Source organism: Arachis ipaensis, chromosome B4 (genome assembly GCF_059453495.1).
Source record: "Arachis ipaensis isolate K30076 ecotype BB chromosome B4, ASM5945349v1, whole genome shotgun sequence".
Taxonomy (NCBI): domain Eukaryota; kingdom Viridiplantae; phylum Streptophyta; class Magnoliopsida; order Fabales; family Fabaceae; genus Arachis; species Arachis ipaensis.
This window is the reverse complement of record NC_142439.1, coordinates 36,164,733-36,236,821: the sequence shown is the minus strand read 5'-3', so window position 1 is coordinate 36,236,821 and position 72,089 is coordinate 36,164,733. Positions and strand designations below refer to the sequence as shown.

Here is a 72,089-nt window from a genome sequence, read left to right as displayed (position 1 = left end):
AATAATACAATATATGAATAATAATTACTAACTAAAACATACAAACAAGTAAATATAATACCAAACATATATATTTATTTATTTTTTAGTTATTATAGTGCGGATCTGCGGATCGGATACGCGGATGTAGAGCAGATATCCGCGATCCGATCCGCAAAGGGTGCGGATCGAATCGTAACAACCTTTATTCACAACCATCCACCACGCCCATTATTTCTTACACCAAAACACCTCCATGCTCCTAATAAAAAACGTTGGGGCAAATTCAAATTCATTCACACTCCTATACTATTGTACCAATCACAATTTTAGCTTATTTATCTACATTTTATTGCTATGGGATCCATTCTAAGATTTAAAGCTGACAAATATGTAAAGACACAAAAACATTAGGGTTTTTTTTCTTTGGGGGCTAGCCTGAAATCTTAATAATAAAATGAATTATTAAGATTGAAAGGGTGTGCAACTTTTGGGGAGCAAACAGGGATGGCCCCCAAAACCCCACCCACGTAAAAAAAAGTAATTAATTTATAAAATAAAAAATAAAAAAGATATATCATATGAATCCAAGAAAATTATAAAATATTTTTAGTATTGCCCAGGTGCCCATATCTCCTCCATTCCCAATTTCCCCACTCATAATTGTGAGTTGTGACATCAGATATAATAAAAAAAGGTAATTTAAAAAAATTAAAGCAGAAAAAAGGGCTAAAAAGAATTAATATAAATACATAGTTATTTTTGTATTGTTATGTTAGCATAACATAGAGTATATAGTAGTAGCTTACTAGATATATACACATATATTAATGCTTCAAATTCCACAATTGTAGTTTATTATTCTTTCAATTTCATCATCATCATCATCACTATTCTCTCTCTCTCTCTCTCTCTCTCTCGATTCACTTCACAAAACCAAGCCAAAGAGGAACCAAAAGCTTATTAGCAACCATAGATAATAAACCTCTCATGCACTTCGCTATTGAACTTGTTCTGATTAATTAATTTATTTAATTAATTAATTAAGAGATTTTTATTAATCTTGTAATTAGTGTTGTTATTATTGTTATTCTGGAACCTTAATCTGAGAGATGATTGGCAATAGAATCTACTTACATGGTTACTATTAGGGCATGAAAACCATCAATCTTCTTTGTTCTGAGCCCATTTTCCGCATCTCCAACAACATTGCTGATCGGTGAGTTTTCTGATGACCCACCTTTCAAAATTTCATCTTTTCAGCTACCCTTCTTCCAAATTTGGTTGTGTTTTTGTTTCTTCGATGATTGTGCCTAAGCTAAGAAACTGTGTGTGTGTCAGTGTGTGTGTTTTTTGGGTGCCATTGTTTCATTATTGGTACCTATTGTTGATATGATTCTCTGGGTTTTGCTTGGTTCTCTCTCTCTCTCTCTCTCTCTCTCTCTCTCTCTCTCTCTCTCTCTCCTTTGATATGATTCAGATTTTTAAAGTGTTAATGAAAATGAAGATTATTGATTTGCCTGTGTACACTACATGATGATTTGTAAATATCTTACTATTTTATTTCTTACGGGGTTCACTTTGTATATGATAGGAAAATTTGATATAGTTGTCCAAATTTCTCAATTTGGTGCTTCAAGTGATGTTGATATTCTGCGTATACAAGGCTGAAATACAACTGTTGTATGTGATAGGTTATATTTTATGCCCCTATGTAAATAATTTTGTGGAGTTAGGATTGAATAACTTGCTAAATGATCTCAATATATTGAACAGATACTATTTTTCTTTATCTTTTTCTTTTCCCCTTGGTTGATTTTGTTAAATGATGTCCTTTGAGTTGTGCTGTTTAGTTTATGAAGATAAATTTGTCTTTGAGCAGTCCTTTTCTATAAAAAATTTGTGTTATGGATACTTTGCAAGGAACTTTCTCTACCTATGTTGAAGCATTTTGTTGTCTGAAAAGTCTTGGAAATTTGGTCATAACAGGAATGCTTTTCTTGATTTGGATCGTCAATTATTTATGTTGTTAAGCAGTGTTGAGTGTTATGTAGGAGAGCTGACAGATGAGTCGGCCTCGCTTGGAGTTAAGAATTCATCACTCCGGATCAACACAATCGGAGGAGTCAGCCTTGGACCTGGAAAGGAACTACTATGGTCATCCTAATCCTTCTTCCAGTCCCTCGCCCATGCAACCTTTTGCTGCCGGTGCTCAGCATTCAGAGAGCACTGCCGCATATTTTTCTTGGCCTACGTTGACTCGCTGGAACGATGCAGCAGAAGACAGGGCCAACTATTTTGGAAATCTTCAAAAGGGAGTGCTACCTGAAACTTTGGGGCGATTGCCAACAGGACAACAGGCTACTACCTTGCTTGAGCTGATGACTATTAGGGCATTTCATAGCAAGATATTACGGCGGTTTAGTCTTGGCACTGCCATTGGATTTCGGATTAGAGGAGGTGTTTTGACTAAATACTCCAGCTATTCTTGTCTTCGTTGCCCGTAAAGTTCACAGTCAATGGCTCAACCCTGTTCAGTGCCTACCTGCTGCCCTTGAGGTGGGGAATTTTGGTTCTTCTGGATATGTTGCAGGTTTCGACATGGCTTTAGTAGATCTCCTTACTCTTCTCTATTGAATTATTGGTTATGTTCTTTTTGTGGTTTCCGTTCGTTCCAGTTGTTAGTTAGTATGTTTACAAAGAGGGAATAGACTGCCACTTGATTTGGATTTAGACAACAATAGACAACAACAAAGCCTTATCCACTAGGTGGGACTTGATTTGGATTTATAAATTGGAAAAATAGAAAGCCTTTAGCAATTAGCATAATAGACAATGGAAATCTTAAGAATACTGAGTTGCTAAACATTTTCTTTGTTCTTCTTTAATTGCAACAAAAAAAAAAAAGAAGAAGAAATAAAGACATAGAAACATTTGGGGACATCCGAACATGTTCCGATGAAGCTAATTGTCTAATAGCAAGATGGTTCTCCACATACTAATAAGGCAGTGAACGAACTCATCTTTGTTCTACAATAGTCTGTATGATAAAACGATTAAAGTATTCCAGCACTAACAAGTAAGCTTCTCTATGTTTCCACTTACCTTTTGGTTGTGCAATTTCCTCTCCAACTTAAACTAATCTATGCTAGTGTAAACTTAGTTGCATTAACATCAAACAGTTATGGATATTTTGATTAGGCAAGTGTTATAAATTGGTGAAAAACTAACTAGTGCTTTGTAGTGATAAGGTCATGAATCATCAAAGCTCTGTTCCCTTTTTATTTTTCTTTCTCTTGTTTGGTTTTTGAAAAAATACCATCTCAGGTGAAACAATAACTATTACAATATTCTTTAGAACTAGGGTTGTTACATCCCCCCCCCCCCCCTTTTTTTTTAATTTGAAAATTTGACATTTCTGTTTAATGAAGTTGAAATCATTTCTTACTTTTCCAAACAGGGGCCAGGTGGTGTTTGGTGTGATGTGGATGTTGTGGAGTTTTCCTATTATGGAGTACCTGCACCAACTCCTAAAGAGCAATTATATACAGAGCTCGCTGATGGCTTAAGGGGAAGCGATTCCTGTATTGGCTCTGGTTCTCAGGTGCTTTTGCCTTGAAGAATCGATTTCTTTTGTGTACTAAATGAAATTCAAACGAAAACAATGATTCTTTTGTCATCTTGCCATAATCATTTTTTTTACTTTCATTATGCAGTAACTTCTTCTTTTTATATTTAGAATTATTCACTGTTTCATTTAGTCCTATTAAAATCTTATGGGTCTATTGTGGAAGATATGAAGCAAGTGCTGTTGATGGATGATAAAAGATATTTAATAATTGTTCTTTGTGATGAAAGATAGAGCTTGTAGTATGGCAAGTGGAAGAGTTTGGTACACTGTAAATTCGGCTTTTAAGTAAAGGGATTACCAAACTAGCAATTTTAAGTTGGATTAAAAGAGTAATTTGCCTTCTTTTTCTTTATTTTTTTCTGAGCTTACCAATTCAGGTTAAGTGTTGTCTTACTTCATGACACTGTGATTTGGATGATCAGATGCTTCTTTCTTTTACTAGTTAAAGGAGTTGATAGTATATAAACCCAGTTGTATTGTTGTTTTACATTAAGAATTCTTACATACTGGTTTTACTCTTCCATATATTGATTTGATCCTTTTTATCTTGAACCTTGGTCCAATGCTGGCATCTATCTGAAGTTTTGGTACGTTTTCCCCTTTTCTGGTTTTCAATTTTTTAATTATTGTACTCAAGGTTGCAAGCCAAGAGACCTATGGAACCTTGGGGGCTATTGTAAAAAGTCGAACTGGAAATCAAGAAGTTGGTTTTCTTACGAATCGACATGTCGCTGTTGATTTGGACTATCCAAACCAAAAAATGTTTCATCCGTTACCGCCAAGCCTTGGACCTGGTGTATATCTTGGTGCTGTTGAGAGAGCAACATCATTTATTACTGATGATCTTTGGTATGGCATTTTTGCAGGAACAAACCCAGGTAATGAAATTTTAAATTGCTGATTATTCTGAATTTATTACTTACAGTGCGGTCAAGAAGCAAAAGTTCTCAATTAAGTGCTACTTGTTGATCTTAATATTTGGTATCTAATTTCATGGCCTTAATGTCAGGATAATACGTGTGATGTTGTTGCCTAGAAGTTCTTACAATAAGATAGTAGAAAAACAGATTTGATCATCAAACTCATAGTAATCTAATGTCTTATCTGCTTGTCATGATTCTGCATTGGGATTTTGCATTTGTTCTAGATCCATCCTGGCCACACATGCATGTAACAATTTTGCTATCCTACAGAAACTTTTGTGCGAGCCGACGGGGCCTTTATACCGTTTGCTGAAGATTTCAATATGAACAATGTAACTACATCCGTAAAAGGTGTGGGAGAGATTGGCGATGTGAATGTGATAGACTTGCAATCGCCAATAAACAGTCTCATAGGGAGGCAAGTGATTAAAGTTGGAAGAAGTTCTGGTTTGACTACAGGGACTATTATGGCCTACGCTCTAGAGTACAATGATGAGAAAGGGATTTGTTTTCTCACAGATTTTCTAGTTGTTGGTGAGAACCAACAGACATTTGATCTCGAAGGTGATAGTGGAAGCCTCATTCTCTTGACCGGTCAGAATGGAGAGAAGCCACGGCCTGTTGGCATTATCTGGGGCGGGACAGCTAATCGAGGTCGTTTGAAACTAAAAGTTGGTGAACCCCCAGAAAATTGGACAAGTGGAGTTGACCTTGGCCGACTTCTTGATCTACTCGAACTTGACCTCATAACAACAAATGAGGCACTTCAAGGTTTGTTTCTGAAACATTCTATTATAATTCAATCCTCCTTATTAATATGATAGGAGTCAGATGGCTATGTTGATAATTAGATGCCAAGATGGAGGAATTTCAGTTTTCACACCCATGCCGAATGTGCAAATCTCTGACCATAAGTTTGTCTGGATTGGTTAAAGTCTCATGTTTTAAGTAGGGGTGGCAACTTTAGCGTCATCATAAAGATGCCAATAACGTATAATAGTGATCTCAAATTTGATTATTCATGATTTACCTAATGATCAAGGAGGCTTAGGCGCTTAAAATTATCTCTTTAACTGTATACCCATTAAACGTGATTTCAATTTTATTTATTTATGTATTTATTTATTTATTGCAATACTATCTCTTTAGTCAAATACATATCTGATTAACTTTAGATCAGTGAAATCTCTTCAGCAGTTGATGAATATAGTTAACTTATTTTTAACCCAATGGAAGAAATTGCATATTGCAACCTATTCAAAAATACATTAAAGCAAAATAATCCTTATTATGCTATATATGTCTCTTAGGCTTTCTGGATATTCAGATATTTAAAACGTTATTTTATTTGCATAAACAGGAATGTACATGTCTGTAATATGCCAGTTTGCTACTAAACCATTTAGAAGTTTTAAAGCAGGGAGCTGACAATATTTTTCCCCTTTCTTTGGCCGTTTCGTAGCTGTGTTGCATGAGCGAAGGAATGATTCCAATGCTGGAATTGGTTCTACGGTAGGCGAATCCTCTCCCACCATACCAACGAAAGAAAAGCCTGAAGAGAGCGTTGAGCCATTTTGCTTGAACAAAGTTCCTGTTGAAGATGAACCCTCCGAAAGAGTCAAGCCATCTTTAAAGATTTGTGAATTTGATAACATGGATGAGGTTGAAACGGCTCCAAACGTAGAACACCAGTTCATTCCAAGTTTTGCAGGTAAGTCCCCAGAGCACTCAAGCTACCAAAAAGGAGCCTTTGAATTTAAGTCTCTTTCCGAACTTAGGAATGGCCCCGACGAGGATAGTTTTGTTTCCTTGCATTTAGGAGAGCCTGAAACAAAGAGAAGAAAGCATTCAAATTCTTCTCTTTGCATTGATGAATTAAAGTAACTGTTAGAATTGAAACCGAAAATATGAACTCGACGAAGCAATGGTCTCATGGCATAGCTGTTCTCTTCAAAATCAAAAGGACTAAACACAGTTCACTTCTGCATAAAATTCATATTTTTTTTTTCTTTTTGTTTTCACTTGTTTTACTTGTTTCGGTAAAGTGAGAATATTAGTCACTTGTGAGCTATATAATATTTTATAGAGGACATTAAGGGCATGATTGGTTTGTTAAACCAAACATGGCCTTAGATTGCACTGTGTTAAAATGAATATTTGATTTTATACCACTTTGTAGACTTTGTAAACATAAGTACTCCTGAAGGAGGACAGCTACTGTAAGTAAAAAGGAATGTAAAATATATACTTGTCAAGAAGCTTCAGTCTCTAATCACTATCTGTGTGTTTCCTTCACTTCCTTAGCACTTAGCACAACTTTGTTGAGTGTTATTCATGGCAAATGTTAATTAGTGCTCTTAAATGGTGTAAAGAAAGTTGATTTGATTCCTTGTGTTGGGATTTTGAATTTGAGCTTCATAGAAATCAATTTAAGCTCAATTAGTGAAATTTTTAGATGCTATAAGAGGAAATCAAGTTTCCAAAAATAAGGTTAAATTACTTGGCTAATTTTTATACTTTTACCAAATTTGTGATTAAATTTTTATAGTTTAAAAGCTTTGAATTGGGTCTTTACACCATTTGAATTTTGTAATTAGTTCTTTTTTGTGTCAAAAATGTTCGAGTTAATAGAATATTCCAAAAAATGAGAAGATGTCGAGATTTAGAGATTTAGCTCTTAAGTGTAGGTATCTTCAATTTAAGAAAGAATATTTCATTAATTCTAATATTTTTGAGGCAGTAAAAACTTAATTACAAAGTTTTAATTACAAAGTTTAAAATAACGTAGAGATCTAATTAAAAGTTTTTAAACTACAGGTACTTAAACTATAGAGATTGATAAAATAATTTAACTTCAAAATAAATCTAATCATGGTTAAATCTAAACCCAGCTTGTAGATGTAATGGTCTCACTTTCTCAACAAGTTCTTGTCCTTTTATTTTCAAATAAAAATAAATTACGGTCCAAGAATATTGGGTTGGAAGTATTGAATTTGAACCAATGGTTGTTGAAGATTCTAGAAAAACAAAATTTTCTCTAACTAATTGCTGAATTCTCATATTTTGTAGTAAACTCTTGAAGGTTGTAGAATTTTCTTTTCAAATGAATGAATGTAAACTCTTGAAGGTTGTAAACAAAATTTTCTCTAACTAATTGCTGAATTCTCATAATTTTCTTTGATTTTCTTGAAGGTTGTAAGAATTTTCTTTTCAAATTAAAGTAGGCCATTAAATTTTCTTTAGCAATATTTTAGTTTTTATGTTCAAAGAAATATAATTAAATGGCCTACTTTGTTGATATGGAACAAAAAGAGGGATGCATATGTTTTCTCTCTGTTTGGAAACTCCTCGAGTAAAATTCTCTATAGAATGGGAATTCTATTTCATGTTTTGATATTAAAAAATTGCATAAATTTTAATTTTAATGAGAATTTATTTTTTATATTAAAACTATATAAATTAGATTAAAATAGGTCTAATTTCTAATTTTGTTCTCATAACTTAGATATATAAAAATTGATATACTAAAAAATCTAAAATACCAAAAGGTAATTACAGCCCTAACATTATCAAATTCTTCTTTCATCTCCACTCAACAAGAAGAAGCTAGCAAATCACCGCTACCGCACCATCATCGTTACGAGCAAAAACCCTTTTTCAAATTCTCATTCTTGATCACCACTAACTACTCACGCTTCAACAAAGAATAAGAAAAGTAATAAAGAGGAAAAAAAAAAAAAAACTAAACCACAAAGTTGACAGCGTATTATTTATTAGTAAAAAATTTCAACAAATTAAACTAGGGGCAGTCACCAAAATAATTGGGGGACAAAGAGCTTGTTAAAAAGGGGAGGGTTTTTAGCTTTTGGATTTTGCATATTTTTTCTGTTAGAAACAAAAGAGTAATCTGAAGAAAGTGTTTTGTGTATTATTTAGTGTAAAAATAAAAGGTATAATATACAAAAGTATATATAAGTGCTAGAAGAATCAAAGTAATAAAAGCATAAAATTCTTAGAATAAATACACAGATATGTTATACAAATATAAATGATACTAATTGATCTTAATTAATCCTAATTATACTCTAACATCCCCCACAAACTCAAGTGAGAGCTAAAGATACCATCTTGAGTTTGGATACTAGAGCTCGAAAACGAGTAGAATGATGAGCCTTCGTGAAAGTATCTGCAGTCTGATCTAGAGTTTCAACCGCTATGAGATGAACAGCATCAATAAGGAGACGTTGCCGAACAAAGTGACAATCAATCTCAATGTGTTTGGTGCATTCATGAAAAATATCATTGTGATCAATCTGAATAGCACTGCGGTTGTCACAAAAAACATCAGTCGGGGAAGACTGAGGAGCACCCAAGTCTTTGAGAAGCCAACGAATTGAGACAACCTCTGCAGTGGTGTCAGCGAGAGTATCGTATTCAGCTTTTGTGCTTGAGCGAGCAGTGAACGTTTACTTCTTGGCTCGCTAGGAAATGAAAGAGTCACCAAGAAATAAACAATAACCAGTAGTAAAACGACGATCAGTGGGATCACCAGCCCAATTAGCGTCTGAGTATGCCTGAAGGGATAAAGATGAATGGGTAGAAAAATGAAGTCCATGAAACAGAGTGTAATTGATGTAGCGAAGAATGCGAAGAACGGCCGCATAGTGAGTAGCACGAGGAGCTGACAAGAACTGGATAGGCGATGTCTGGGCGTGTGACAGTCAAGTAGACGAGACCTTCAACTAACCATTGATAAAGAGTAGGATTATCCAAAATAGTGTCATTCATAGGGTAAATCAAACATTAGGCTAAAGGGGAGTAGACTCAGTTCGACTATCTGTAATCCCGGTGCGAGCAAGAAGATCTGAAGCATACTTAGCTTGAGAGAAATAGATACCATCATCTGTGAATACGACATCTAGACCAAGAAAGTAACTGAGAGAACCAAGATCTTTCATCTCAAAAGTATGGTGAAGGGAGGCTTTGAGATCAGAGATACCATCAACATCAACGCCAATAATGATCATGTCATCAACATACAAAAGTAAAAGAACAACTCCATGTTCACTTTTACAAATAAAGAGAGCATTCTCATGAGGACTGCAAGTGAAACCAAGATTGCATATAGTGGTGCTGAACTTGTCAAACCATTCATGAGGAGCTTGCTTAAGACTAAAAAGTGCCTTGCGAAGGAGACATACTTTACTAGAAGGACAAGGATAACCCAGAGGTGGTTTCAAATAGACCTTCTTTTTTAAATCCCCATTAAGAAAAGCATTCTTCACGTTTATCTGACTGAGAGACCATTTTTTGACCGCAGCAATGGCAAGGAGAGGTCGAACAGATGTGATACGAGCAACCGGAGCAAAAGTCTCTTCATAATCAATACCATACTCTTGTATACAACCTTGAGCAACCAATTGTGCCTAATAACGGTCAATAGAACCATCAGAACTAGTCTTTATCTTGTATACCCATTTACTACCTACAACTTTCTTATCAGAAGGAGGATCAACGAAGTCCCAAGTATGTGTTTTTTCAAGTGTCTGGATTTTTTCCTGCATTGCTTGTTGCCAACTTGGATTTTTAGAGGCTTCTTTGAACGACTTAGGTTCATATTAATGAAGAATAGTAGAAAAATAATGATAATCAAGAAGATGAGGAGGTGAATTTCTTACCCTAGAAGAACGAGTGGAAGGAGGAGGCACGACAGCAGGAGCAGGATCATTGTCCTATCTGAAATCATCAGGAGATGGAGAAGGCGGAAGAGTAGTAGGCTGTAGAGATTGACTCAAGATAGAACCTGTAGAATTATCACTAGGAAAAAGATCAACATTGGAGTTAGTGAAAAATGGTGATTGAGTAGGAGGAATAGACTCAAATGAGGAGAACCTAGAAAACATGTGATGCTCCCAGAATACAACATAACGAGATATACGAATACGTTTATAGAGATCCCAACAATGATAACCCTTGTGTTTAGTGTCATAACCAAGGAAACAACACATGCGAGCCCGATGTTCAAGTTTACTATGTTTATGAGTCTGAAGAAGAACCAAACAGATACAACCAAAAACTCGAAGAGAACTGTAATTTGGAGAGGTATGATAAAGACGCTCAAAGGGAGTAATGTTACCAAGGACAGAAGAAGGAAGTTTATTGATAACATAAATAGCAGTAAGAACAGCTTCACCCCAAGTACGCTCAAGACACGAAGAAGAAATAAGCATTGCACAAATAGAGTAAAAAACGTGACGGTGTTTGCGTTTAGCTCACCCATTTTTGTTAAGACGTACCAGGACAAGAAAACTCAGACAAAGTACCCTGTTCTGCAAGAAAGGTTAAAAGCTTGGAGTCACGGTATTCCATAGCATTATCGCGTTGAAAAACTTTAATGACCTTGGAAAATTAAGTTTTAATCATAGTGGAAAAGTTAATATAAATCTGAGGTAGCTCATGGTGATTAGTCATCAGATAAACCCAAATAAAACATGAATAATTATCAATGAAAACGACAAAGTATCGAGCCCTTCTCATAGAAGCGGTGGGAGTGTGGCCCTAAACATTAGAGTGGATAAAATCAAAAGGAGAGCAAGCAAGGGATGAATTATTGTGAAAAGATAAAGCAGGTTGTTTGGTAATTTGACAAAAAATGTAATCAAAAGACTCATTATTAACCTGACTCAAAACACCCTGAGACACAAGAGGACGCAATTTTTATACGGAGTTTTGGACAAGACGGTGATGCCACAATTGAAGGGTAGATGGAGAAGAAGCAGCACAGAGATTTGACACAGGAGGAATATGAAGATTCTCGAGTTCAAATAACCTTCCGACCTTATGGCCAGTCCCAAAGATTTGTCCCGTCCGACGATCCTGTACATGAGAAATAGAAAAATTGACATCAAAATCGAGATCAACAAGTAGACTAATAGAAATAAGATTAAATTCCAATTTTGGAATATATTAAGTATCAGAAATATTAAGAGTTGACTGTGAAATAGAACCCTTGTGTGTCGTGTGCAAGAGAGAACCATCAGCAGTATTGACAGAAGGTGCATTTTTAGTGGTAGACAAAAACGAGAAAAGATGACGCAAAGGAGACATGTGATGAAAGCAACCTGAATCAAACTACCATTTAGAATTACCTGGAGGAGTAAAAAAATTAGCAGGAGTATTACCAGAAAGGAAAAGAACATGTTTAAGAAGAGACGCAATATCAGACAAAGAGACAGGAGATGGACTGAGAGGAGCAAAGTTGGTAGATTCAGTAGTAGCAGCAACAACAGAAGCAGACACATTATTGGAGAGGTTGGGACGAGAATGATACTTGAGTTGATCAAGACGTGGTGGGCGAGTTGTAACACCCTCACTATCAGAATGTCATGCTTCCAGCTGTGCCACTCTGATAGCAAGAAGTATTACGACGACTTCATATACTTAATAATAAAATAGGGGCCTTTGACCCGAAACGTATCGCTGTTTTCTTTGAAAAACTGGAAAAATACTTTATCTTGAAAACAAACAAGCATATTCATATATACAAAACTTATTACGTAAGTAGCTTATAAATATAATATACATATAAAACATACAACTCCTATCCCTCTTACAATATTATAATAATAAAGGTGAGGGAAGAATAATTATTTAACTAAAACAACAACATCGTATAAGCAAAACGCAATAAAACTCTTCGTAAGCTTCTTCATCCGATTCCTGAAAAGGTAAAGCTATAGGGGGTGAGAACCTAACCACATGGTCTCACGGCGCATTTTTAGAATTGCCATAAGGAGATATTTAATAAGAAAACTATTTTCAAGCACACTGATCATCGTTTGTCTTATGAATCTTTTGAAAACCAACGATTTATTATTCAAAAATCCAAAACCTTTTTAAAAGAAATCAGTTAATTATCCAAAATCCAAAACCTTTCTTTTCTTATAAGAAAATCTTGAAAGTTTCCTAGACTGTATGAATGACTAACCTGTTCCAAACATAGGTTCATTAAGTCTATGCTGAACCAGCTTGATTTTTCATACTTAACTAATCCTCAATTAGAAACCAAACACGGCCTTCAGCCCATCACATAATCAATCAACACCATCATCAACTCATCACCAATCACACTAGAAACAACCCTTAGCGCCTCTTCCACCCACCAGAGGGATCTCTCGAAAACAAACACAGGCAAAACGGACAAGGAAAGCACAGATATAAATAACAGTTACAGTAAGTAGCTCATATAGCAGTTAATCACAGTTAAGAAATTAGGCACACCAAAAGAAATTCAAACTCAAACAAAATATACAAATGCATATGATGCATGACTGCCCTATGGCCGATGAGTCTTATCTGTCGGTTATATAGCCAAACCCGACATGTCCGGTAGCGAACCTTGGACAGAACACCAAACACGGAGCAAGTGGGACCAAAGCGTAACCCTTGCATCTTACCCGTGTACCCGGAACAAAGGGCAACCTCACCCTTGCCTCATACCCAGGTGGTGTTACAATTCTCGACTCGGAGCAAGTGGCGACAGAACTCAACCATTGCCTCTTACCCGGAGTCTTGAACTTTTATTCGGAGCAAGTAGACAAAGTCACTACCTCTTACCCAGTCACATACATCTCAATCAAATTCAAATTTTATTTCAAATCCATTCTCAATATCATTCTATTCATTCAAAAACCATAGTTTAAAATGAATCTTCATCATCCTTCATTCAAATTCAATCATCATCATTCCTCCTATTCCGTTTATCAATAATTCATACACAAAACATAATCCTTTTATTAATAATGGAGACCCTTGGGATAATAAAATATATCCCTATGTTCATGGTGGGGCATCTGCCTTTTACTTTATTTTTAAAGCAAGAACATACTTTTCCAAGCTCATGAAGAAAAAACTTCAAAGAGTCCTGGACATATCAGAAGTGAGAATGCTGACATGAGTAACAAGAAAACCAATAAAATCAACGAGTTCTCGTCCCATACTCAAGTCTGAATTCGATCATCGTCTCCCGTCTGTCCAAATTCAGCTTTACCGCCTATTAAGAGAATAGGTCCCGTTCAGCCCGCCTTTATTACGGAAATTTCACTAGTTAAGTACGGTAAGATCCGGGAATTCCACTATGGAAGTTATCCGTCTTAGGCCTCAAGCAAGCTATCAGCTAACGTGTGAAACACTTTGCCTGGGGAGTACGGTCGCAAGACCAAAACTCAAAGAAATTGACGGGGGCCTGCACAAGTGATGGAGCATGTGGTTTAATTCGATACAACACGCAAAACCTTTCCAGCCCTTGACATACGAACAACAAAACCAAATCAAATCATAAAATCTTTATATTCCAAATATTTCTTAATAACCACTTCAATGAAACCTCCAATTTTTATAAAAATTTCAGCAGCATCTCCTCTAAAATTTGGACTATGCTACCCTTCAAGGATCCCAACCAAACCATTTCTCAAACTCCTTTCAAATCATTTTCAAATCAGACGAATTTTAATATTTTAAACCATTTTCAATTCTCAAAAATCATTTCTGATAAATCAAAATCATTTTCAATATCAAAATATTTTCAAATCTCAAGAAAACTAATTCGACAACCACCAATTTAACAAAATCAATCAATAACCCAAAATATTTAATCTTCTCAAATAATCAATAATTCAACCAAACAAACAATTACAATCATCTAGAGCAACTCAATCCAATCCATATGACTAAAAAAAATTATAAAAAATATATTTTTTACATCAATATCTATTTATAACAATTCTGCGATATAAAATAAGTTTTAAGAAAACCCCCTACCTCGAATAGTCAAAATCCACTAAACCAACGCGTCAAGAAAACATTTTCTCCTAGTCCCGCAATCAACGGCATCAAATTCAACTATTTCCCGCAGCAACAACAACCACAAAAGCACCATCCGATAACAGTAACTCAACCCTGAGATATTATCGTCGCGAGAACCTTAGTAATATATAACAGAATAGCAACTACAGAGGTTCAGAACAAGGACCAACTTACTGTACTTATGAATAAGCAAGAGAACAAAGCAGTGGCAACTCCGGTGATGATGCAGCAGCTTGATGTCGCATGCTCAGCCATAGAACTCAAAATGCAAGACCCGGAACTCAAACAAAGAAGACAGGAGCTCCAGCGGTGGGTTTCCGGTGACCAAAACGGCAGCGACGGCAGCGGACAGTTCGACGGCGGCAAGGAGGCACGACGACAGCACACGGTGGTACAACTTAACGCAGCGGCTCGCTCTCTTCCACGCGTCACTGGCTCACGTCCTCCTCCCTCAACGTCACGCGATCTCTCTCTCCTCTGGGCTCCCTCCTCCGCGATGGCAATGGCGGCGACGGCTCTCCATGAACGGCAGCGATGAGCGCGACAGTAGTGGCAAATCACAACTCGCGGCTCCAGCCCTCGTGAGTGCTCTCTCTGCCCAATCTCTCTCTCTCTCTCTCTCTCTCTCTCTCTCTCTCTCTCTCTCACACACACACACACACACACACACACACACACACACACACACACATTGTCAGCGGCAGCAGTGGAACGGGCTTAACGGCGACTCCAAGACAAATCAGCGGGAGCACGTGAGACGACGGAACGACGGTGAGCTGGGCGCAGTGGTGAGGTCTTCTTCCCTCTCTGTTCTCCCCGTTTTCTCTTTTTGCTACTGTGGCTGCTTGGTTCTATTTTCTAGCTGGACATACACCATTGACTTTCTTTCTCTCTCTCTTAATCCATTTCTGTGTATGTGTGGGTGTGTTTTGGGAAAGAAGGGGGTAGGGATTCGACGGCTGAGAATGAGGGAGAAAGGGTGTGTGTGTTGTGTAAATTAGGGTTATGGTTAGGATTTTAATTTGGAGATTTTGGGTAGAGTATAAATTAAAATCAAATTTAATCCAATATAATTAAATTTAATAATATTATTTATTTTATAAATTATTTTTAATTAAGAATTCTAATTTAAAATTAAAGATAAATAAATAAATTTTCTTTTAGTTCATAAAATTAATCAAAACCTTCAACTATTCAATTTAAATTGTATAAAACTCTCATTATTTTCAATTACTAAAATTTTAAATTCCTAATATGAAAATACTCAATTATTTAAAAAAATTTATAAATTTTAATGAATTTTAAACTTAAAGTATCATAAAATTTAATTTAATTACTTTTAGGAAAATAATTTTCTTTAAATAAAATTATCAACAAATATAATAAATTATAAATAACTTACTGTTTAATTTTTAAAAATCCAGGGTTTTACACGAGTAGGATAGGTTGTAATCAAATGTCCTGAAACCTTACAATAATGGTAGAACAATTACGGATAATTGTAGCTAATGTGATCTTTCTGTTTACGATATTTAACAAAAGGACAGTCTGAGAAGAGGTGCCCATAATGGTTACAATTTTAACAGAATTTATCCTTTTTGTCTGTGGCAGCAAAAATATCTAATTTTTCCATAATAGTAGATGCAGAGATCAAAAAGAGGAGAGAAAACTGTAAATTCGGGACAAAAAATGAGAAAATGAAGGGCAGAATCGAAAATAGCTCACCAAAAAATTTTAGAGAGGGTCCCACTGTCTACCACGTCAGCCGCCATGTTAAATGCCACGTCACCAAGGGAGGCCACGTGGCAACGCGTGATAGGAGAAGGAAAACACGTCAATGCTGACTCGAAGAGGGAGGTGGCACATGAGTCAGGGAGGCAGGTTGGGTTGGGTTTAAAGTGGGCTGAAGCAGGTCCGTGGGCATTTCTGGTTGGGTTTAAACGGTGCTGGAGGCATTTGGAGAGAAGAGAATCTGAAGCGGACACCGATCTTCAGGCGGCACTTGAGGGCGCGTCTGGCGGCTGCTGGCGGCGACTCTAGTGGTGTTGGAATCGTGACGACGAGATGAACACGCTGGTAATGGCGGTGACAAACCAAAGCATCGGGAAAAGATAAAAAAATAAGGGCAAAGAACACTGGCGGAAGAGAGAAACAAAGGGGCTGTATACGAATTTTCATGAAAAAATAGAACCTATGCTCTTGATACCATGTTAGAAACAGGAGAGTTATCTGAAGAAAGTATTTTGTGTAATTTTAGTATAAAAATGAAAGATACAATGTACAAGAGTATATATAAGTGCTAGAAGAATCAAAGTAATAAAAGCACAAAAATGCTATAATAAATACACAAATATACTATATAAATATAAATGATACTAACTGATCTTAATTGATCCTAATTATACTCTAACACTCTTCATTCAAAACCAAAGAGAGAGAAGCAGTGGTAGCGAGGTTAGTGTGTGTTTATAGACCTAAAAAAAAACAAAGAGAGAGAAGCAGAAGAAAACAAGGAAGAAATATATTTTTTTTGTTGAAGCTAAAACAGTAATATTAAATATATTTTAAGAAAAAGAATAGGTAAATAACTCCTAACCATCTAACTTTAAACAACTAATAATACTCTGCATCCAAGTGATTTCACTAACCAAGTCCAACCAAGTGATTTAGAGTCATGTGCCGTGCCACTTTATAACAGACTTTTAATGTAAACCTCTCCTTCTTCATTCCTCTTCAACGTAAACCTGCCCTTCGTCTTTGATTTATTGGTGTTTTCGTCTGATTATTGTCTCTTTCTCTTCAGATTTTTGTTTTCTTCTTTGATTTTATTATGTTCTCCTCTGATTTTATTCTCTTTCTCTTCAGATTTTGATCTGCATTTGTTTTTTTGAAATCGAACAGTGTAATTAAAATTGTTTAGATTTTGTGTGTTCCAAAACAATGAATGATTCAAGTTCAAATCAGTTGAATGAGAGTAATATAGATTATTCTTCTGAATCGAATCAAGTGAACGAGGTTTGGATCGTTCTTAATTTTATCTAGTTTCATTCTTGAACAATTTTGAATTGAATTGAATATAATGGAATCTAATACAATTGAATAAAGTGATAATGAATAGTTTCATTCTTCTTTGTTAAAATTGAAACACCCTAATATTCAAATCCTTACATATGTACAATTGAACAGAGTTACTAAACGAGAAGCCTGAATTGAGTAAAATAAAATCGCGAATGGATAACACTCTTGCATTGATGAAAGAAAGATAAAGTGCGTTTGGAAAGTGAAACAAGATAAAGTACTAAAGAAGAATAAGATAAAGACAGGATACAAATATATAACACAAGTATATAGCTACTAGTCGCGACTTGTGAAGTTTAGGCTGGCTAGGATACAGAATAAAATTTGTTTGACAACAGTATTTTTTTTATCTCTCCTAAATTAACATCATAGCCTCTATAGGCAAGTTTTTCAAAAAGGAATAAATATATAATATAAGTTTTCAAAATAAGTACAGAGAGATTCTAAACAAAAGTAAAGCAGAAATTCAAAGATCTTCGCCATCCCTTAGATGAATCATAGCTCACTGCTGAGCACCTAGACTTGCATTTGAAAAACAAAAGATATATACGGAATGAGAACTCCCAACTCATGGGTTTCCAGTACGGTAAAAGTGCCAAATAAATACAATGCACTATAATAAGAACACATTAAACATCTTAAACTTCCTTTCTTCAATCATTCACCCTAGGTTCTCACTAATCCATGAATTAGGAAACTGTCCTAGGGGATACTAAGTCTAATTCAAACTCTCATCTTTCCCAACTTCCCAACTTCCAATTTTAAATAGAACCAGCCCTCAGATAATTCCACTTGGTCATTCCATATCAACATATAAAATCTCCACCTGGAGCACGTGGAATCACTCCACTGCATCTACCCAGGGAGTTCAAACCATCTCATTACATATTCATCTTTATTATTCAATCCTTTCATCATCTCATCTAAGCAAGAATAGCCCTCAGTGTCAACTGACACCAGCATGAGGGATCCCTCAGTTGTACAAACACAAGCAAGACAAACAAATAATACACAAGTAAATTCAAGTAAAGCAATTAACACATAGTCATATATTATACACAGGTAAACAGCCATGACAAGTAGCAAACCCAAATAATTCAATCAAATGTAGATGATGTATGTCTGTTTTATTGACCATGAGCTCACGTGTCAGTTACTATGTGGTGAGCGGATAATTTATACGCTTTTTGGCATTATTTTTAGTATGTTTTCAGTATATTTTAATTAGTTTTTATTATATTTTTATTAGTTTTTATTTAAAATTTACTTTTCTGGACTTTACTATGAGTTTGTGTGTTTTTCTGTAATTTCAGATATTTTCTGGCTGAAATTGAGGGACCTGAGCAAAAATCTGATTCAGAGGCTGAAAAAGGACTGCAGATGCTGTTGGATTCTGACCTCCCTGCACTCAAAGTGGATTTTCTGGAGGTACAGAAACCTATTTGGTGCGCTCTCAATTGCGTTGGAAAGTAGACATCCTGGGATTTTCAGCAATATATAATAGTCCATACTTTGCTCGAGATTTGATGGCCCAAATCAGCGTTCCAAGTCAGCTCAAGAATTCTGGCGTTTAACTCCAAAACTGGCATAAAAGCTGGAGTTAAACGCCCAAACTGGCACAAAAGCTGGCGTTTAACTCCAAGAAAAGTTTCTACACATGGAAGATTCAATGCTCAGCCCAAGCACACACCAAGTGGGCCCGAAAGAAGATTTATGCATTAATTACTGATTTCTGTAAACCCTAGGCTACTAGTTCTCTATAAATAGGACCTTATATTATTGTATTTTCATCTTTGATAAGTCTTATGCTATCTTAGACACGTTTGGAGGCTGGCCATTCGGCCATGCCTAGACCTTGTTCTTATGTACTTTCAACGGTGGAGTTTCTACACACCAAAGATTAAGGTGTGGAGCTCTGCTGTTCTTCATGAATTAATACAAAGTACTATTGTTTTTCTATTCAACTCAAGTCTATTTCTTCTCCAAGATATTCATTCGTTCTTCAACTTGATGAATGTGATGATCCGTGACACTCATCATCATTTTCACCTATGAACATGTGCTTGACAACCACCTCTGTTCTACTAGCAATGGCTTGAATGCGTATCTCTTGGGTTTCTAATCTAAGATTGGAACCTTCGTGGTATAGGCTAGAATTATTGGCGGCCATTCCTGAGATCCGAAAAGTCTAAACCTTGTCTGTGGTATTCTGAGTAGGATCTGGGAAGGGATGACTGTGACGATCTTCAAACTCGCGATTGTGGGGCGTGTGACAGACGCAAAAGGATCAATGGATCCTATTCCGACATGATCGAGAACCGACAGCTGATTAGCCGATGTTGTGACAGAGCATCAGGACCATTTTCACTGAGAGGATGGGATGTAGCCATTGACAACGGTGATGCCCAACATAAAGCTTGCCATGGAAAGGAGTATGAATGATTGGAAGAAGGCAATAGGAAAGCAAAGGTTCAAGGGGAACAAAGCATCTTCATACGCTTATCTGAAATCCACCAATGAATTACATAAGTATCTCTATCTTTATTTTATGTTTATTTTTATCACTTTAAACTCCATAACCATTTGAATCCGCCTGACTGAGATTTACAAGATGACCATAGCTTGCTTCAAGCCGACAATCTTCGTGGGATCGACCCTTACTCACGTAAGGTTTATTACTTAGACGACCCAGTGCAGTTGCTGGTTAGTTGTGCGAAATTGTGACAAAGTGTGATTCACATTTGAGAGCTCCAAGTCTTTGGTGCCATTGTTGATGATCACAATTTCGTGCACCAAGTTTTTGGCACCGTTGCCGGGGATTGTTCGAGTTTGGACAACTGACCGTTCATCTTGTTGCTTAGATTAGGTACTTTTCAGAATTTTTAAGAATGAATTCTAGAGTTTCAAGGTGATGTTCTTTTCATCACAAAAGCTGATTGATTCTCATCAATTTAGCTATTGAATGTAATGTCCTGCTGAAGCTTGGCCAAACATGTCTAATCTTTTTAGACTGAAGCTTTAGACTAACATTACATGATTCCTGGAATTCTTTTTAAAATTTTTGATTCTCTTTATTTTCTTTTCTATATAATTTTCGAAAAAAATACAAAAAATTTTAAAATCATAAAACCAAAAATATTTTATGTTTCTTGTTTGAGTCTATTATCTAATTTTAAGTTTGGTGTCAATTGCATGTCTTTATCCTTCTAATTTTCGAAAATTTATACATATTGTTCTTCATTGATCTTCAAGTTGTTCTTGATGATTTCATTGCTTTGATCTTCAAATTCTCTTGTTTTGTATGTTTTGTTGTTTCTTACATGCATTTTTACATTGTTATAGTCCTTAGTATACAAACTTTTAAGTTTGGTGTCTTGCATGCATTGTTTATTTGATCTTAGTTGCATTTTTTTATTGATTCCCATCATCAAAAATTCAAAAATATTTTTTAAAATTATGTCTTTTCAAGTCAATAATACAGAGAATTGAAGATTCAGAACATTCAGCAGAGGAATCAAACAGAAAAAGCTGGGCGTTCAAAACGCCCAGTGAAGAAGGAAAACTGGCGTTTAAACGCCAGCCAGGGTATCTGGCTGGGCGTTTAACGCCCAAAAAGGTAGAGATTTGGGCATTAAACGTCAGAATGGGCACCATTCTGGGCGTTTAACGCCAGGATGACACTAGAGGGAAGATTTTGTTTTTAATTCACATTTTTTTCAAGTTTTCATAATTTTTCAAAATCAAATCTTTTTCAAATCATATATTTTCAATCATATCTCTTTCAAAATCAATTTCTTTTCATTTTATATTTATTTTTACTATTTTCAAAAATCCTTGCTTCAATTCAAGATTTACTTCAAAAATTTTCAAGTTGTTACTTGCCTATTAAGAAAGGATCAAATTTTAAATTTTAGAATCATATCTTCTAATTTCTTGTTAGTCAAGTAATCAACTTTAGTTTTAAAACTTTCTCTTTTTAATTTGATTTTCAATCATATCTTCTCAATCATATCTTTTCAATCACACCCTTTTTCAAAATTAATTTTCAATCATATCTTTTTAAATTTCTGATTTCAAAATCTTTTTCAAAAAAATCACTTGATTTCTTTCCCAATCTTAGTTTTCAAAAATCTAAATCAAATTTTCAAATTTCTTTTTAATTATTTCAAAATCTTTTTAATTTATTTTCGAAAATTCTTCCCCTCTTTTCACATCCTTCTATTTAAGGGACTAAGACTCCTCATCAAGGTGCAATTCGAACTCTGTCCCTCTTAATAAGTTCGAATTCCCTCTTCTCCACCTCCTCCTTCTATTCTTCTTTTCTTCTGACACTTCAAGGAATCTCTATACTGTGACATAGAGGATTCCATACTTTCTTGTTCTCTTCTCTTTCATATGAGCAGGAGCAAAGATAAAAGCATTCTTGTTGAAGCTGATCCTGAACCTGAAAGGACCCTGAAGAGAAAGCAAAGAGAAACCAAAACACAACTCTCTCTAGAGGGCCTAACAGAGCTTTTCAAGGAAGAAGAAACCATGGCAGCCGAAAACAACAATGCCAACAATGCAAGGAAGGTGCTTGGTGACTTTACTGCACCTACTCCTGATTTCTATGGGAGAAGCATCTCTATCCCTGCCATTGGAGCAAACAACTTTGAGCTTAAGCCTCAATTAGTTTGTCTAATGCAACAGAATTGCAAGTTTCATGGACTTCTATTGGAAGATCTTCATCAGTTCTTAGCTGAGTTCTTGCAAATCTGTGACACTGTCAAGACCAATGGGGTTGACCCTGAAGTCTACAGACTTATGCTCTTTCCTTTTGCTGTAAGAGACAGAGCTAGAACATGGTTGGATTCACAACCTAAGGAAAGCCTGAACTCTTGGGAAAAGCTAGTCAATGCCTTCTTGGAAAAGTTCTTTCCACCTCAAAAATTGAGTAAGCTTAGAGTGGAAGTCCAAACCTTTAGACAGAAGGATGGTGAGTCCCTCTATGAAGCTTGGGAGAGATACAAGCAATTGATCAGAAGGTGCCCTTCTGACATGCTTTCAGAATGGAGCATCATAGGAATCTTCTATGATGGTCTGTCTAAACTATCCAAGATGTCATTGGATAGCTCTGCTGGAGGATCTCTTCATCTGAAGAAGACGCCTGCAGAAGCTCAAGAACTCATTGAAATGGTTGCAAATATCCAATTCATGTACACTTCTGAAAGGAATCATGTGAATAATGGGACAACTCATAAGAAAGGAGTTCTTGAGATTAATACTCTGAATGCCATATTGGCTCAGAATAAAATATTGACCCAACAATTCAATGTGATTTCTCAGAGTCTGTCTGGAATGCAAGCAGCAACAGGCAGTACTAAGGAAGCTTCCTCTGAAGAAGAAGCTTATGATCCTGAGAACCCAGAATGGAAGAGGTGAATTACATGGGAGAATCCTATGAAAACACCTATAATCCTTCATGGAGAAATCATCCAAATCTCTCATGGAAGAATCAACAGAGACCTCAACAAGGTTTCAACAACAATAATGGTGGAAGAAATAGGTTTAGCAATAGCAAGCCTTTTCCATAATCTTCTCAGCAACAGACAGAGAATTCTAAGCAAAACCCCTCTGACTTAACAACCATTGTCTCTGATCTAATCAAAACCACTAAAAGTTTCATGACTGAAACAAGGTCCTCCATTAGAAATTTGGAGGCACAAGTGGGTCAACTGAGTAAGAAAATTACTGAGCTCCCTCCCAGTACTCTCCCAAGCAATACAGAAGAGAATCCAAAGAGAGAGTGCAAGGCCATAAACACGTCTCACATGGCCGAACCTGGAGAGGAGGAAGAGGTAGTGATCTCTACTGAGGAAGACCTCAATGGACATCCACTGACCTCCATGGAGTTCCCTATTGAGGAACAATGGGAATTTGAGGCTCAGACTGAGACCATAGAGATTCCATTAAATTTACTTTTGCAATTCATGAGCTCTGATGAGTATTCTTCCTCTGAAGAGGATGAAGATGTTACTGAAGAGCAAGTTGCTAAGTACCTTGGAGCAATCATGAAGCTAAATGCCAAGTTATTTGGTAATGAGACTTGGGAAAATGAACCTCCATTGCTCATCAAAGAACTGGATGACTTGACTAGGCAGGGATTACCTCAAAAGAGACAGGACCCTGGAAAGTTCTCAATCCCTTGTACCATAGGCACCATGACATTTGAGAAGGCTCTGTGTGACCTAGGGTCAAGCATAAACCTTATGCCTCTCTCTGTAATGGAGAAGCTAGGGATAATTGAGGTACAAGCTGCAAGAATCTCACTAGAGATGGCAGACAATTCAAAGAAATAAGCTTATGGACTTGTAGAGGATGTCTTGGTAAAGGTTGAAGACCATTACATCCCTGCTGATTTCATAGTCCTAGAGACTGGGAAGTGTATGGATGAATCCATCATCCTTGGCAGACCCTTCCTAGCCACAGCAAAAGCTGTGATTGATGTTGACAGAGGAGAATTGATCATTCAAGTGAATGAAGACTCCCTTGTGTTTAAAGCTCAAGGATATCCCTCTGTCACCATGGAGAGGAAGCATGAAGAGCTTCTCTCAATACAGAGTCAAACAGAGCCCCCACAGTCAAACTCTAAATTTGGTGTTGGGAGGCCACAACCAAACTTTAAGTTTGGTGTTGAACCCCCACATTCAAACTCTAAGTTTGGTGTTGGGAGGTTCCAACATTGCTCTAAACATCTGTAAGGCTCCATGAGAGCCCACTGTCAAGCTATTGACATTAAAGAAGTGCTTGTTGGGAGGCAACCCAATTTTTACTTATCTATGTTAAATTTCTATTGTTATTTTATGTTTTCTGTAGGTTGATGATCATGTGAAGTCACAAAAACAATTGAAAAAGCAAAAATAAAAACAGAATGAAAAACAGAACACCCTGGAGGAGATAGTTACTCGCGTTTAAACGCCAGTAAAGGTAGCAGAATGGGCGTTAAACGCCCAGTCTGGCACCATTTTGAGCGTTTAACGCCAGAAAAGGGCACCAGACTGGCGTTTAACGCCAGGAATGGGCAAGAAGCTGGCGTTTAATGGGCAGCAGCCTGGCGTTTAACGCCAGGATTGGCAGAAAGGGGCATTTTGCACGCCACTTAGTGCAGGGATGAGATATCCTTGACACCTCAGGATCTGTGGACCCCACATGATCCCCACCTACCCCACCACTCTCTCTCTTCTTCACCCATTCACCAATCACCTCAATACCTCTTCCCCAAAAACCCCTCACCTATCAAATCCCACCATTCTCTTCACCACTCACATCCATCCTTCATAAAACCCCACCTACCTCACCATTCAAATTCAAACCACTTTCCCTCCCAAATCCACCCTCTATGGCCGAACCATACACACCCTTCTCACTCCTATATAAACCCATCCTCACTCCTTCATTTTCACACAACCTAAACACCACTTCTCCCCCTTGGCCGAAACACAAAGCCCACTCCATCTCCTCTATTTCTTCTTCTTCTACTCTCTTCTTTCTTCTTTTGCTCGAGGACGAGCAACCTTCTAAGTTTGGTATGGTAAAAGCTAAAGCTTTTTGTTTTTCCATAACCATTTATGGTACCAAAGGCCGGAGAAATCTCTAGAAAGAGGAAAGGGAAGGCAAAAGCTTCCACCTCCGAGTCATGGGAGATGGAGAGATTCCTCTCAAGGGTGCATCAAGACCACTTCTATGAAGTTGTGGCCAAGAAGAAGGTGATCCCCGAGGTCCCTTTTAAGCTCAAAAAGGGCGAATATCCGGAGATCCGACAAGAGATCCCACTCATGGACAAGAGCATGAGGAAACTCCTCATGAAATCCCTGAGATGCCTCAAGGGATGCATTTTCCTCCACAAAACTATTGGGAGCAAATCAACACCTCCCTAGGAGAATTAAGTTCCAACATGGGACAACTAAGGGTGGAGCACCAAGAGCATTCCATCCTCCTCCATGAAATTAGAGAAGATCAAAGAATCATGAGAGAGGAGCAACAAAGGCAAGGAAAAGACATTGAGGAGCTCAAGCACTCCATAAGATCTTCAAGAGGAAGAACAAGCCGCCATCACTAAGGTGGACCCGTTCTTTAACTTCCTTGTTCTTTATTTTCCTGTTTTTCAAAAATTATGCTTTATGTTTATCTATGTTTGTGTCTTTATTACATGATCATTAGTGTCTATGCCTTAAAGCTATAAAAATGAATCCATCACCTCTCTTAAATGAAAAATGTTTTCAATTGAAAAAGAAAAAGAAGTGCATGAATTTCAAATTTTAAAACAGTTTAATTATTTCGATGTGGCGGCAATACTATTGTCTTTCTGAATGAATGCTTGAACAGTGCATATTTTTGAATTTGATTGTCTATGAATGTTAAAATTGTTGGCTCTTGAAAGAATGAAAGGAAAAAGAGAAATGTTATCTGATGATCTGAAAAATCATAAAATTGATTCTTGAAGCAAGAAAAAGCAGTGAAAAGCTTGCAAAAAAAAAAAAAAAAGAAGAGAGAAAAGAAAAGAAAAAAAAGCAAGCAGAAAAAGCCAATACCCCTTTAAACCAAAAGGCAAGGGTGATAAAAAGGATCCAAGGCTTTGAGCATTAGTGGATAGGAGGGCCCACAGGAATAAAATCCTGGCCTAAGTGGCTAAACTAAGCTGTCCCTAACCATGTCCTTGTGGCGTGAAGGTGTCAAGTGAAAACTTGAGACTGAGCAGTTAAAGTCGAGGTCCAAAGAAAAAAGAAGAGTGTGCTTAAGAACTCTGGACACCTCTAATTGGGGACTCTAGCAAAGCTGAGTCACAATCTGAAAAGGTTCACCCAGTTTTGTGTCTGTGGCATTTATGTATCCGGTGGTAATACTGGAAAACAAAGTGCTTAGGGCCACGGCCAAGACTCATAAAGTAGCTGTGTTCAAGAATCAACATACTTAACTAGGAGAATCAATAACACTATCTGGATTCTGAGTTCCTATAGATTCCAATCATTCTGAACTTCAAGGGATAAAGTGAGATGCCAAAACTGTTCAGAAGCAAAAAGCTAAAAGCCCCGCTCATCTAATTAATACTGATCTTCATAGATGTTTTTGGAATTAATTGTACATTCTTTTCTTTTTATCCTATTTGATTTTCAGTTGCTTGGGGACAAGCAACAATTTAAGTTTGGTGTTGTGATGAGCGGATAATTTATACGCTTTTTGGCATTGTTTTTAGTATATTTTCAGTATATTTTAATTAGTTTTTATTATATTTTTATTAGTTTTTATTTAAAATTCACTTTTCTGGACTTTACTATGAGTTTGTGTATTTTTCTGTAATTTCAGGTATTTTCTGGCTGAAATTGAGGGACCTGAGCAAAAATCTGATTCAGAGGCTGAAAAAGGACTGCAGATGCTGTTAGATTCTGACCTCCCTGCATTCAAAGTGGATTTTCTGGAGGTACAGAAGCCCATTTGGCGCGCTCTCAACTGCGTTGGAAAGTAGACATCTTGGGCTTTTCAGCAATATATAATAGTCCATACTTTGCTCGAGATTTGATGGCCCAAATCGGCGTTCCAAGTCAGCTCAAGAATTCTGGCGTTTAACTCCAAAACTGGCACAAAAGCTGGAGTTAAACGCCCAAACTGGCACAAAAGCTGGCGTTTAACTCCAAGAAAAGTTTCTACACATGGAAGATTCAATGCTCAGCCCAAGCACACACCAAGTGGGCCCGAAAGAAGATTTATGCATTAATTACTGATTTCTGTAAACCCTAGGCTACTAGTTCTCTATAAATAGGACCTTATATTATTGTATTTTCATCTTTGATAAGTCTTATGCTATCTTAGACACGTTTGGAGGCTGGCCATTCGGCCATGCCTAGACCTTGTTCTTATGTACTTTCAACGGTGGAGTTTCTACACACCAAAGATTAAGGTGTGGAGCTCTGCTGTTCTTCATGAATTAATACAAAGTACTATTGTTTTTCTATTCAACTCAAGTCTATTTCTTCTCCAAGATATTCATTCGTTCTTCAACTTGATGAATGTGATGATCCGTGACACTCATCATCATTTTCACCTATGAACATGTGCTTGACAACCACCTCTGTTCTACTAGCAATGGCTTGAATGCGTATCTCTTGGGTTTCTAATCTAAGATTGGAACCTTCGTGGTATAGGCTAGAATTATTGGCGGCCATTCCTGAGATCCGAAAAGTCTAAACCTTGTCTGTGGTATTCTGAGTAGGATCTGGGAAGGGATGACTGTGACGATCTTCAAACTCGCGATTGTGGGGCGTGTGACAGACGCAAAAGGATCAATGGATCCTATTCCGACATGATCGAGAACCGACAGCTGATTAGCCGATGTTGTGACAGAGCATCAGGACCATTTTCACTGAGAGGATGGGATGTAGCCATTGACAACGGTGATGCCCAACATAAAGCTTGCCATGGAAAGGAGTATGAATGATTGGAAGAAGGCAATAGGAAAGCAGAGGTTCAAGGGGAACAAAGCATCTTCATACGCTTATTTGAAATCCACCAATGAATTACATAAGTATCTCTATCTTTATTTTATGTTTATTTTCATCACTTTAAACTCCATAACCATTTGAATCCGCCTGACTGAGATTTACAAGATGACCATAGCTTGCTTCAAGCTGACAATCTCTGTAGGATCGACCCTTACTCACGTAAGGTTTATTACTTGGACGACCCAGTGCACTTGCTGGTTAGTTGTGCGGAATTGTGACAAAGTGTGATTCACGTTTGAGAGATCCAAGTCTTTGGCGCCATTGTTGATGATCACAATTTCGTGCACCACTATGCCAGAACCCGACACATCTGATAGCTAACCCGGACATTATCCTCTTTGCTGTTTACTCTCTATATAGCATAGCCTCGCAGGGTGAGTGCCCTATACACCTCGCAGACAGAGGGAACCTCGCAAGGCTGAGTGTCCTGCACACGTTGCAGAGTTGAGTGCTCTATACATCTCACAGAGTTAAGTGCTCTATACACTTCGCAAATATAAAAGCCTGTATCTCTCGCATGTTAGTACCCTATCATATCATCGTACTACCATTCACAGTTTCACCATCATTTCCCTTATCTCACGGGCAAAATAGCCTGTATTTCTCATAGGGAGAGTGTCATGTTCACCTTGCAAGCATAAAATCCTTATGTCTTTCTAAACTCATTATTCGTCTCGCAGGGTGAGTGCTATATACATCTCATAGACACACAGGCCTGTATCTCTTTATTCATAACCACAACAAGAGAGGGAGAATCCTTAACCCAAATCATCTATTCATCCCGGGATATAGTGCCCGTGACACGTCTCAATCATCATCTCATCAGAATCTTCACTCATATATATATATAACATATAACTTGGAGGGAATCCTCAACCTCTCCAATCTGTCATCATTTTCCAATTATCAATACCTTAGACCCATCGTTCATTTCGCTCATTATCATCCTCATTATCAATCTCATTAACAATCTCCTGTCAATTCATATTCAATCTTAATTAAATCAATTATCATCATCATTTTTCATCATAATCAACCATCACATTCATTTTCATCTTGCGTCACTTCACATTTTATTCATCTTCATTCAATTCACTAATTCATCTCATAAATTCCCGTTTCTAACTCTTCTATCCTTAATTTCACCGGTTCTAGACTCTTACCGGGTTTACAAAGGTTTAGAAGGTTAAAAGAATGGTTAAAAACTCAAAAATCCACTTTTTAGAAAAATTGACAAAGTCACGTACGCATGCACATGTTTGTGTACGCAAGGATTGAAAATTTGGGTGTTGCATATGCGAGCCCTCATCCGTGTACACGAGAGTTGAAAACAGCAGCCTTCCCTCACATCGCGTACAACGTTCGCGTACGCGAGTTTGCAATTATGACACTTCCGCATACGCATGCCTCCCTCCGCGTACGCGAGATCACTGGGCAGCTCCCAGTGTTCGCGTTGCATGCATGGCACCTCCATGTACGCATGATGTTGCAGAATTGCAAAAAACTGTTAAGTGAAAAATTCATTTTTTGAACCCAATTTTCAAACCTTCATATCTTTTTGTACAAAATTTATTTTTCAACCATTCTCAAACCATTGGAAAGATCGATGAATGAATTTTCATAAAAATCTAATTTTGAAAGTTTTTCAACTCCGAGGACCGAGTTATGGCCCGTCGAAGTTGGCAAAAAATCAGTTTAGCCAAAAACACACATTTACAAAATCTTCCAAATATTCACAAGTCAAAATCATTTCCACTCAGCAATTTTACCACAACCCAACCTATTTCACATTCTTACACTCAACCAAATTTGAACCTACTTCATCTATATAATTTAACACCTCAAAACCACATCTTTCACTATTGCATCGATCAATTAAATTCTCATACATTCTATACCAAATCTTCATTCAATCGTATATACATTATCACACGGTTGAATTATCACTTATCCTCCTTACCTTTTTCCGGCTTCCGGCCCAATATTCATCAATTCAATGCATATATGACTCATAATTACATAATTCACTATCCAACACCAATTCCAATAACACATCAACTATGCATCATCACACTATTCTCATCCAAATCATCAATTATCACAACATATCATCTACACATATCAAATTCATCCCAAAACACAATTTAAACTTAATCCTAGGGGCATTTAGCCTAGAAATTCTCATCACACCACACAGTACTTATATAAAACTTAAATCATACCTTTAAAGACGTCAAAACTCAACTCTCAAACTTGAAGTCCACCAAGTCCAAGTTCTACATTCACTTTCACCAAGTTCAAACACCACCAATGCTCAAATCAATGTCTCAAGTACTCAATCTACACTAATTTCACATAGTATACACAATATTCAATCACTAGAACTACGTAAAAGAGTATGTACACATGAAAAAAGTGACTCTTACCTTTACCTACTGAATTTGGTGATGAAGCCTAGCTAGAACTCAAGCTAGAGCTCCCCCTAAATACAAGAATCACCAAGTTCCATGAACACACAAGCCAAAAATATGATTTTTATACTGAAATCGAATATGGGAATTGGTGAGGAAAAGGCTTACCGAATTTATTAAATGTAATTGAAGAGCTCGACAAGAGCTTTGCGTGGCCGCAAATGACACGTCAATCGGAGCTCCAGATAAAAAATTATGAAGCTTTGAAGATCAAAAGGGGTTAGGGTTTTAGTTTTCCTTTTCTCTCTTCTCTCTCACCATGGCGCACATCAAAGCAGGAAAGAAATGATGCTGAAATGGCTTAATGTGAAGGCTTATATATGTGGGTTTAGGCCCACTTGGACCCGATTCATTCAGTTTAGCCCATTAGCCCAATTTTGGGGAAAAACCTTTTAAGATTAGCATTTTAATTTGTGTTTTAATTATTTTTACCATCTCAATTACAAATTTTAACTGTTCTAATCGTTCTTACTCAGAATTAATTTTCGTCTGCTGCAGTACCGAACAAATCTTAGCCGGTACTACCGGTCAAATTTTCAGTGTGCGTTTTTACACAGAAAACTATGTTTTCCGACTCAGAAAAATTTACTGAGTCTAAATATCATATTTAAATTTCTAAATTATGATTCTAAAGTTTTCTATCCCCGACGACCTATATTTAATTAATTACTTAAATTAATTAAGGTTTAACCGAGTTTTACAAAAATCAGTATTGTTTATGAACATAATTTTTGGTTCATTCGTTATTACACAATGGTGTTTGATAAATCATTATTTTATGATTTATATTGTGTTTAATTGAGCGGTTTTATCAAGTCTTTACCTACTTATTCATATAGATTGCATGAATTTTATAATTCCTTCATAGTATTGTTTATGGTTGAAAACTTGCTTCCTAGAAACCTTTAATTAGTACATTTTAACTTTCCTTTCTACCCCTCGATGCCGTGATCCGTGTGTTAAGTGTTTCAGACTTCATAGAGCAGGAATGGCTTGGAGAAAGGAGAGGAAGCTTGCAAAAATAGAAGGAACACAAGAAACTAAGGAGATGACCAGCGAACACTGACGCGACCGCATGGCTCACGCGAGCGCGCAAAATGAAGAAATCGCAGCGATGTGAATGCGTGCCTGACGCAAACGCGTGGAGTGGAGTCTGCACGAATGACGCGAACGCGTGAACGATGCGAACATGTGACAAGGAAAATTGCTGAATGACACGAACGCGTGGACGACGCGTACGCATGACCTGCGCGATCTGCAGAAATAACAGAATACGCTGGGGGCGATTTTGGGCCGCATTTTGGCCCAGTTTTCGACCCAGAAACACAGATTAAAGCTAGGGAACATGCAGAAACTCAATACGCATCCACACACAATCAGATACATCGATATTAGGATTGCTTTCAGTTTCAGATATGTATCTAGATTAGCTTTACATTAGTAGTTTAGGCTTTTGCTTTGTATTTTTTGGATGCTGAAGAGTTATTACCTCCGTGAAGACATTACTTTAGTTTGTTTCCTTATTCCTTTACTCTTATTAGTTGCTCATTGACCTTATTCAATTAAGTATGTTGTATTTTGAATTTATTAATATACAGAGCTATTTTTATTTTTAATTAATTATTAATTCTCTATCTTATTTTGTTTTAATTTATTATCTCTTCTTATATTTTTATGAGTATTAATTCCATGTCAATGGAGTAGATTTTCTACTTGACATGGGGGTTGATTAAGAGGAGACACTTGAGTTGGAATGCTCAAGTGCTTAGTTAAATTGGACGTCGTTGGCTAATTTTGTACCCACTAACGCTAGACCTTCCCAAGGGAGAGGACTAAGATTTGGGGGTAAGAGTTAGCTTAATCACTTGACTTTTCTTTATTTAGTAAGGGTTAACTAAGTGAAAACAATAACCACTTTACACTACACTTGAGAAGATTCCAACAAGGATAGAATTTCCAATTAATCATTCCCCTAGTCAAGGCCTTTTAATATTAGTAATAATTCTTAGTTCTATTGCTTTAATTTACAATTATTTTTACTCATTATCAAAACTTAACTTTTCTGAAAAACTTCTAGTTAATAAAATAGCACTCTTTCCTGCAACTCGTTGGGAGACGACCTGGGACTCATACTCCAGTATTTTTATTTCTAAAATTTGTGACAACCCCTTTTTAAATTGGTGAGGCAGAGTTTAGCTGGTTGAGAGCTATACTTGCAACACATTTCTCTTATTAAGACTCTCTTAATTGGTCTAACTTCTGCCACGCATCAGTGTTGTTTTGATAATATTTCGGTTCATTCTTCAATAATTTTGAATTGAATGAAATAGAATCAATTGAATAAAGTGATAATGAATAATTTCATTGTTCTTTGCTAAAATTAGTGTTGTTTATGAATTTGAATTTGGATAGAATACAGGAGTTTCTGAATTTATAGAATGCACAATTTTTGCTTCATTTGTTATGACACAATAGTGTTGTTATGATAATATTTCAGTTCATTATGCAACAATTTTGAATTGAATTGGATGGAATGGAATCTAATGCAATTGAATAAAGTGATAATGAAGAATTTCATCCTTCTTTTCTAAAATCAATGTTGTTTATGAATTTGAATTCGGATAGAATGGAGAAGTCTCTGAATTTACAGAATGCACAATTTTCGGTTCATTTGTTATTATACAACGGTGTTGTTATGATAATATTTCGGTTCATTCTTCAACAATTTTGAATTAAATGGAATGGAATAGAATGCAGTTGAATAAAGTGATAATGAATAATTTCATCTTTCTTTGCTAAAATTAGTGTTGTTTATGAATTTGAATTTGGATAGAATGCAGAAGTTTCTGAGTTTATAGAATGCACAATTTTTGGTTAATTTATTATTACACAATGGTGTTGTTATAATAATATTTTGGTTCATTTGCAGTCCAGATGTGTTATCAATGAACAATTTGTCCTAAAGGTTGGGATGACTTTCATGACAAATTGAATGGAATGGAATGGAATCTAATACAATTGAATAAAGTGATAATGAATACTTTCATTCTTCTTTGCTAAAAAATTTGGTCAATACTTATTAGCAGCATAAAGTGAACCTCAATTAATATACAAATGAACCGAAATCAATTCAAATTTGAATGTGCAGTCAAAAAGACTAAATCATCAACAGAAATGCATCGAATTTATTTATGTATCCAAATGAACTTCAATTAAACTAAGAAATGAACTGAAATTACTTAAAGAATAAAAAATTTGGTGAATACTTATCAGTAGCATCAGGTGAACCTCAATTAATTCACAAGTGAATCAAAATTAGTTCAGATTTGAACAAGCAGTCAAAAGACTCAATTATTAACAAAAACACATCGAATTCATTTCTGGATCCAAATGAACCTCAAATAAATTAAGAAATGAATCAAAATTATTTAATGATGACACTAGAGAAAATCAGAACCAATAAAGATGTTAGCAAAATGTTGGTGATGACGATAACGAAAGAGAAAGATAACGAAAAAGGAAAAAAAGAACCTGCGTGCACGAATTTGAAAGAAGAAATAAAAGTAGCAGCAGCAACGGCAGTGAAACGGTTTCTCATATTAGATCCCAAAGAGACAGGTAATATTTTTTGGGGTTTTGGGCACGCGTATACACTCTTTTAATGAGAGTAATTTTTATTGGTGTTGGGTCTGTTTGGTCAAACTTAAATGGCAATAAGGCTTAGATGTGTAATAGATCTATTAAACTAAACAATTGCAATTAATAATTATTAATTTTATATTTTTTAAAAAATAAAATTTAAATAATCACTAATTAAAGCTCCAAAATCGATGAGTGCGGAATAATTCATAGTAAATGAAACACATTAATATATTTGAGGAGTAACGAGGATAAAGCTGAGAAAAACCTAAAGATTGCTCTTGAGAAAAAAAAAGTTATTGAACTTCAATTGAGATGTGAGAGAATAGATTATGACATGAGACCAAAGAATGTAATGAATAACTAAAAACATAATAATAGGGGAGGTACAAGAAGAGGTAGAAGAAAGAATCATCAATTTCGAAAATGAAGAAGTAATAAAACAGGGAGTCAACTACAAATACGAGTGGATGTCACTTAATACTTGATGAGCGGATAATTTATATGCTTTTTGGCATTATTTTTAGTATGTTTTTAGTAGGATCTAGTTACTTTTAGGGATGTTTTTATTAGTTTTTATGTTAAATTCACATTTCTGGACTTTACTATGAGTTTGTGTGTTTTTCTGTGATTTCAGGTATTTTCTGGCTGAAATTGAGGGACTTGAGCAAAAATCAGATTCAGAGGTTGAAGAAGGACTGCTGATGCTGTTGGATTCTGACCTCCCTGTACTCAAAGTGGATTTTCTGGAGCTACAGAACTCTAAATGGCGCGCTCTCAATGGCGTTAGAAAGTAGACATCCAGGGCTTTCCAGAAATATATAATAGTCCATACTTTGGCTGAGTTTAGATGACACAAAAGGGCGTTGAACGCCAGTTCTACGCTGCAGTCTGGAGTTAAACGCCAGAAACACGTCACGAACCAGAGTTGAACGCCAAAAACACGTTACAACTTGGCGTTCAACTCCAAAAGAAGCCTCTGCACGTGTAAACTTCAAGCTCAGCCCAAGCACACACCAAGTGGGCCCCGGAAGTGGATTTATGCATCAATTACTTACTTCTGTAAACCCTAGTAGCTAGTTTAGTATAAATAGGACTTTTTACTATTGTATTAAACATCATATGATTTTTAATTCAATCTTCGAATCATATTGATCACGTTTGGGGGCTAGCCATTCGGCCATGCCTGAACCTTTCACTTATGTATTTTTCAACGTTAGAGTTTCTGCACTCATAGATTAAGGTGTGGAGCTCTGCTGTTCCTCATGATTTAATGCAAAGTACTACTGTTTTTCCATTCAATTCAATTTATTCCGCTTCTAAGATATCCATTCGTTCCCAAGAACATGATGAATGTGATGATTATGTGACGCTCATCATCATTCTCACTTATGAACACGTGCCTGACAAACACTTCCGTTCTACATGCAAACAAGCTAGAATGAGTATCTCTTAGATATCTAATACAGGGGACCGAGTCCGAGTTATTAGTATCTTCGTGGTATAAGTTAGAACCCATGGATGGCCATTCCTGAGATCCGAAAAGTCTAAATCTTGTTTGTGGTATTCCGAGTAGGATCTGGGAAGGGATGGTTGTGACGAACTTCAAACTCACGAGTGCTGGGCGTAGTGACAGACGCAAAAGGATAGTAAATCCTATTCCAATATGATCGAGAACCTCCAGATGATTAGCCATGCCGTGACAGAGCATTTGGACCATTTTCACAGAGAGGATGGGATGTAGCCATTGACAATGGTGATGCCCTTACAGAAAGCTTGCCATGGAAAGGAGTAAGACTGATTGGATGAAGACAGCGGGAAAGCAGAGATTCAGAGGAACGAAAGCATCTCTACACGCTTATCTGAAATTCTCACCAATGATATACATAAGTATCTTTATCTTTATTTCTGTTTATTTATTATTATTATTCGAAAATACTATAACCATTTGATATCCGCCTGACTGAGATTTACAAAATGACCATAGCTTGCTTCATACCAACAATCTCCGTGGGATCGACCCTTACTCACGTAAGGTTTTATTACTTGGACGACCCAGTGCACTTGCTGGTTAGTTATGCGAAGTTGTGAAGTTATGTTTAGACCATGGTATTGTGCACCAGTTTGTTTGCGCCATTGCCAGGGAGAGAACGAACAACAAATTTTACAACCTGAGTAACAATTTCGCATACCAAGTTTTTGGCGCCGTTGCTGGGGATTGTTCGAGTTTGGACAACTGACGGTTCATCTTGTTGCTCAGATTAGGTAATTTTATTTTAATTTTAAGTTTTTGTTTTTATTCTTTTAATTTTCGAAAAAAAAATTTTCCAAAAAAAAATTTTTTTTTCTTCATAATTTTTAAGAATGAATTCTAGTGTTTCATGAGGATTTGTTGAATCCTGGCTGGCTGTAAAGCCATGTCCAAATTCTTTTGGACTGAGGCTTCAACTAATCACTTCAATGCATGTAATTCCACACTAAAGCTTGGCTAGCCATTGGCCATGTCTAATATTTTGGACCGGAGCTTTCATTGAAAGCTTGGCTGGCTAGTGAGCCATGTCTAATTCCTGGACTGAAACTTTAGACTAAGAGTGTAAGGTTCCTGGAATTCATATTAAAAATTTTGGAATCCTTATTTTTCTTTTTCAAACTAATTTTCGAAAAAAAAAAAAAAATAAAATCATAAAAATAAAAAATATTTTGTGTTTCTTGTTTGAGTCTTGAGTCAGCTTTTAAGTTTGGTGTCAATTGCATGTTTTTATTCTTCTTGCATTTTTTTTCGAAAATTCATGCATTTATAGTGTTCTTCATGATCTTCAAGTTGTTCTTGGTAAGTCTTCTTGTTTGATCTTTAAATTTTCTTGTTTTGTGTCTTTTCTTGTTTTTCATATGCATTTTTCGTTTGTTAGAGTCCAAACATTAAAGATTTCTAAGTTTGGTGTCTTGCATGTTTTCTTTGCATAGAAAAATTTTCAAAAATATGTTCTTGATGTTTATCATGATCTTCAAAGTGTTCTTGGTGTTCATCTTGACATTCATAGCAATCTTGCATGCATTCATTGTTCTGATATGAAATTTTCATGCATTGAGCATTTTCATTATTTTTCTCTTTCATCATTAAAAATTAAAAAATAAAAAAAATATCTTTCCCTTTTTCACTCATAAATTTTAAAAAATTTGAGTTGACTTTTTCAAAACTTGTTAAAATTTAGTTGTTTCTTATGAGTCAAATCAAATTTTCAATTTAAAAATCTTATCTTTTTCAAAATCTTTTTCAAAAATCATATCTTTTTCATTTCTCTTATTTATTTTCGAAAATTTTAAAAATATTTTTCAAAAATATTTTTCTTAATTTTACATCATATTTTCAAAAATATCATCAACAATTAATGTTTTGATTCAAAAATTTCAAGTTTGTTACTTACTTGTTAAGAAAGATTCAACTTTAAGTTCTAGAATCATATCTTGTGATTTCTTATGAATCAAGTCATTAATTGTGATTTTAAAAATCAAATCTTTTTCAAAACTAATTTCAATCATATCTTTTCAAAAATATCTTTTTATCTTATCTTTTTCAAATATCTTTTCTAACTTCTTATTTTCTTATCTTTTAAAAATTGATTTTCAAAATTTGTTTCAACTAACTAATTAACTTTTTGTTTGTTTCTTATCTCTTTCAAAACTACCTAACTAACTATCCCTCTCTAATTTTCGAAAATACCTCCCTCTTTTTCAAAAATTCTTTTTAATTAATTAATTGTTTCAATTTTAATTTTAATTTTATCTTAATTTTCGAAAATCATTAACTCTTTTTCAAAAATTAATTTTCGAAATTCTCTCTCTCATCTCCTATTTATTTATTTATTTACTAACACTTCTCTTCATCTCATATCTCTACTCACCCAAAGGAATCTCTATACTGTGACATAGAGGATTCCATATTTTCTTTGTTATTCCCTTCTTTGTCATATGAGCAGGAGCAAGGACAAGAACATTCTTATTGAAGCAGATCCAGAACCTGGAAAAACTATGAAAAGGAAACTAAGAGAAGCTAAAATACAACAATCCAGAGACAACCTTATAGGAATTTTCGAACAAGAAGAGGATATGGCAGCCGAAAATAATAATAATAATGCAAGGAGGATGCTTGGTGACTTTACTGCACCTAATTCCAATTTACATGGAAGAAGCATCTCCATTCCTGCCATTGGAGCAAACAATTTTGAGCTGAAACCTCAATTAGTTTCTCTGATGCAACAGAATTGCAAGTTTCATGGACTTCCATCTGAAGATCCTTTTCAGTTCTTAACTGAATTTTTGCAGATCTGTGATACTGTTAAGACTAATGGAGTAGATCCTGAAGTCTACAGGCTCATGCTTTTCCCTTTTGCTGTAAGAGACAGAGTTAGAATATGGTTGGACTCTCAACCTAAGGATAGCCTGAACTCTTGGGATAAGCTGGTCAAAGCTTTCTTAGCCAAGTTCTTTCCTCCTCAAAAGCTTAGTAAGCTTATTGTGGATGTTCAAACCTTCAGACAGAAAGAAGGTGAATCCCTCTATGAAGCTTGGGAGAGATACAAGCAACTGACCAAAAAGTGTCCTTCTGACATGCTTTCAGAATGGACCATCCTGGATATATTCTATGATGGTCTGTCTGAATTAGCTAAGATGTCATTGGATACTTCTGCAGGTGGATCCATTCACCTAAAGAAAACGCCTGCAGAAGCTCAAGAACTCATTGACATGGTTGCTAATAACCTGTTCATGTACACTTATGAGAGGAATCCTGTGAGTAATGGGACGCCTCAGAAGAAGGGAGTTCTTGAAATGGATACTCTGAATGCCATATTGGCTCAGAATAAAATATTGACTCAGCAAGTCAATATGATTTCTCAGAGTCTGAATGGAATGCAAGCTGCATCCAACAGTTCTCAAGAGGCATCTTCTGAAGAAGAAGCTTATGATCCTGAGAACCCTGCAATAGCAGAGGTGAATTACATGGGTGAACCCTATGAAAACACCTATAATCCCTCATGGAGAAATCACCCAAATCTCTCATGGAAGGATCAACAAAAGCCTCAACAAGGCTTTAATAATGGTGGAAGAAACAGGTTTAGCAATAGCAAGCTTTTTCCATCATCTACTCAGCAACAGACAGAGAACTCTGAACAAAATACCTCTAATTTAGCAAACTTAGTCTCTGATCTATCTAAGGCCACTCTGAGTTTCATGAATGAAACAAGGTCCTCCATTAGAAATTTGGAGGCACAAGTGGGCCAGCTGAGTAAGAAGATCACTGAAACCCCTCCTAGTGCTCTCCCAAGCAATACAAAAGAAAATCCAAAAGGAGAGTGCAAGGCCATTGATATAACCATCATGGCCGAATCCAAGAAGGTAGGAGAGGACGTGAATCCCAAAGAGGAAGACCTCCTGGGATGTCCAGTGATTAATAAGGAGTTTTCCTTTGAGGAACAAAAGGACTCTGAGGCTCATCTAGAGACCATAGAGATTCCATTAAACCTCCTTACGCCCTTCATGAGCTCTGATGAGTATTCCTCTTCTGAAGAGAATGAGGATGTTACTGAAGAGCAAGTTGCCAAGTTCCTTGGTGCAATCATGAAGCTGAATGCCAATTTATTTGGTAAAGAGACTTGGGGAGATAAACCTCCCCTGTTCACCAATGAACTAAATGTATTGGATCAACTGAGATTGCCTCAGAAGAAACAGGATCCTGGAAAGTTCCTAATACCTTCTACCATAGGCACCATTACCTTTGAGAAGGCTCTATGTGACCTTGGGTCAGGAATAAACCTCATGCCACTCTCTATAATGGAGAAACTGGGAATCTTTGAGGTACAAGCTGCTAAAATATCATTAGAGATGGCAGACAATTCCAGAAAACAGGCTTATGGACAAGTAGAGAACATATTAGTAAAGGTTGAAGGCCTTTACATCCCTGCTGATTTCATAATCCTAGATACTGGGAAGGATGAGGATGAATCCATCATCCTTAAAAGACCCTTCCTAGCCACAGCAAGAGTTGTGATTGATGTTGATAGAGGTGAACTAGTCCTTCAATTGAATGAGGATTCCCTTCTGTTTAAAACTCAAGGACATCCTTCTGTAAACATGGAAAAGAGGCACAGTAAGCTTCTCTCAGTACAGAGTCAACTAAAGCCCCACAGTCAAACTCTAAGTTTGGTGTTGGGAGGCCTCAGCCAAACTCTAAGTTTGGTGTTGAACTCCCATATCCAAACTCTAAGTTTGGTGTTGGGAGTCTATAAAATTGACCTGATCACCTGTGTGGCTCCATGAGAGCCCACTGTCAAGCTATTGACATTAAAGAAGCGCTTGTTGGGAGGCAACCCAATATTTATTTATCTAATTTTATTGTTCTTTCATGTTTTATTAGGTTCATGATCATGTGGAGTCACAAAATAATTAGAAAAATCAAAAACAGAATCAGAAACAGCAGAAGAAAAATCACACCGTGGAGGAAGAGCTTACTGGCGTTTAAACGCCAGTAAGGAGCATCTGGCTGGCATTCAACGCCAGAACAGAGCATGGATCTGGCGTTGAACGCCCAAAACAAGGAGCATCCTGGTGTTCAGATGCCAGGAATGCACACTGAGGAAAGCTGGCGCTGAACGCCAGAAACAAGCATAGAACTGGCATTCAACGCCAGAAACATGCTGCATCTGGGCGCTGAACGCCCAGAACAAGCATCAATTCGGCGTTTAAACGCCAGAATTGCATGCAAAGGCATTTTACATGCCTAATTGGTGCAGGGATGTAAATCCTTGACACCTCAGGATCTGTGGACCCCACAGAATCATCTCAGCATCTGTGGACCCCACAGGATCTCCATCTACCTCCACTCATACTCTTCCCTCTTCTCAATGTTCATCCTCTCTTCCCAATAAACACCTTTCCCCGAAACCCTTCACCAATCACATCAAGCTCTCTTCCCTACTACCCCTTCACCACTCACATCCATCTACTCTTCCCCATAAACCTACCTCATAAACCCCACCTACCTTCAAAATTCAAAATCACTTTCCCACCCAAACCCACCCTAAATGGCCGAACCTAACCCCTCTCCCTCCACTATATAAACCCCTCCATTCTTCTTCATTTTCACACAACACAACCCTCTCTTCCCCTTCTTGGCCGAAACACTAACCTCTCTCCCTCTCCTCTATTTCTTCTTCTTTTTCATCTCTTCTTTCTTCTCTTGCTCGAGGGCGAGCAATATTCTAATTTTGGTGTGGTAAAAGCATAAGCTTTTTGTTTTTCCATTACCATTCATGGCACCTAAGACCGGAGAATCCTCTAGAAAAGGGAAAGGAAAGACAAAAGCTTCCACCTCTGAGTCATGGGAGATGGAAAGATTCATCTCCAAAGCCCATCAAGACGACTTCTATGATGTTGTGGCCAAGAAGAAGGTGATCCCCGAGGTCCTTTTCAAACTCAAGAAAAATGAGTATTCGGAGATCCGACATGAGATCCATAGAAGAGGTTGGGAAGTTCTAACAAACCCCATCCAACAAGTCAGAATTCTAATGGTTCAAGAGTTCTATGCTAATGCATGGATCACTAGGAATCATGATCAAAGTAAGAACCCGAACCCAAAGAATTATCTCACCATGGTTCGGGGGAATTACTTAGATTTTAGTCCGGAAAATGTGAGGTTGGCGTTCAACTTACCAATGATGGAAGAGAACACACGCTCCTATACAAGGAGAGTCAACTTTGATCAAAGGTTGGACCAAGTCCTCATGGACATATGTGTGGAAGGAGCTCAATGGAAGATTGACTCAAAAGGCAAACCGGTTCAACTGAGAAGACTGGACCTTAAGCCTATAGCTAGAGGATGGTTGGAGTTCATTCAACGCTCAATCATTCCCACTAGCAACGGGTCTGAAGTTACTATAGACCGGGCCATCATGATCCATAGCATCATGATTGGAGAAGAGGTGGAGGTTCATGAGATTATACCTCAAGAACTCTACAAGGTGGCTGACAAGACCTCCACTGTGACAAGGTTAGCATTTCCTCACCTCATTTTCCATCTATGCGATTCGGCTGGGATTGACATAGAGGGAGATATCCTCATTGATGAGGACAAGCCCATCACTAAGAAAAGGATGGAGCAAACAAGAGAGCCTATTCATGGATCTCAAGAGACGCATAAAGAAGCTCATCACCAAGAAATCCCTGAGATGCCTCAAGGGATGCACTTTCCTCCACAGAACTTTTGGGAGCAAATCAACACCTCCCTAGGAGAACTGAGTTCCAACATGGGATAACTAAGGGTGGAACATCAAGAGCACTCAATCATCCTCCATGAAATTAGAGAAGATCAAAGAGCTATGAGGGAGGAGCAACAAAGACAAGGAAGAGACATAGAAGAGCTCAAGGACATCATTGGTTCCTCAAGAAGAAAACGCCACCATCACTAAGGTGGACTCATTCCTTGTTCTCAATTTTTCTGTTTTTCATTTTCTTTATGTTAAGTGCTTATCTATATTAGTGTCTTATTACATGATCATTAGTATTTAGCAACTTTGTCTTAAAGTTATGAATGTCCTATGAATCCATCACCTCTCTTAAATGAAAAATGTTTTTAATTCAAAAGAACAAGAAGTACATGAGTTTCGAATTTATCCTTGAACTTAGTTTAATTATATTGATGTGGAGACAATACTTTTTGTTTTCTGAATGAATGCTTGAACAATGCATATGTCTTTTGAAGTTGGTGTTTTAGAATGTTAAATATGTTGGCTCTTGAAAGAATGATGACAAGGAGACATGTTATTTGATAATTTGAAAAATCATAAAAATGATTCTTGAAGCAAGAAAAAGCAGTGAATACAAAGCTTGCAGAAAAAAATGGCAAAAAAAAGAAAAAAATAGAAAAAGAAAAAGCAAGCAAAAAAAGCCAAAAGCTCTTAAAACCAAAAAGCAAGAGCAAAAAGCCAATAACCCTTAAAACCAAAAGGCAAGGGTAAATAAAAAGGATCCCGAGGCTTTGAGCATCAGTGGATAGGAGGGCCTAAAGGAATAAAATCTTGGCCTAAGTGGCTAAACCAAGCTGTCCCTAACCATGTGCTTGTGGCGTGAAGGTGCCAAGTGAAAACTTGAGACTGAGCGGTTAAAGTCAAGGTCCAAAGCAAAAGAAGAGTGTGCTTAAGAACCCTGGACACCTCTAATTGGGGACTTTAGCAAAGCTGAGTCACAATTTGAAAAGGTTCACCCAATTATGTGTCTGTGGCATTTATGTATCCGGTGGTAATACTGGAAAACAAAGTGCTTAGGGCCACGACCAAGACTCATAAAGTAGCTGTGTTCAAGAATTAACATACTGAACTAGGAGAATCAATAACACTATCTGAACTCTGAGTTCCTATAGATGCCAATCATTCTGAACTTCAATGGATAAAATGAGATGCCAAAACTATTCAAGAGGCAAAAAGCTACAAGTCCTGCTCATCTGATTGGAGCTATGTTTTTCATTGATATTTTGGAATTTATAGTATATTCTCTTCTTTTTATCCTATTTGATTTTCAGTTGCTTGGGGACAAGCAACAATTTAAGTTTGGTGTTGTGATGAGCGAATAATTTATACGCTTTTTGGCATTATTTTTAGTATGTTTTTAGTAGGATCTAGTTACTTTTAGAGATGTTTTTATTAGTTTTTATGTTAAATTTACATTTCTAGACTTTACTATGAGTTTTTGTGTTTTTCTGTGATTTCAGGTATTTTCTGGCTGAAATTGAGGGACCTGAGCAAAAATCAGATTCAGAGGTTGAAGAAGGACTGCTGATGCTGTTGGATTCTGACCTTCCTGCATTCAAAGTGGATTTTCTGGAGCTACATAACTCAAAATGGCGCGCTTCCAGTTGCGTTGGAAACTAGACATCCAGGGCTTTCCAGCGATATATAATAGTCCATACTTTGGCCGAGTTTAGACGACGCAAAAGGGTGTTGAACGCCAGTTCTACGCTGCAGTCTGGAGTTAAACGCCAGAAACACGTCACGAACCAGAGTTGAACGCCAAAAACACGTTACAACTTGGTGTTCAACTCCAAAAGAAGCCTCTGCACGTGTAAACTTCAAGCTCAGCCCAAGCACACACCAAGTGGGCGCCGGAAGTGGATTTATGCATCAATTACTTACTTCTGTAAACCCTAGTAGCTAGTTTAGTATAAATAGGACTTTTTACTATTGTATTAAACATCTTATGATTTTTAGTTCAATCTTCGGATCATATTGATCACGTTTGGGGGCTGGCCATTCGGCCATGCCTGAACCTTTCACTTATGTATTTTTCAACGTTAGAGTTTCTGCACTCCATAGATTAAGGTGTGGAGCTCTGCTGTTCCTCATGATTTAATGCAAAGTACTACTGTTTTTCCATTCAATTCAACTTATTCCGCTTCTAAGATATCCATTCGTTCCCAAGAACATGATGAATGTGATGATTATGTGATGCTCATCATCATTCTCACTTATGAACGCGTGCCTGACAAACACTTCCGTTCTACATGCAAATAAGCTAGAATGAGTATCTCTTAGATATCTAATACAGGGGACCGAGTCCGAGTTATTAGTATCTTCGTGGTATAAGTTAGAACCCATGGATGGCCATTCCTGAGATCCAGAAAGTCTAAACCTTGTCTGTGGTATTCCGAGTAGGATCTGGGAAGGGATGGCTGTGACGAACTTCAAACTCGCGAGTGCTGGGCGTAGTGACAGACGCAAAAGGATAGTAAATCCTATTCCAGTATGATCGAGAACCTCCAGATGATTAGCCATGCCGTGACAGAGAATTTGGACCATTTTCACAGAGAGGATGGGATGTAGCCATTGACAACGGTGATGCCCTTACAGAAAGGTTGCCATGGAAAGGAGTAAGACTGATTGGATGAAGACAGCGGGAAAGCAGAGATTCAGAGGAACGAAAGCATCTCTATACGCTTATCTGAAATTCTCACCAATGATATACATAAGTATCTTTATCTTTATTTTCTGTTTATTTATTATTATTATTCGAAAATACTATAACCATTTGATATCCGCCTGACTGAGATTTACAAGATGGCCATAGCTTGCTTCATACCAACAATCTCCGTGGGATCGACCCTTACTCACGTAAGGTTTTATTACTTGGACGACCCAGTGCACTTGCTGGTTAGTTGTGCGAAGTTGTGAAGTTATGTTTGGACCATGGTATTGTGTACCAGTTTGTTGGCGCCATTGCCAGGGAGAGAACGAACAACAAATTTTACAACCTGAGTAACAATTTCGCAATTTAGTTTTTAGAGGAAAGAGAAAATAAAAATAAATAATTTTTTTAATTTTTTAAATAATTAATACGTAAAAATGAGTATTTAAATTTGTTAAATAATAATAATTTTTTTTAAAAATTGAATAAAGATTAGATTTTTTAAAACAAATAACATTTTTTTAAAAGAAATAAAGTAAAATCATATTTAATAATTATTAATCCATCTCTTTTCGTATTACCATTAAGACCAGATTTATAATTATGAACTATAAAGATCTGTTACGGCCTGACCCAAACCACTAGCAGACCGGCCCGACCCGAGCACCACCTGACCCGGACGGTCTGGAGCGAGACGCTCAGTCGCCGACCCGGACACGCGTCCTTGACAGCTATGCTACAGCTGTGAGAAGGAGGCATCAAGGAAGGTGGGCCTGTCCTTGATGGGCCCACCTCTGACATGGTATATATGGAGAAGGTCCTGCCCTTCCCCCAGGGTACGTCACATGCCACTCACCCTTTTTCACCTGCGTATTTTACTGACTAGAGCGTCGGAGTGTCTTTGCAGGTGACACCCCGCTCTCCACACGAAGAGCTCGGGACGTCGGCTGCACTCCCTCCAACCTAGCAACCCGGAATCAGGTGATTCCTCTCTCATTAACCGAAGTACCAACCCGAACCGTCCGGTACCTGACCTACCGAACATTGGCGCCGTTTGTGGGGACGTAATCGCCTGAATGGAAGTTATACTGGGCCCAGGAGGAGCAGGCCGTGAAACCGAGCGTAGAGGGGAAGCCTCTGCGGCCCCTCCCCGGCCACACACGAGTTCCCCTCCACGACGAACCACTCGATCTCCCGAAAGGCGACCCTTCGGGGAACTGGCAACAACAGCGCCAGAATAATGCAAGAATTATGCCACAGAATGCAAGACCTAGAGCGCCGGCTGGCAGATCGAGAACATCGTCAACAAACTCCCGAATCGAGCTACTCTCGATCTGTCTTGAGAAGCCGATCTCGACGAACAACTAGCCCAGAATATGAGCCCGAGAACGCCAGGGAGGGAGCACGGGCAAGAAGGCGCAATGACCCCCTCATATATGCCAGGCGCGACAGACGTACCACAGAGCGAGACCATGAGGACGCTCGTCGGGAGGACGACGAGGGAAGAACAACCAGAACGCGGGGACCAGTGATAATGGGCACAACCCCATTCCATCGTTCTATCCTCGAGGTCCGGCTGCCAAAACACTTTGACAAGCCAACGGACATGAGGTATGATGGAACCGAGGACCCGCAGGAGCACCTTACGGCATTCGAAGCCAGAATGAGCCTGGAGGGAGTGGGTGATGAGTTAAGGTGCCGCGCCTTCCCGGTCACCCTAGCAGGACCTACGATACGGTGGTTCAATAACCTCCCGCAGGGATCGGTGACCAGGTTCTCGGACATCAGCCGTGCCTTCCTAGCCCAATTCACAACCAGGATCGCGAAGGCAAAGCACCCCATCAATCTACTCGGAGTGACCCAGAGATCCGGCGAGCCGACCAGGAAATACCTAGACCGATTCAACGATGAGTGCTTGGAGATCGACGGACTGACGGATTCGGTTGCAAGCTTGTGCCTGACGAACGGACTTCTAAATGAGGACTTCAGAAAGCACCTCACCACGAAGCCGGTGTGGACAATTCAGGAGATCCAATGTGTAGCCAGGGAGTACATCAACGATGAGAAAGTCAGCCAAGTCGTGGCTGCCAACAAACGGCAGCCCTCTTACAATCAAGACCGACACCACGGGAGCGGAGAAAGATAGAAGGAACATGCCAGGGACGGCGGTCCGAGCAAGGCACCTAGGCCGTTTCCTCGGGTTGGGAAGTTCACTAATTACACTCCCCTCATCACACCAATCATGGAAGTTTACCAACAAATTACCGAGAAGGGGATCTTGTCAAAGCCCCGACCACTGAAGGAGCGAACAAGGAGAAACCGGAGCCTCTACTGTGACTACCACAAGGGCTATGGGCACAAGACACAGGACTGTTTCGACCTAAAGGACGCTCTGGAGCAAGCGATCAGGGATGGAAAGCTAGCCAAATTCTCCCACCTCATTAGGGAGCTGAGGAGACGGAACCGCGACCATGAGGGCGAAGACAAGACCCGGGCGGCAAAGCGACGCCAAGAACCGGAGGACAACGACCACGGCCTCACCATTTGAACGTGGTAACGGCAAGAAACGCGGCGCCTAGGTCCAAGTCGGCACATAAGAAAGATGCCAAAGTCCTGGTGGTTTCCACACCCTCTGCGCGAAACCCCAAGAAACTTCCATCCATCTCATTCGGCCCGGAGAACCAATGGTTCGACGAGGTCGCGGAAAGCCCTCCCATGGTCATTACGGCCAGAGTGGGAACCAGCCTCATCAAGCGGATCCTTGTTGATACGGGGGTAGACTCGAACATCATGTTCCGCAATGTATTCGACGCCTTGGGTCTAAGGGACACCGACTTAAAGACTCACCAACACGGCGTTGTAGGGCTAAGAGACCACTTCATCAAACCGGACGGGATAATCTCCCTGCCGAGCTCCGTGGGACAGGGCCAAGGTAGAAGAACGGTAATGGCAGAATTTGTGATCCTACGAGACTCCACGACTTACAACATCATCCTAGGGAGGAAGACCATCAACAACCTAGGGGCGATCATCAGCACAAGGATGCTGATAATGAAGTTCATAACTGAAGAAGGATCAGTAGGGTCTGTAAGGGGAGACCTGGAAACGACAGTCGCTTGCGACAATGCCAGTCTCTCGTTGACAAAGAAATCCAAAGAAGCGTCAGGAGTGTTCCTCGCCGACTTGGATGCCAGAGTCAACGACAAGCCGAGACCCGAACTAGAAGGGAGTCTGGAGAAGTTTAGAGTCAGCGACACTGAGGAGAAGTTCACCTTCATGAACAGAAACCTCCCCCACGAGCTGAAAGAACCTTTGATAGAAATGATCAGGGCTAATGGTGACCTATTTGCCTGGACACCGGCCAACATGCCGGGGATAGACCCCCAACTCATGTCGCACCATTTGGCCGTCAAGCCAGAAGCCAGACCGGTGGCCCAGAGGAGGAGGAAGATGTCACAGGAGAGAGCAGAAGAGGTGGCCAAGCAGACAACCAGCCTTCTCGAAGCAGGATTCATCCGGGAACTTGATTACTCGACCTGGCTGTCAAACGTAGTCTTAGTAAGAAAGCATAATGGGAAATGGAGGATGTGCATGGATTATTCTGATCTCAACAAGGCATGCCCCAAGGATTGCTACCCCCTACCCAACATTGATGAACTCGTCGACGCGGCAGCGGGGTACCGGTATCTGAGCTTTATGGATGCCTATTCCGGATATAATCAGATACCGATGCACCGGCCAGGCGAGGAAAAAATGGCGTTCATAACGCCAAGAGGAATCTATTACTACAAGGTAATGCCCTTCGGCCTAAAGAACGCAGGGGCCATATACCAGAGGTTGATGAACAAGATATTCGGCGATATCATTGGTAAAACGGTGGAAGAGTACGTGGACGACATCCTTGCTAAGACCACCCGACCCGAAGACCTTCTGAGCGACCTGGAAAGCGTATTCACGGCTCTCCGACGACACAGCATGAGGCTCAACCCTCTCAAGTGTGCCTTTGCCATGGAGGCCGGAAAGTTCCTAGGATTCATGATAACCCAAAGGGGGTGGAAGCCAATCCTAAAAAATGCCAAGCAATACTCCAAATGAAGAGCCCAGGCTGTGTCAAGGACGTCCAGAGACTGGCGGGAAGGCTCACCGCGCTATCTCGCTTCCTCGGGGCGTCGGCTGCAAAAGCCCTATCTTTCTTCAACCTAATGAGAAAGGGTATAGCATTTGAATGGACCCCGGCATGCGAGGAAGCGTTCAACCATTTCAAAAATATACTGGCAACACTGTCTGTGCCCGGTAAACCTGTGGTTGGAGAACCACTCTACCTGTACCTGGCTGTAACGGAGGAAGCACTGGCGGCGGTCTTGGTGCGGGAAGAAGCGAAAGCCCAACAAACAATTTACTTTGTGAGTAAAGTGCTGCAAGGAGCAGAACTTAGGTATAGCAAGTTAGAGAAACTAGCACTAGCGCTCCTAACCTCTTCCCGCAGGCTACGACAATACTTCCAAGGTCACCAAGTGGTCGTAAGAACGGACCAGGGAATTCGTCAAGTGCTCTAAAAACCCGACCTAGCGGGAAGGATGATGACCTGGGCCATCGAGCTGTCCCAATATGATTTAAGGTACGAGCCTCGACATGCAATTAAGGCGCAAGCAATGGCATACTTCCTGGTGGAAGTAACCAGAGACCCAACCGAGGACACGGGCACACTGTGGAAGCTCCATGTTGACGGAGCTTCCAACCAGATGTCCGGGGGCACCAGAATCATCTTAGAGAGCCCAACTGGGGTCATCTACGAGCAATCGGTCAAGTTCGAGTTTCCAGTGTCAAACAACCAAGCAGAGTACGAAGCCCTCCTAGGCGGCTTGATTTTAGCCCGGGAAGTCGGGGCTACGAGGCTAGAAGTATGCAACGACTCACAGATCGTCACGTCGCAAGTGAATGGAAGCTACCAAGCTAGAGATTCGCTATTACATAAGTACTTAGAGAGGGTTAAAGAACTGAGCAAACAGTTTGAGGAGGTCACGGTCCAACACGTTCCAAGGGAGAGGAACACACGGGCAGACCTCCTATCCAAGCTAGCGAGCACAAAACCTGGAATCGGCAACCGCTCCCTCATTCAAGGCATCACGAGAGAACCAGTGGTTGCCCTCCACCTGACCGAGATAAGCCCCTCCTGGATGAACTCCATCACCGATTTCTTGCAAAACGGCAAACTCCCTGGAGGCGAGAAGGAAGCTAAAACGATAAGAAGGGAGGCTGCCAAGTACACGGTCATACAGGGTCCACTATTCAAAAAGAGACTTAGTCAACCTCTGCTGAAGTGCCTACACCCCGACCAGACGGACTACGTGCTCAGAGAAATCCACGAGGGGTGCTGTGGTCACCACATCGGGGGCAAAGCCCTAGCAAGGAAGCTCATCCGAGCTGGATACTACTGGTCGTCGATGATGGAAGACTCCAAGGAGTTCGTGAAAAAAATGCATGAAGTGCCAAGAGAACGCTAACTTCCACAGAGCACCGGCCACTGAGCTGAGCCTGATGACATCCTCCCGACCCTTCGCACAGTGAGGAGTTGACCTCTTAGGACCTTTCCCGATTGGTCCAGGGCAAGTCAAATATCTCATAGTCGCCGTCGACTATTACACCAAATGGATAGAGGCCGAGCCACTGGCCACTATCTCCTCATCCAATTGTATAAAGTTCATGTGGAGGCAAGTGATAACTCGGTTCGGCATCCTGGAAGTCGTCATCTCAGACAACGGGACGCAGTTCACCGATAAGAATTTTGTAGAGTTCCTCGTCGGCTTGGGCATCAAACAGAAATTCTCCTCAGTAGAGCATCCCCAGACAAACAGACAAGTCGAATCCGCAAATAAGGTCATCTTGCTGGGCCTGAAGAAGCGGCTAGACAACAAGAAAGGAGCATGGGCTGATGAGCTCGCCTCTGTCCTCTGGTCCTAGCGTACAACCGAGCAGTCCGCCACGGGAGAAACCCCTTTCCGCCTGACATACAGGGTAGACGCAATGATACCTGTAGAGATCAGCGAGCCAAGTCCACGGTTACTTTTCAAGGGGGTGGAAGAAGCTGTAGAGAAGGACCTAGTAGATGAGACCAGGGAGAAGGCCCACCTGTCAGAAGTAGCACTAAAGCAAAGAATGGCCCTGCGCTACAACACCAAAGTGCTCAAGAGGGAATTTGAGCAGAACGACCTCGTCCTACGACGCAATGACATCGGCCTACCGGCCCAGGGAGAAGGCAAACTGGCGGCAAACTGGGAAGGCCCCTACAGGGTCAAAGAAGTGATTGGCAAAGGCGCCTACAAATTGGAAAAGCTCGATGGAAGGGAGGTCTCGAGAACTTGGAATGCGGACAACCTGAGAAGGTTTTACCCCTAGATCAAGCACGCCGGCCAGGCAATCTAACGAAATTAATCACTTACCTTTGTATCTGCCATGGTAACAGACTTGCTTAATTACCGATTAATCTTTACTTGTCATTTCTACCAAATTTATTTCTATTATTCTTTTTCCTACTTACACATCACACGACAACAAGTTCCACGATGCGTTAAACGGAACCACAATACGGCACCCTGGGACTGATCACCCCGGGGGCCACCTAAACCAAAGCCATTACAAATGGCTACGACGATAACAAAAGGCCATGACCTGGCTCCGCCGAACTACCAACACAACGGTAAACAAACACGAGCGCAAAGCTCACACCAACAAACGGTAACACGACGAAGTAAAAACACTACCAGAGGGAAAGACTACGATAACAATAAGCCGACCAAGGGACTTTTTAAGTATAACAATATAAACAAGTTCTACAACAAAAACCACAAATCCATACAAAAACATAAGGCACAAGAGCTCATTTCTTCGGCATGTCAACAATCTTGCCATCCTTGATCGTCTTGAAAACTCCGATCGCTGATGTGTCAAAGTCGGGAGCCACGATCTTCACCTGGGCCTTAAGGGCCTCCTCAGTCATGAAGATCGCGTTCTTTCTCTGCTCTCTAGTCGCCTTATGTTTCTTCTTAAGCTCCTCAACCTCGGCTTGAACAGCCTTAGCCAACGAGACGGCCTCGTCACGTTCTTTCTCCAAAGCCACCACCCGACCTTGCGTGGCATTAAACTGGCTCTCTAGAGTCATCTCCCGCTCGGTTAAACGGGACACGGTCTCATCAGAGGCTTTCATCTTTTCCTCGGCAGACACAGTTTTCTCCTCGGCAACCTTGAGTTTTTCCCCCGCCTCGGACAGCTGCTCCTGAAGCAATTCGACTTGAACTTTGAATTCATTGTTGGCCGTGGCAGCAGATTCAAGCTTTCTTCGTAGTGATGCATTCCCGACAACTCGAACTCGGCCTTCCGAGCTATCACAGCTCCCCAAAGAAGCGTGCGGTTCATCCACCTCGCCTGCCCCGCCTATTCGGTGCCGAGGAAGTGATCTTTTGTGCCGGGGATCAGTTGGGAGTCGATGAAAGCCCCAGCATTGAAGTTTCTCTCCATCATAGTAAGAGTTCTGGTGCACAAAATTGTGATGTCCAGGCTCAAACTATTCCTGGCACGTGAGCAACTTGGTACGCGTAATCGTGATTACACATTCATAATTTGTCACAACTTCGATACAACTAACCAGCAAGTGCACTGGGTCGTCCAAGTAATACTTTACGTGGGTAAGGGTCGAATCCCACGGAGATTGTTGGTATGAAGCAAGCTATGGTCACCTTGCAAATATCAGTTAGGCAGATATAAATTGATAATGGTGTTTTCGAATAATAAATAATAGAATAGGGATAGAGGTACTTATGTAAATCATTGGTAGAAATTTCAGATAAGCGAATGGAGATGCTTTTCGTTCCTCTGAACCTCTGCTTTCCTGCTATCCTCATCCAATCAGTCTTACTCCTTTCCATGGCTGGCTTTATGTGATACATCACCACTGTCAATGGCTACTTTCGGTCATCTCACGGGAAAATGATCCAATGCCCTGTCACGGCACGGCTAATCGTCTGGAGGCATCACCCTTGTCAATGGCTTCATCTTATCCTCTCAGTGAATAATATGCTCACGCACCCTGTCACGGCACGGCTATTCATCTGTCGGTTCTCGATCATGCTGGAATAGGATTTACTATCCTTTTGCATCTGTCACTAACGCCCTGCAATCGCGAGTTAGGAGCTCGTCACAGTCATTCAATCATTGAATCCTACTCAGAATACCACAGACAAGGTTTAGACTTTCCGGATTCTCTTGAATGCCGCCATCATTCTAGCTTACGCCACGAAGATTCTGGTTAGAATATCTAAGAGATATTCATTCTAGCTTATTTCATGTAGAACAGAAGTGTTTGTCAGGCACGCGTTCATAAGGGAGAAGGATGATGAGCGTCACACATAATCATCACCTTCATCACGTTCTTGGGTGCGAATGGATATCTTAGAAGCGAAATAAGAAGAATTGAATAGAAAATAGTAGTACTTTGCATTAATCTTTGAGGAACAGCAGAGCTCCACACCTTAATCTATGGAGTGTAGAAACTCTACCGTTGAAAATACATAAGGGAAGGTCCAGGCATGGCCGAGATGGCCAGCCCCCAAAGTCTAAGAACAATGCGTTCAAAGATGATCCTAAGATCCTAAGATGATCAAAAGATGCCTAATACAATAGTAAAAGGTCCTATTTATAATAAACTAGCTACTAGGGTTTACATGAGTAAGTAATTGACGTATAAATCCACTTCCTGGGCCCACTTGGTGTGTGTTTGGGCTGAGCCTGAGTGTTGCACGTGTAGAGGTCCTTCTTGGAGTTGAACGCCAGCTTTTGTGCCAGTTTGGGCGTTCAACTCTGGTTTTGGCTCCTTTTCTGGCGTTGGACGCCAGATTTGGGTAGAAAGCTGGCGTTGAACGCCAGTTTACGTCATCTATTCTTGGCCAAAGTATGGACTATTATATATTTCTGGAAAGCGCTGGATGTCTACTTTCCAACGCAATTGGAAGCGCGCCATTTCGAGTTCTGTAGCTCCAGAAAATCCACTTTGAGTGCAGGGAGGTCAGAATCCAACAGCATCAGCAGTCCTTTTTCAACCTCTGAATCTGATTTCTGCTCAAGTCCCTCAATTTCAGCCAGAAATTACCTGAAATCACAGAAAAACACACAAACTCATAGTAAAGTCCAGAAATGTTAATTTAACATAAAAACTAATGAAAACATCCCTAAAAGTAACTAGATGCTACTAAAAACGTACTAAAAACAATGTCAAAAAGCGTATAAATTATCCGCTCATCACAACACCAAACTTAAATTGTTGCTTGTCCCCAAGCAACTGAAAATCAAATAGGATAAAAAGAAGAGAATATACTATAAATTCCAAACTATCAATGAAACAGAGCTTCAATCATATGAGCGGTACTTATAGCTTTTTGCCTCTTGAATAGTTTTGGCATCTCACTTTATCCATGGAGGTTCAGAATGATTGGCATCTATAGGAACTTCAAATTTCGAATAGTGTTATTGACTCTCCTAGTTCAGTATGATGATTCTTGAACACAGCTTTTTTTATGAGTCTTGGCCGTGGCCTTAAGCACTTTGTTTTCCAGTATTACCACCGGATACATAAATGCCACAGACACATAATTGGGTGAACCTTTTCAGATTGTGACTCAGCTTTGCTAAAGTCCCCAATTAGAGGTGTCCAGGGTTCTTAAGCACACTCTTTTTTTGCTTTGGACCTTGACTTTAACCGCTCAGTCTCAAGTTTTCACTTGACACCTACACGCCACAAGCACATGGTTAGGGACAGCTTGGTTTAGCCGCTTAGACCAGGATTTTATTCCTTTAGGCCCTCCTATCCACTGATGCTCAAAGCCTTGGGATCCTTTTTGTTTGCCCTTGCCTTTTGGTTTTAAGGGTTATTGGCTTTTTGCTCTTGCCTCTTGGTTTTAAGAGCTTTTGGCTTTTTCTGCTTGCTTTTTTCTTTTTCTTTCTAATTTTTTTTTTCGCCTATATTTTTTTTTTCTGCAAGCTTTGTTCTTTGCTGCTTTTTCTTGCTTCAAGAATCATTTTTATGATTTTTCAGATTATCAAATAACATGTCTCCTAGTCATCATTCTTTCAAGAGCCAACATATTTAACATTCTTAAACAACAACTTCAAAAGACATATGCACTATTCAAGCATACATTCAGAAAACAAGAAGCATTGTCACCACATCAATATAATTAAACTAAGTTCAACGATAAATTCGAAACTCGTGTACTTCTTGTTCTTTTGAATTAAAACAGTTTTTATTTAAGAGAGGTGATGGATTCATAGGACATTCATAACTTTAAGACATAGTTACTACTACCAATGATCATGTAATGAAGACACAAACATAGATAAGCACATAACATAGAAAACAAAAAACAGAGAAAGTAAGAGCAAGGAATGAATCCACCTTAGTGATGGTGGCGTTTCCTTCTTGAGGAACCAATGATGTCCTTGAGCTCTTCTATGTCTCTTCCTTGTCTTTGTTGCTCCTCCCTCATTGCTTTTTGATCTTCTCTTATTTCATGAAGCATGATGGAGTGCTCTTGATGTTCCACCCTTAGTTGTCCCATATTGGAACTCAATTCTCCTAGGGAGGTGTTGATTTGCTCCCAATAGTTTTGTGGAGAAAAGTGCATTTGAGGCATCTCAAGGATCTCATGGTAATGAGCTTCATACGCCTCTTGAGCTCCATGAGTAGGCTCTCTTGCTTGCTCCATCTTTTTCTTAGTGATGGGCTTGTCCTCTTTGATGAGGATATCTCCCTCTATGTCAATCCCAGCCGAATTGCATAGGTGGCAAATGAGGTGAGGAAAGGCTAACCTTGCCATAGTGGAAGACTTGTCAGCCACCTTGTAGAGTTCTTGAGGTATAATCTCATGAACTTCCACCTCTTCTCCAATCATGATGCTATGGATCATGATGGCCCGGTCTATAGTAACTTCAGACCGGTTGCTAGTGGGAATGATTGAGCATTGAATGAACTCCAACCATCCTCTAGCTACAGGCTTGAGGTCCAATCTTCTTAGTTGAACCGGCTTGCCTTTGGAGTCAATCTTCCATTGAGCTCCTTCTACACATATGTCCATAAGGACTTGGTCCAACCTTTGATCAAAGTTGACTCTCCTTGTGTAGGGGCGTGCGTTCTCTTCCATGTATGGCAAGTTGAATGCCAACCTCACATTTTCCGGACTAAAATCTAAGTATTTCCCCCGAACCATTGTAACATAGTTCTTTGGATTCGGGTTCCTACTTTGATCATGGTTCTTGGTGATCCATGCATTGGCATAGAACTCTTGAACCATTAGGATGCCGACTTGTTGGATGGGATTTGTTAGAACTTCCCACCCTCTTCTTTGAATTTCATGTCGGATCTCTGGATACTCATTTCTTTTGAGTTTGAAAGGGACCTCAGGGATCACCTTCTTCTTGGCCACAACATCATAGAAGTGGTCTTGATGGGCTTTGGAGATGAACCTTTTCATCTCCCATGACTCGGATGTGGAAGCTTTTGTCTTCCCTTTCCCCTTTCTAGAGAATTCTCCGGTCTTAGATGCCATCAATGGTAATGGAAAAACAAAAAGCTTATGCTTTTACCACACCAAACTTAGAATATTGCTCGCCCTCGAGCAATAAACAAAAGAATAGAAGAAGAAGAAGAAGAAATATAGAGAGGGAGAGGGAGATGTGGTTTCGGCCAAGAGGAGTGTAGAGGGGTGTGTTGTGTGAATTTGATGAAGAATGGAGGTCTTTATATAGGGAAGGGAGGGGGGTTAAGGTTCGGCCATATGGGTGGGTTTGGGTGGGAAATTGGTTTTGAATTTTGAAGGTAGGTGGAGTTTATGAGATAGGTTTATGGGGAAGAGTGGATGGATGTGAGTGGTGAAGAGGTGATGGGGAAGAGAGATTGAGGTGATTGGTGAAGGGTTTTTGGGGAAGAGTGTTTATGGGGTTGTGTGAAAGAGAGTGGTGAGAAGAAGTGAGTGGAAGTAGGTGGGGATCCTGTGGGGTCCACAGATCCTGAGTGGATCCTGTGGGGTCCACAGATCCTGAGGTGTTCAAGGAATTACATCCCAGCACCCATTAGGCATGTAAAAAATGCCTTTGTACCCAACTCTGGGCGTTCAGCGCCAGGTTGGTGGCCATTTTGGGCGTTCAGCGCCCATTTGTGTGCCATTTCTGGCGTTGAACGCCAGAACCATGCCTGTTCTGGCGTTCAGCGCCCAGAAGTTGCCCATTTTGGGCGTTCAGCGCCAGAACCATGCTCTGTTCTGGCGCTGAATGCCAGACAGATGCTCCTCCAGGGTGTGATTTTTCTTCTGCTGTTTTTGATTCCGTTTTCAATTTTTATATTTATTCTGTGACTCCACATGATCATGAACCTAAGAAAATATGAAAAACAATAAAAATAAGAATTAGATAAACATTGGGTTGCCTCCCAACACGCGCTTCTTTAATGTCAATAGCTTGACAGTGGGCTCTCATGGAGCCTCACAGATGTGCAGAGCTTTGTTGAGACTCTCCAACACCAAACTTAGAGTTTGGATATGGGAGTTCAACACCAAACTTAGAGTTTGGTTGTGGCCTCCCAACACCAAACTTAGAGTTTGACTGTGGGGGCTCTGGTTGACTCTGCTTTGAGAGAAGTTTTTTCTGCTTCCTCTCCATGGTTGCAGAGGGAGATCCTTGAGTTTTAAACACAAGGGAGTCCTCATTCCATTGAAGGACTAGTTCACCTCTGTCAACATCAATCACAGCTCTTGCTGTGGCCAGGAAAGGTCTTCCTAGGATGATGGATTCATCCTCTTCCTTTCCAGTATCCAGGACTATGAAATCAGCAGGGATGTAAAGGCCTTCAACCTTTACTAACACGTCCTCTACTTGTCTATATGCCTGTTTTCTTGAGCTGTCTGCCATCTCTAGTGAGATTTTAGCAGCTTGCACCCCATAGATTCTCAGTTTCTCTATTACAGAGAGGGGTATGAGGTTTATTCCTGAACCAAGGTCACATAGAGCCTTAAAGATCATGGTGCCTATGGTACAGGGTATTATGAACTTTCCAGGATCCTGTCTCTTTTGAGGCAATGTCAGTTGATCCAGATCACTTAGTTCATTGATGAACAAGGGAGGTTCAAATTCCCAAGTATCAATGCCAAATAATTTGGCATTTAGCTTCATGATTGCACCAAGAAACTTGGCAGTTTGCTCTTCAGTGACATCCTCATTCTCTTCAGAAGAGGAATACTCATCAGAGCTCATGAAGGGCATAAGGAGGTTCAATGGAATCTCTATGGTCTCTAGATGAGCCTCAGAGTCCTTTGGTTCCTCAGAGGGAAGCTCCTTATTGACCACTGGACGTCCCAGGAGGTCTTCCTCCTTGGGATTCACGTCCTCCTCTCCCTCATTGGGTTCGGCCATTTTGCTTATGTCAATGGCCTTGCACTCTCCTTTTGGGTTCTCTTCTGTATTGCTTGGGAGAGTACTAGGAGGGATTTCAGTGATCCTTTTACTCAGCTGGCCCACTTGTGCTTCCAGATTTCTAATGGAAGATCTTGTTTCATTCATGAAACTTACAGTGGCCTTAGATAGATCAGAGACTAAGTTTGTTAAATTAGAAGTATTTTGTTCAGAGTTCTCTGTCTGTTGCTGAGTGGATGATGAAAAAGGCTTGCTATTGCTAAACCTGTTTCTTCCACCATTATTAAAGCCTTGTTGAGGCTTTTGATCCTTCCATGAGAAATTTGGATGATTTCTCCATGATGAGTTATAGGTGTTTCCATAAGGTTCACCTAAGTAATTCACCTCTGCTATTGTAGGGTTCTCAGGATCATAAGCTTCCTCTGCATAAGAAGCCCCTTGAGTACTGTTGGATGCAGCTTGCATTCCATGCAGACTCTGAGAGATCATATTGACTTGCTGAGTCAATATTTTATTCTGAGCCAATATGGCATTCAGAGTATCAACTTCAAGAACTCCTTTCTTCATAGGCGTCCCATTGCTCACAGGATTCCTTTCAGAAGTGTACATGAACTGGTTATTAGCAACCATGTCAATGAGTTCTTGAGCTTCTGCAGGCGTTTTCTTTAGGTGAATGGATCCACCTGCAGAAGTGTCCAGTGACATTTTTGATAGCTCAGATAAACCATCATAGAATATATCCAGGATGGTCCATTCTGAAAGCATGTCAGAAGGACACTTTTTGGTCAACTGTTTGTATCTTTCCTAAGCTTCATAGAGGGATTCACCTTCTTTCTGTCTGAAGGTTTGAACATCAGCTCTAAGCTTGCTCAGCTTTTGAGGAGGAAAGTACTTGGCTAAGAAAGCCGTGACCAGCTTATCCCAAGAGTTCAGGCTGTCTTTGGGTTGAGAATCCAACCATAATCTAGCTCTGTCTCTTACAGCAAAAGGGAAAAGCATGAGCCTGTAGACTTCAGGATCTACTCCATTAGTCTTAACAGTATCACATATCTGCAAGAATTCAGTTAAGAACTGAAAAGGATCTTCAGATGGAAGTCCATGAAACTTGCAGTTCTGCTGCATCAGAGAAACTAATTGAGGTTTTAGCTCAAAGTTGTTTGCTCCAATGGCAGGGATGGAGATGCTTCTTCCATGTAAATTGGAATTAGGTGCAGTAAAGTCACCAAGCATCTTCCTTACATTATTATTATTTTCGGCTGCCATCTCCTCTTCCTGTTCGAAAATTTCTGAAAGGTTATTTCTGGATTGTTGTAATTTAGCTTCTCTTAATTTTCTCTTCAGAGACCTTTCAGGTTCTGGATCCGCTTCCACAAGAATGTTCTTATCCTTGCTCTTGCTCATATGACAAAGAAAAAGGCACAGAAAAATAATAATAATAATAGAGATCCTTTATACCACAGTATAGGGATCCCTGTGTGAGTAGAAGAAGAGGGGGAGACAAAGAATGTAATATAATGGAAGAAACACAACTGTGAGGATGGCAGAGATGTGAGATGAGATGTTAGGATATGAATGAATAAATAGAATAAGATGGGGGAGGGATAATTTTCGAAAATTATTTTGAAAAAAAGTTAGTGATTTTCGAAAATGGTTTTTGAAAATTGTTAGTATTTTTTTTGAAATTTTTTTTTTAAAATTAAAAATAAAAATAAGAATAATTAGTTAAATAAAAAAAAGAAATTTTTGAAAAAGAGGGAAGATATTTTCGAAAATTAGAGAGAGAGAGAGTTAGTTAGGTGGTTTTGAAAAAGTTAAGAAACAAACAAAAAGTTAGTTAGTTAGTTGAAACAAATTTTGAAAAGATAAGAAGTTAGGAAGTTAGAAAAGATATTTTGAAAAGATATTTTTGAAAAAGATAAAAAGATATTTTTGAAAGGATATGATTGAAATTAGTTTTGAAAAAGATTTGATTTTTAAAATCTCAATTAATGACTTGATTCATAAGAAATCACAAGATATGATTCTAGAACTTAAAGTTTGAATCTTTCTTAACAAGCAAGTAACAAACTTCAAATTTTTGAATCAAAACATTAATTGCTACTGTTATTTTCGAAAATTTGGTATAAAAATAAGAAAAATATTTTTGAAAAATATTTTTGGAATTTTCGAAAATAACTAAGAATTTTGAAAAAGATTTGATTTTTGAAAAAGATTTTGAAAAAGATAAGATTTTCAAATTGAAAATTTGATTTGACTCATGAGAAACAATTTGATTTTAAAAATTTTTGAAAAAGTCAACTCAAATTTTCGAATTTGATGAGAGAAAAGAGGAAGATATTTTTTTGATTTTTTTGAATTTTTATGAAAAACATGAAAATTATGCAATGCATGAAATTTTTAGATCAAAACATGTGATGCATGCAAGAATGCTATGAATGTCAAGATGAACACCAAGAACACTATGAATGTCAAGGTGAACATCATAGACACAATTTTGAAAAACTTTTAATGCAAAGAAAACATGCAAGACACCAAACTTGGAATTCTTTAATGCTTAGACACTAAGAATTCAAGAATGCATATGAAAAACATGAAAAGACACAAAACAAAAAAAATCATCAAGATCAAACAAGAAGACTTACCAAGAACACTTGAAGATCATGAAGAACACTTGAATGCATGATATTTTTGAAAAAATGCAAGATGCATATGCAAGTGACACCAAACTTATGATATGACTCAAGATTCAAACAAGAAACAGAAAATATTTTTGATTTTTATGATTTTCTAATTTTTTTGGATTTTTTTGAAAATTTATTGAAAAGGGAAAATAAGGATTCCAAAATTTTTAATATAAATTCCAGGAATCTTGCATTATTAGTCTAAAGCTTCAGTCCAAAACACTAGACATGGCCAATGGCCAGCCAAGCTTCAGCATTTAACACCAGAGTATATTGCTCTTGATAACAAATTGCAAGCCTCAGTCCAAATAAATTTAGACATGGCTTTACAGCCAGCCAGGCTTCACATGCTTCATGAAACACTAGAATTCATTCTTAAAAATCTTGAATAAAATTTTTGAAAACATTTTTATTTTTTTTCGAAAACAGATGAGAGATTTTTGAAAATATTTTTGAAAGATTTTTGAAAACAAAACGAAAAGAAAATTACCTAATCTGAGCAACAAGATGAGCCGTCAGTTGTCCAAACTCGAACAATCCCCGGCAACAGCACCAAAAACTTGGTGCACGAAATTGTTATGTCCAGGCTCAAACTATTCCTGGCACGTGAGCAACTTGGTACGCGTAATCGTGATTACACATTCATAATTTGTCACAACTTCGATACAACTAACCAGCAAGTGCACTGGGTCGTCCAAGTAATACCTTACGTGAGTAAGGGTCGAATCCCATGGAGATTGTTGGTATGAAGCAAGCTATGGTCACCTTGCAAATCTCAGTTAGGCAGATATAAATTGATAATGGTGTTTTCGAATAATAAATAATAGAATAGGGATAGAGGTACTTATGTAAATCATTGGTAGAAATTTTAGATAAGCGAATGGAGATGCTTTTCGTTCCTCTGAACCTCTGCTTTCCTGCTATCCTCATCCAATCAGTCTTACTCCTTTCCATGGCTGGCTTTATGTGATACATCACCACTGTCAATGGCTACTTTCGGTCATCTCACGGGAAAATGATCCAATGCCCTGTCACGGCACGGCTAATCGTCTGGAGGCATCACCTTTGTCAATGGCTTCATGTTATCCTCTCAATGAATAATATGCTCACGCACCCTGTCACGGCACGGCTATTCATCTGTCGGTTCTCGATCATGCTGGAATAGGATTTACTATCCTTTTGCGTCTGTCACTAACGCCCTGCAATCGCGAGTTAGGAGCTCGTCACAGTCATTCAATCATTGAATCCTACTCAGAATACCACAGACAAGGTTTAGACTTTCCGGATTCTCTTGAATGCCGCCATCATTCTAGCTTACGCCATGAAGATTCTGGTTAGAAGATCTAAGAGATATTCATTCTAGCTTATTTCATGTAGAACAGAAGTGTTTGTCAGGCACGCGTTCATAAGGGAGAAGGATGATGAGCGTCACACATAATCATCACCTTCATCACGTTCTTGGGTGCGAATGGATATCTTAGAAGCGAAATAAGAAGAATTGAATAGAAAATAGTAGTACTTTGCATTAATCTTTGAGGAACAGCAGAGCTCCACACCTTAATCTATGGAGTGTAGAAACTCTACCGTTGAAAATACATAAGGGAAGGTCCAGGCATGGCCGAGATGGCCAGCCCCCAAAGTCTAAGAACAATGCGTTCAAAGATGATCCTAAGATCCTAAGATGATCAAAAGATGCCTAATACAATAGTAAAAGGTCCTATTTATAATAAACTAGCTACTAGGGTTTACATGAGTAAGTAATTGACGTATAAATCCACTTCCTGGGCCCACTTGGTGTGTGTTTGGGCTGAGCCTGAGTGTTGCACGTGTAGAGGTCCTTCTTGGAGTTGAACGCCAGCTTTTGTGCCAGTTTGGGCGTTCAACTCTGGTTTTGGCTCCTTTTTTGGCGCTGGACGCCAGATTTGGGTAGAAAGCTGGCGTTGAACGCCAGTTTACGTCGTCTATTCTTGGCCAAAGTATGGACTATTATATATTGCTGGAAAGCCCTGAATGTCTACTTTCCAACGCAATTAGAAGCGCGCCATTTCGAGTTATGTAGCTCCAGAAAATCCACTTTGAGTGCAGGGAGGTCAGAATCCAACAGCATCAGCAGTCCTTTTTCAACCTCTGAATCTGATTTCTGCTCAAGTCCCTCAATTTCAGCCAGAAATTACCTGAAATCACAGAAAAACACACAAACTCATAGTTAAGTCCAGAAATGTGAATTTAACATAAAAACTAATGAAAACATCCCTAAAAGTAACTAGATCCTACTAAAAACGTACTAAAAACAATGTCAAAAAGCGTATAAATTATCCGCTCATCAAGTTCCCTCAGGGCTAGAGGACGCCTTCTGCCTCTTGGGAGTGGGGATAAGCTTCAAGTCGGGATCCTCTTGTCGGGAGGTGGACGAATGCCCGATGCCGGCCATTTCCTCATGAACCGAGGAAGCATAAGACCCGGCAAAGTTTTTGTTAGACATCCCGGTGTCACGAGGTGAAGGCACTGACTGATCTTTCTTCTCCTCAGGAGGGTTCTCCGGTTTCTTGTCAACCTTCTCGTCGGCTTTCTCCTCATCACTCTCCTCCAGGAAGGTCTTATACAAATCCTCAAGCCTCGTCACCGAAGCCGACATCTCCACTGCATAGGACAAACAAACGTGTTAGTCGTGAAGCCGGAAAAACCAAATAAAAGCGATAACAATGAAAAAAACACAAGGCAAAACAGCTCACAAATATAATTCCTGGCGAACTCCCGCTCACCCATAAGGAGGTGGGGGTTCACATGGTTCTTCCTGAAAACAGCCCACAACACGTCGGCAATTCTCTTGTCCGTGGCAGACATTCCCTTGTAAGTCACCTTAATGAAGGTGTTAGACCCAGCCCCAAAACTCCAGTACGTTGGGATAAGCCGTTCCCCCTCCAACGACAAACAAAAGGGGTGGCGATCCTTGACTGGACGCACCTTAAAATACTTATCCTTGAACCCATGATATGAGTCCTCGAATAAGTCAAAGATCCTCCGACACTGGGCAGATCGGTAGGACATGAACCCCTTCCTCGCTTTCCCCACCTTGGAAGGATTTGTAAGGTTGAAGAAAAAGAGAAAAACATCAACAGACACCGGCAGCTCCAAATACTCGCATACCATCTCGAAACAACGGATGGAAGCCCAGCTGTTCGGGTGCAGCTGTGACGGCGCAACGGATATCCGGTTAAGGAGCGCCATTTGAAAAGAGGAAAACGGGATGCGAAATCCCACCTGGGTGAACATGGCCTTATAAATCCAGATCTAGTCGGCAACCCGGGGAGAGTGGAAATTAATTTTGTATAACCGCTCGCTGGGGGCAGGGACGAAGACGTCGTAATTAGCCTACTCGTCTGTCCCTCCGCACAGGTACTCGCCTTGTTGGAACTCCGTTAGCTCCTCCTCGGCCATCTGGTTTGGAGAGTCTTTTAAGTCGGAAACAACCCAAGCATATGGGTCATAGCCCGCGGCGGAGGTGGAAGCCCATGAGACGACACGAGGCATACCTACAGTGGGGTTACCACTTGGTTAGTCTAACAGGTCGGGAGCTCGGAAAAACCCAGAAACTATACTCAACCTACCCAAAAAGTAAAATCAAGTATGGCTAAGGCACAATCTAAGTCAAGAAAGTGGACATCTTGGAATGGTAACCCCCTAACGCACCTATTTAACACTAAAATTATCTAACATACGAATCAAGCAAGCAGCAAGGACAAGAAACAAGCACAAATAGCAAACGTACAGAAAAGCCAACAGTAAAGATAAGAGAACCTTGAAGCAGAAAAGAGAAGGGATCAATGTTTACCTGAATTGGTTGCGAAAACTTGGAAGAAAAAAGAGATGCACAAGGATGCTAGAACGAGGCTTTGGGATATTTGGGAGTGAAGAAGAAGAAAATAGGAGAAGCAAGAGTGGGAAAGGAAAACAAATGCAAAACTGTTTAAAACTGCCACTCAGGAAGCGCGAAAGGCCTAGGGGCAAAATAGTCTTTGCGCACAGGATTTTCCAACCCATTATGAGCATTTAATGCTCCGCACGAGGAACGAGGCGATAAACGGTCACCTCAGCAACAAACAGACACGCGCGCAAGAGGCACGTCCCCTCCACGGGCGGCCGACCTGGCGACAACACACGGAATAAGAGATAACGCGCCACCAACCATCTTCACAATCATTGCTGACGCGTTGGGGTCACTGTTACGGCCTGGCCCAAACCACTAGCGGGCCACCCGACCCGAGCACCACCCGACCCGGACGGTCGGGAGCGAGACGCTCAGTCGCCAACCCAGACACGCGTCCCTGACAACTACGATACAGCTGTGAGAAGGAGGCATCAAGGAAGGTGGGCCTGTCCTTGATGGGCCCACCTTTGACATGGTATATATGGGGAAGGTCCTGCCCTTTCCCCAGGGTACGTCACATACCACTCACCCTTTTTCACCTGCGCATCTTATTGACTTGAGCGTCGGAATGTCTTTGCAGGTGACACACCCCTCTCCACACGAAGAGCTCGGGACGTCGGCTGCACTCCCTCCAACCCAGCAACCTGGAATCAGGTGATTCCCCTCTCATCAACCGAAGTACCAACCTGAACCATCCGGTAGCCGACCTACCAAACAAGATCGAAATACAAAATTCGTGACTAACAACCACAATATTTTTTTGTATGGTTTCAACTCTTAATACATATTATTAAAATGCCATTAAAATATAAAGCCCTATACAATCCTCTTTAATGGTTTAATCCACTTATGTAACTACTGCATCCGTTGCTCACTTTTAGTTAACGTGTCTTATCTTGGGCAGTTTGTGTTCATTGCCTTCTTAAAGTAGGTTTCTTTTCAAATTGTACGGCTGTACTTGGTTTAGCGTTAACAAGAAGGAAGACACATTTGAGTATATTAAATATTTTCTTGTTATGTTTGAATATTTTTTTATTCTAAATATTAAAATAATTTTACGTTCTTAACGTGCGTTTATAGGAAGCTAGAAATTGTAGTTTTTCCATTTAAAAAATTATGTTAGAATTAAATTTATTTTTTATTAATTCTATCATTAATTTCCTTTTTTGTAGTCAATCTTTTAAATATATAATTATATTTTTTTATAAATTTTTTTATTCGATTCTGTTAAAATTTATAAGTATAATTCTTGTATATTAGTTTTATTATTATAATTTTATTATAATATAAATTATTATCCTATTAAAAAGAACAAAGTAAGTAAAAAACTAATTATAACTAATAATAAAATCATAAATAATTAAAATTTATAGTTTAAAATAGTATTAACTAAAAGAGTACTGAGAGTACTAAAAAAATTATAAATAATATAACTTAATAAAGTATATTTTGATATATTATTCATATATTATTTTTGTTTTTGATATAAAATATATTTTGTCAATTTTTATATGTTATTTTTCATTTAATAATTAATATTAATTTTATTATAAAATTAATTCATAAAATATATTTAAATATTTAAATTAAAATAATTATTTAAATTCATGTTATTTTTAATAAATTTTCACTTAAAAGTGATTTTGAACAATATAATCCAAATAACATTTATTTTATTATAATCTATTTTGATAGAAAGTTATCAAACATAAATCACATTAACACCAACTCACTTTTAACCAAAATCAATTTTACAAATTAATTTTATGCAATGTCATTTACAAACTTTAATCCAAATACACACTATATTCTACACATAAATATTGAAATAAATTGTTCTCAATTAATCTTCTCATTTTCTTTAAACCACTCAACTATGCTTTTATTATATATCTAAAATCATCTTTATTTTCAATATATAGAATATCACTTTCCAACAAAAGTGGAAGAAAAAATATGTTCAAGATCCTATAACTTATAGATATGTAAAGAAACACAAAATAAATCAGAAATAAATTTTTAATTCAATGACAATGCTTTAATATTTCACAATGGTGTTTGCTACGGTACGATGATAAATTCATACGTACTGATATGTTTAAAATATAAACAAATAACAATAAGACATGTGGAATTTATTTTCCACGTCAGCATTTAATTTTTTTTAAATATATAGTATATCACCACTTTTACTAAAATACCCTTTTCATTAAATAAAAATAAAAATAAAAAACATTTATTTATTTAATTTTATAAAAAAGACTTAAACATCCTTTCTTTATTTGATTAGACAAAAATATCCTTTTAAATTAATCAAATTTTAGAATTCAGTTAATCTTAATTTTATAGTTTCAAATAATTGAAACAACAAAACAAAAACATATTAAAAAAAACAAAAAATCAAAATTGTTCTTCATCCGTGTTAAACATATTAAAAAAATAAAAAACCAAAATTGTTCTTCATCTGGGTTTAGAAACCTTTAGTATTCTTCATCTTCTTCTCTCCTCTTCCTATCCTCTCTCTCTGTCTCTTAACCGTTTCCAAAAATCTCCTTCTCTGGAATCCGTCCATCGGAAAGTTCAGAAACTTGCCATCGTTGGAAGATCAACGCTTCTCCGTCGTTACCTCGGGGTTCGACTCTAGGGTTCATATTTTGGGATCTGATTCGTGGAGAAGGATTCAACACTTTTCCTCCCCTCTGAAGCACACCAAAACGGCAAAACCCTAGCAATAATTGACTGCATTGAGCTCGGTAGCTAGCCACCCACGAAATTTAAAGAACCTAAAGGAGAAGGAAGGCTAAACCACTCAACTGGGCAAACGCTGCGTTTTTCTCCTCTATGGAAGTTCTTTGAATGCCCCTTCACCCTCCATCGTCGAGCCCTGTCCAGCGCCTCTCCCTTTCTGGCAGCCACCGCGTCTTCCTCCACTCCTCCCTGTAATGACAAGTCATCTTAGGCTAGTTTCGCAAGCCTATTTCATTAGTTTTTATTTGGTTTTCATACATTTTTAGGCAACAAATAAGTGTTTGAGTGAGAATTTCATGCTTGTCTTGATTCAATCAAACATTGGTAATTTTATGCATTTTCATTAGATTTCTTGCAAGATTTAGTTGATAATATGAAAGATGCAAGATTTGATGATCATGCCAAGGCTTTGATGTATATGTTTGGTTGATTTCAGGTGAAAAATGAAGAGGAAGAAGGGTAGAGCAGAGTAACATTGCGTTCAAAGAAAGAACGCCACGCTCAGTAAGCGACGCGGACGCGCACAAGACGCCTACGCGTCAGGGGAAAAATTCGAAGATCCACGCGTACTGATGACAAGTCATCTTAGCCCATTTTAACTAGTCTTTTTCTTTAGTTTTCATTAGAATTATGCACTTTCTTGAGCTACAAGCAAGCTAATTGAGTAGATTTTCATGTTTCCCTTGATTGAACCAACCATATATGAATTCATGCCATTTCATGAGGTTTTAGGCTATATTTGTTGCATATTATGAAAGATTAAATATCTCATGATTTTGAGCATAGCTTTGATTAGTTTGGTTGATTCATGATAGGTGAAGAAAGCTTGGAGAAAGGTTGAAGCAAGAAGGAATGGCTAGAAGTGAAGAATGGGAGTTGAAATTGAACTTGGAGGCATGAAGTTAGCCCCAACGTTAGCCCCCTAACTTGGAGGCTAACGTTGGGCATGAAAATCACTCCCTGGGCTCCCCACGTTTGAGCCAACGTTAGCCCCCTAACTTGGAGGCTAACGTTGGCACATGACATTGCAAGGAAGAGGCCAACGTTAGCTCCAACGTTAGCCCCCTAACTTGGAGGCTAACGTTGGAGCTTGAAATTCATCCCTGGGCAAGCCAACGTTTGCGCCAACGTTAGCCCCCTAACTTGGAGGCTAACGTTGGCACATGAATCACAAAGGGAGGGGCACCAACGTTTGCGCCAACGTTAGCCCCCTAACTTGGAGGCTAACGTTGGCGCCACTAGCACTAAGCAAGGCCAACGTTAGGGTCAAAGTTAGACCCCTAACGTTGGCACCAACGTCCAAACCAGAGAAATCATGCTTGCTGCTATGAAAAGTTGGGGTCAAAGTTAGACCCCTAACTTTGGCCCTAACGTTGGGACCAACTATGGCTAACTTCAAAACCGGTTCAATTGGTTCACTTCGGTTCTTCTTCAAACTTCAAGAGCAATCAACCAAGGCCTCTTTCAACCCAATTCCACCAAGAACAAAGGCCCAACTCAAGGCTTGAAAATCATTTTGGAAAGTGTATAAATAGGATAGAATTCAAGTTATTAGGAGAGCTTTCCTTTTAGAATTTTCGTAATAGTTTTCGGAGAGCTTTTGACTTGAGTGAACTTTAATTTCTTGTTTTCATTGCTTTCAATTTCATTTTACGTTTGTCTTGGATCTTGGATTAGAGAATTGAAGAAATTCTGTTTCAATCTCAATCTTGGATCTCTCTGTTTCTTTACTGTTAATTGAATTGCATTTCCGGTTCATTGTTCTTCATCTCTTTTCTTTGCAATTTACAATTTCCTTGCTATTGTTCTTGTTGGATCTAGGAAGGCATTGAGATCTAGACTTGGTTTTCTAGTCTCTGGGTCCTGAGATCTAAATTTCCATTTTAATTCCCTGTTTACTGCTTCTTACGTTCATTTACCTTTCTGCTTCATTTCCGGTTCAATTCCAATTCCCTTTTACTCTTCTGTTTAATGCAATTTAACTTTTCCTTGATTAAATTCTGCAAATCCACATCCCAATCCCCTTTACATTTCAAGCAATTTACATTCCTTGCACTTTAAGATTCCGCAATTTACATTTCTTGCACTCTAATTTTCTACCATTTAATTTCTTGTTCTTTAAGATTCAGCAATTTAATTTCCTGCTCTCTTTAATTTCATGCGATTTACATTCTGCAAGTCACAAATCACTCAACCAACACTCGATTCGCTTGACTAAATCAACCACTAAACTAAAATTGCTCAATCCTTCAATCCCTGTGGGATCGACCTCACTCCCGTGAGTTATTATTACTTGATGCGACCCGGTGCACTTGCCGGTTAGTTTTGGGTGTTTTGGGAGAGATTTATGTTTCTCACCAAAATATCTCATCAAGTTTTTGGCGCCGTTGCCGGGGATTGATTAGATTGACAATGATTAAGTGAAGTGGTAATCTAGATCAAGCACTTTTTCTTTAATTTTGACTAACCCACTAACTGTTTGAATTTTTGCTTAAGCTAACTAAAACTTCATTCTAGCAGTAGATTGAAGTGTAACTGGTTTGTGTGCTCTTATGTTCTGCTTGTATGTCAGGTACAAGAAGAGCCATACCCAATTTTCATGAACAAGACGAAAGAACTCTCAGGAGGTTAAGAAGAGCTGAAAGGGGGAAAAGTATTGTTGGAGAAGAGGAATCAGACGAAGAATTCCACGAGATGGAAGGAGATACATCTAATCCAGAAGGAGGAGTCAATAATCAACCACAACAGCGGAGAGTATTGGCTTCCTATACCTTTGCAAATGCTAGACATTGTGGAAGTAGCATTCTCACCCCTAATGTCAATGCAAATAACTTTGAACTGAAGCCACAACTCATCACATTGGTCCAGAACAATTGCTCATTTGGGGGAGGACCATTGGAGGATCCAAATCAACATCTATCTACCTTCTTAAGGATCTGTGACACTGTCAAATCCAATGGCGTGAATCCTGAAACCTACAAGCTTCTGCTGTTCCCGTTCTCATTAAGGGATAAAGCTGCACAATGGCTTGAAACTTTTCCCCAAGGAAGTATCACTAGTTGGGATGACTTGGTGACTAAATTTCTAGCCAAATTCTATCCACCCCAAAGAGTCATCAGGCTGAAAACCGAGGTGCAGACATTCACACAATTAGATGCCGAATCCTTGTATGAAGCATGGGAGAGGTACAAAGCCTTAATCAGAAAGTGTCCTCCAGAGATGTTCAATGAATGGGACGTGCTGCAAAATTTCTATGAAGGCCTGACATTGAAATCTCAGGAGGCATTAGATCATTCTGCTGGAGGTTCACTACAACTAATGAAAACTGCTGAGGAAGCTCAGAATCTTGTGGATATGGTGGCCAACAACCAATATTTCTTTGCTCATCAAAGAAGCCGCCAACCATCACAAAGAAGAGGAGTAATGGAGCTAGAAGGAGTGGATTCAATCCTAGCTCAAAACAAGATGATGCAGCAGCAAATTCAACAACAATTTGAGCAAATGGCCAAAAGGATTGATAGTCTCCAAGTTGCAGCAGTCAACACTAGCCAACCATCAACCACATGGGGACAGAGTGAAGAAACTCAAGAAGAACAACAACAAGCGCAAGTTCAGTATATGCACAACCAAGGACCAAATGAAGTGTATGGTGATACATACAATCCATCCTGGAAGAACCACCCAAACCTCAGATGGGGAGATAACCATACCCAAAACCAACAAACATGGCAGAGGAACTCAAACCAACACAACCCAAGAAACAACCAAAATCACAACCAGCAGCAAACTAACCAAAACCCCTACAGAAAACCTCAAAACAACTACCCCAACCTCAACCAATACCAATCTAATAACCAATCCACCAACCAAAATGCCTACCATCCACCACCCACATCTCATAACCCACCCCAAGTATCACCTGAAGCCCAAAGAATCACTCACTTGGAAGCCATGATAGACAAAATGTTGAAACACCAAGAAATGGTAGCCAAGAATCAGGAAGCCTCTATAAAGAGCCTAGAAAGACAGATGGGGCAACTCTCCAAGCAAGTATCTGTTGAGAGACCTTCAAACTCACTGCCCAGTGACACAATTCCAAATCCCAAGGAGGAATGCAAGGCAATACAATTGAGGAGTGGGAGAACATTGATAAGCAACAATGACACTACAAGGAAGCAAGCAGAGAACATCAAAGAACCAACAGAGGATG

At 39.0% G+C, this 72,089-nt stretch overlaps 2 protein-coding genes and 2 non-coding genes across 4 annotated transcripts; 3 read left to right on the top strand and 1 right to left on the bottom strand.

Moving 5' to 3' along the window:
• The first annotated feature begins 1,144 nt into the window (after positions 1 to 1,144).
• LOC107639281 (protein NARROW LEAF 1) lies at positions 1,145 to 6,805 on the top strand. The gene is given in 7 exon segments (XM_088485655.1): positions 1,145 to 1,198; positions 2,017 to 2,450; positions 2,452 to 2,538; positions 3,440 to 3,583; positions 4,248 to 4,488; positions 4,804 to 5,304; positions 5,996 to 6,805. Coding segments are annotated over 6 exon segments (1,800 nt in total). The 5' UTR covers positions 1,145 to 1,198; positions 2,017 to 2,045; the 3' UTR covers positions 6,418 to 6,805.
• Positions 6,806 to 22,410: 15,605 nt separating this feature from the next.
• Positions 22,411 to 22,518, bottom strand: LOC148567184 (small nucleolar RNA R71). Its single transcript, XR_015882929.1, has one exon. It is a non-coding gene; the product is annotated as a small nucleolar RNA R71 (small nucleolar RNA).
• Positions 22,519 to 49,722: 27,204 nt separating this feature from the next.
• On the top strand, positions 49,723 to 51,031 carry LOC148567183 (uncharacterized). The gene is made up of 2 exons (XM_088484529.1): positions 49,723 to 50,464; positions 50,676 to 51,031. The coding sequence occupies exons 1-2, from the start codon at positions 49,723 to 49,725 to the stop codon at positions 51,029 to 51,031; spliced, it is 1,098 nt and encodes a 365-aa protein (XP_088340655.1).
• An 8,250-nt stretch (positions 51,032 to 59,281) lies between these two features.
• On the top strand, positions 59,282 to 59,389 carry LOC148567182 (small nucleolar RNA R71). Its single transcript, XR_015882392.1, has one exon. It is a non-coding gene; the product is annotated as a small nucleolar RNA R71 (small nucleolar RNA).
• The last annotated feature ends 12,700 nt before the right edge of the window (positions 59,390 to 72,089 follow it).

Coding starts and splice junctions, on each gene's coding strand:
- LOC148567183 (XM_088484529.1), top strand. CDS start 49,723: ATGGCATACTTCCTGGTGGAAGTAACCAGAGACCCAACCGAGGACACG. Junction 50,465..50,675: donor CTGTGGTCACCACATCGGGG/GCAAAGCCCTAG, acceptor CGATTGGTCCAG/GGCAAGTCAAATATCTCATA.